We start from the raw sequence: 70,342 nt of genomic DNA on the forward strand, positions 1-70,342 counted from the left end.
AGGATGAAGGAACCTACCTACCTCAAAGAGTTTATCAGTTCATTCACTCACTCATTCATTCATTCACTCCCTGAATATTTTTGAGCACTGCCTATGTGCCAATGTCCAAGGCACCAGGATATATCAGTGAGAATTAAACCAGTTTGGGGAGGAAGAGGAACATGTTCAGTGAATTCTGGCTTCCTTCCTTTTCATGTAAGACAGGCAGGTGACCTCCTCAGGATTAGGAAGCCGGGTCCAAGAAGGCCCATCCAGGTGTCTGCAGCTCACGCGAGCCCGAGGGATGACCCAGGATCTGCAGCGTGTGTAGACCTACCCATTGGCCACTACTGTAGGAGAAGCCAGCATGTGGCCTCCAGGCACTAGGGGGCGCTGCCAGCCCTGGTGTGGAAGGTGGCCACAACGGCCTGTTCCAGGTGGGGTGTCAGTGCCAGGTCTTGACCTCCCCACCTCAGCGCAGACTCCTCCGGGAAAGCTAGCAACAGAGGTCCTAGGCTAGGGCGAAGAATGAGGCCGAGAAGCCATCGGCCAGAAGCAGCCGTTCACAGGCCAGGCTCCAGACACAGCACACCTCGGTGCCCTGTTAAACTCCATTCACAAAGACCAGATGCAGAGAGGACTCCTGAAGGATGTAAGGGCTGTCCCTACAGAGCATCAAACCTCGTGGGGGCCTTGGGCACCTGCACCGGTTCATGCCTGTGGAGCCGGCCCTGATTTGGGGCCTCAGAAAAGGCTTGCTAAATAGCTTGAGCCTCCCAGTGAGTTTAAAGAGATCTTTGTAGATGTTTGGGAGTGTTGCTGGCCTGAAGCAGAGCTTTTCAAGTGTGGTCCTACATGCCCTTCTGTGAAAATACGGATCCCAAGCCACACCCAAGGCCTCCCTCTTCAGGATCTACAGCAGAGAGGCCTGGGAATTTCATGTCTACACATCAGGCTGTCAGGATTGGGAACCACTGAGCCCAGGCTGTGAGGGCAGAAAGCACGGAGACTATGATGAAATCCTCCCGCTCCGTCCCCATTCCACCCTCCTCTGCTTGGGAGCCTCCTGCTTTGTTCTCGCACCGGTAGATTGGCTGTGACGCCTGAACCAGCTTAGCAATCGGGCCTCTAGGACGTCTTCTCCTCTTTTCAGGTCATGAACGTGGACACCCTCTCCCTGGCTGCCTGTAGCACATCAGCCCCTCTCAAGACTCCCCTTCAGGAGCCAGCGTCTGCAGCTCTTCAGGGCGATGTTTTCCTGGTGAGTGTTACTTCAATTCTGTAGTCTCCCTGCCCCACTTTTCCTGAGTCTCCTGTGTAGTTCAGGACAAGCTCAGAAAATCAAGGTCCTAGGTTTGGGGATGGGGTCAGGAAGAGCTGCAGGCCCGCTTCCCTCTGCCAGGTCTCAAGCTTGTCCAGGGCCTGGTCATTTCCACCTTCCTGGGGAGGATCCAGCTCAGGAGGGCAAAGCCCAGTCCAACCCTGGGTCCCCCTGTGGTTTCTTCCAGGACTCTCAGGGTGGTTTCCATCCACGCCCCAGACCCACCAAGAGGCGAGGAGACAACCTGGTCACTCCCCAGAGAGTACTTTAATTGTTCTCTGCAGATGTCTCCTTGGGTTTTATGGAAGCCTGTCTGCATCCAACAGACTGGGCAAGTCAGTGAGGAAGCTGTGACACCCCGGGTCTTTGCACTGAAGGAGGGAGCCAGGGATGCTCCCCATGGATGCCCCAGAGACTGCTCCAGAACACGTTGTCACCAGTCAGCTTTCTGAGTAGAGAAATGGGTGTCTCTGGGCCCCTCTTGTCCTGTTATTGCAAATAACAGGCTTGGTTCTATCTACAGCCAGAACCAGAGGCTGGATTGGCTCCCTATTAAGCAGTCTGGACTGCTGGCCCCTGCAGAAGGAAAACCCAGATCCTGAGACTCAGCCTCAAAGGTAAAAATCTCCCACTCCCAGCACACGGCCCAGAGGAAGATGCTGGTCAGAGTTCACCCAGCACATCAGAAGGAACACGCATCCTCCAGAGGTAAGCCAGCAGCTCCAAACACAGCCTGGCTGTCGCCCCAGAAGGATAACCTAATTTGACTCTGTCCTCATTCCATGCTGTCTCCAGCAGGGACCATGCCTCATTAACACGGTGGAGGCTGGAGCCACAGCTTCCTGCCAAGCTTCCAGCTAACTAGAAATTGATGACAACCTCTCTGTGAGGGATAAAGAGCCCTGCCAGCTGCCTGTGGGCCTCAGCCCTGCACGCAGGCTGTGTCCAGCAACTTCACCAAGATGTACTTCCTGTTCCTATTGGGGTGACTGCTTCCTGCTTAGGGCCATCCAGAACCGCATCGGGGCCCCCTGTGGTGCTGTGATGAAACTCTTGGCCGGAGACCTTGTATTTGAGCACGTGACCCTCTGCCTGGTAAGTGACAAGGGGCAAGGGCACAGGTGACAGGTGACCATCATGGCCAAGGACAAGACAAACACCATGGGGCACTGAGCCCAAGACGCTGCTCATGTCACCATGCCTAACCAGCTCCCTCACCACAGTGCCTGCGAGAGCCCACAGCCAGGTGGCCATGTGGAAACAAGTCTGTGTCCAGCAGCTGACTTCCCTAGTGGAAGTTGCTGGGCAAAGGCCCCAGATGCTTGCTGGAGAGATGTGTCCCAGTAAAAGCAAGTATTTCATCACCACCCTCTTTGTTCCCACAGGGATCTCATATTCCGGTCATGAGGTTGGGATTCCACAAGGCCAAGATGTCAGCACTAAGCCCCCAACAAAATGTGCTTGGCTCCAAAGCTAAGAAGTGGAAGCCTTCCTGTCATATCCCTGCCTTCGACCCAGAGTCCCGGATGCGGGTGGCATTCAGCAGTGGATTTTTTAAGGTGATTTTTGAGCCCTAGGAGTGCCTGCCCATAGAAGTCCCAATTGCTTGTGATGGGAGACGGGGGCCAGCATCATTGCTCCTCAGGACGGGCCCTTGAGGCTCAGGCCTGACGCGCTACTGAGAAGAGACAACCTGAGCCAAGCAGGGAAGGCAGCGCACTGGACACCCCACTTTTACCTGGCCAACGGCACACTTTCCACCGGGACCGGTGACCGTGCCCTGCTGGCCCAATCTCCGAGCACTGAGGATGTCAGGCCCTCTCTGACTCCAGCCTCTGTGCCTAGACCGATGCCTTCTGTCCCAGCCTTGCCTGGAGGAGACCCCAGGGAGGAGGTCCCCTTAGCGTGTGGCCCAGCGAGCTTCCTTCATTTCTCTCTCCCTTGCCTCACTGGCTCCTCTCAGAGAGACAGCTGAGGTGGCCAATCCCTTCCCTCTGTTCTGGGTCCCGGCTATGTCCTGCCCCTGCCACCTTCTCTCTGGGCCTAAGAGTCTCTGCCTTGGTTCCTGGCTGAATGATTGAGTGCTCCCATTTGTTTATCAGGCAACATCTTTGCAACTCTGCCCTCAGTAACTCGCAGTGCAGCAGTCTGCTTGGCTGTGTATAATTTGGTGCTGAGAAGCCCAGGGCCATGTAGGATGCTGAGGAGCCAAGAGACACTGCTTGAGGAAAACTGCTGGGACAGAGCCTTGTGGCAGATCAGAGCAGGCTGCTTCCGAGGCTGTGTGGGGCGTCAAGGCCTTCCCCAGCTGGGGGCCAGCCCAGCGCCTCTCCCCCAGAGGAGCTGTAACAATAGTGATGTTCCAGTCCCACCCCAAGCCAATTAAATAAAGCCTCGGCGGTTTTAAACAGTTGTCCTGGTGATTCTAAAGTTCACCCAGGGACGAGATCAACAAGCTCGGCTTCAGCTACTAGGGGGGAAGAAAAAGAACAAAGGATGGGAACGTCCCTGGGAAAGGTGAAGTCAGGTCCCCGCTCCAGAGGCTGGGGGTGTGGAGTGAGCCCTGGGCAAGCGTGCCCGGCCATAGCAGAGAAGAGAGGCCTGCAAAGCGGCGCTCTGCTGCTTCCATGCGCCACAGGGGACCCAGAGAGGCCACCGACCAAGCCAGCCCGCCCGCGCCCTTGCCATCCTTTCTGCAGCACCCCCCCCCAGGACTGTACCCCCAGAGCCCCCCTGCTTGCCAAAAGCCTGTGCCAGAGCATCTCCTATTCATCTGACAAACAGGCAGAGCGTCTACGGTGTGCCGGCCCTGGTTCGGGGAATAAGAGCTGCATACGTCTGGGCTGCTGCCTGTGCTGCTCACAGACGGTGACCCTGGAATCATGCTCTTCTTTCGGCGCAGTGATTCCCCTCTGGGTCTGAGAGCCCAGGGGCTAGGCTCTTACTCAATGCCTGGTCGCCTAAAGGGCTTTGGCTTTCTGGGAAGAGGTGGCATTCGAGCTGGGTTTTAAGGGGCATGGGGTTCCCTGGAGGCCTTCAGACTCTAGCAGCCTCAGTAAACCTCTCCCATTTCCCTGCCAGGTATTGGGGAGCAGTTAGATATCTATGTGGGCTCAACTGCAAGCAGAGGTGAGGTGCCTGTGTGCAGGGTATTTTCAGCAGCTGGGTAGCCCACGGGCCTGGCACAGTGCCTGGAGCAATGCAGATTCTCAAGGAGTGGTTGGTGCGTGGCTTAGATCTGAAATGGCCCTCCAAGCCTTGTGTGTTTGGAAAAGGACTAGACTTGGGGGCAGTGTAGCTGGCTTGCTGTTAGGAGGTAGGGTCTGCTCAGAAGAGGTGGTCATGGGCTTCTCACGTCTCTCTGCTTCCTGGCTGCCATGCTATAAGCAGCTTCTCCTCCCGATGCCTCCTGCCATGCCGTCCTGCCTCGGGGCCAGCAGGCCATGCAAGGACCAAAATTTCTAAAACATGAGCCAAAATAAACCTTTCATTCTTTAAGTTGCAGGCACTGAGTATTTTGTCCCAGCAACAAGGAGAGTGACTAAGACAGTTGGTGGACTGAGCTGAACACAATTATGGTTTGCACTTTTGTCAGGGAAGAAGTAATAGCAGCCAGGGCCTTGCCCGTGGCCCATACCTAGGCCCTTGCACCTCTGCACTGTCCAGACCTGTGTGTGCTCCTGGTGCTGCTGGGAAGAACAGACCATGGCTGAGATGTGGCACAAAACTCTGGTGCTGCTGTAGGCTCTGAGTAAGACGATCAGCAAGAGGACACGAGGACAGCAGGCATGGGTAGCAGAGCACCTAGGACTTCCTGTAGGCTGAGGCCAAAGACCAGGCACCAACAAGGCCAGAAAGGCCAGGAAACACAGTGCCAGAGACAGCCTCCCTGGAGGGCAGCTGGTGGACAGGGTTTCTCCCAGGAGGGACCAGCGCTGAGGCAACAATGTACACAATTCCAAGAAGGGATGAGGGAAGAGAATGAACAGGGGCTGGAGATGTTCTATAAAGTAGAAACTGGGAAAGAAGAAAAGAGACGAGCTTGAGTCATGAAGCAGTGTCGAGGCAGCCTAGGAGGAGTGTTCGAAGTACTTTGGCCCCTGCTCATCTGTCCCTAAGATTTTATCTGGGAAGGGGCCCAACAGGAGTATTTGAAGGGTCAATAAAAGAAATCAGTACACGGAAGTGCTTAGAAGGGCTCACAAAAACACTAAATAAAAGTGAGTTGTTTTATTCATTATTATCCAAAAAGTGTATTGAGTATCTACCCTGTAGGAAATATCAACACAGATCAACCAACATCTCAGCCCTCTTGGAGGTACAACTTGTAGAGAAAAAAAAAATTGAAACTTGCAAAGTCAGAGCGCTGTATGCAGCGTGTCCCTCAAGACCTGTCTTTTCTGCCCGCTAGGTGCACCCTCCTCTCCTTCCCCTGACTGGTCCTGGTCCGGGCCCATCACTCTTACCCGGATGGCTCCCGCAGCCCGGGACTCTCTGCTGCAGTCCTGCAGTTCTCCTTTCTTCTCCACAGTGCAACCCGACAGTCATCTGAAAGACACATATTCCTCCTCTCCCGCCAGCCCCCAAGTCCGCGACTAAAACATGACAACCAAACCAGATCTCGTGGGTGCCTTCAACATCACACCTCTTCGGGTTCTTTTGCAACATTTCCAGAGATGCCTGAGCAGAAATGTGAATGGGATTGCACGCCATCTGGTGGACAGTAGGGCAATTTATTTCCCGGCTGTAAAATGAACTCCCAGTTGGGGCTGTGTCTACGTGTCCCCCAAAGTCTGGCGGAGTCTTTTTCTTTCTTTCTTTTTTTTTTTTTTTTTGGTACCGGGGATCGAACTCGGGTCCTTGCGCTTGCACAGCAGGCAGCAAAACCACTGAGCTAAATTCCCGGCCCTGGTGGAGTCTTTTTCGAAGGTGGTTGAATCTGGAATGCGTGATGCTGGGGTTAGGGGGTGTGTGGTTACTAAACCACTACATGTGAGTGATTGGTTTGCACACCCTAATCCTGGTAGTCTGGATGGGATAAAAGGGGCAGGGAGATGCTGCTAAGGTCTCTTGTTGCCTTTGCTGCCTTGTGTGCTCCATGCTGTTTCTCCTCTGTGAGGCCTGTTTGTCACCTCTGCCTTGGACCCAGCAATTATGGACTGAAATCTTTATGACTGTAAGCCAAATAAACCCCTCCCTCCAACTTTGAGTGTCAGAGATTTTGTCTCAGCAATGAGAGAAAAGTAAGTAGCACACTCCCCAAGTCCCAATCTCCCTAATTTCAAAGATTTAATAAATAGCCAGATTTTAAAAACAAAGATTACCCTTGCCCCCATAAGAAGATCCATACTGCAAAAGTGACTTACAGTTTGCCCTAGTAGGCCAAGGGGAAGAATGGTACACTATGGAGTCACCTTGGCCTTTGAGGTCCTTTTGTCCATGCCCCAGTGCTGGTTCCTTGATGTATTAGTCTGCTTTCTGTTACTACAACAAATGCCAGTTAGTCAACTTATAAAGAGAAAAGGTTTATTTTGGCTCACAGCTGTAGAGGTCTCAGTCAGCTGGTCCTGTTGCTTTGGCCTGTGGTTGCACATCATGGCGGGAGTGTATGGTGGAAGAGACCCACTCACCTCATGGCCAGGAAGTAAGAGACAAGAAGGAAAAGTACCCCAGCTAGGCCTCCCGCCTTTAAGATTCCACCACCTTCTGGGGCACCAAGACTAACACATGGGTCTTTATCCCAGATCTAAGCTGCAACATAGGCTCTCTCTGTCCTTTCCGATTCTCAGTTGGCTTCCCACTCCCTTTCCCCAAAACTCAGCACCCCTGCCCTGTGGATTCCAAATTCTAGTCTAGCAAGCATTACTGATTCCCGCGGTGAATTGATGAATTGCTATCCTGATTTTTATATCCATCTCCCAGTTGGTTCCCAAGTCCTCAGAATCAAGTTAAGGAACCTGAGGATCAGAGCCTAAAACTCGGGAAGCCCATTGTGGTGAGACCACCAGGATGTGTCCTCTGAGCCCAGCCAGTGAGCTCCCTGGGGAATGGCCGTCTCACTGCAGTCACCATCAGTCCCAAGAGTGTGAGTGTTCAGGATCTGGGCTCTCTGCAGGCCAACCAGTCTTGGCCGGGGGCACTCATCCAACAGATGTTTAATTGAATTCCTTCCATGAGCCAGATTAGGGCCTTAACATGCACTGTCTTTCTTAATTTCACGTTGATCTTACAGGAACACCCCACCATTCCCTCCACCTGACTCCAGCAGACAGACACAGAGCTAGCGAGAGGCAAGGTCAAGTACCAAACCCAAGTCTTCTGGAACTTCACACCTGGGCAATTTATTGGCCCTGTCTTGCCTGACTTAGTGAAATGTTGGAGACTATCTGCTGAGGACCAGGCAAAAGTTTTCCTCCTCTTTTACTTTCTGAGACAACTGTACCCTGGTCCTGTTAAAGACCCACCTCTGTGATCTCCCAGAAGGTAATAGCTCTGTCCTTCTTTTTATCAAGGACTTATGGAAGGTCAGCCCCAAAGAACTTTTCTGCTAATGAGCACTGGTGCATACTGGGCATAGTTCATTGATAAACCGTAGCTCAGGGATGGGGGAGGATTGTCAACCTATTCCTTCTTTAGGGAGGCTCAGAGAGAAGAGAATCTGCGGGGAGACAGCACTCTCCGTGCAGCAGACATCTGCCCCTGATGTCCTGTCTACCTGTCTACTTGATATCTGAACGGCAGCACTCAGAAGACAGGCAGTGACGGGCCACAGTTTCAAAGGTCGAAAGACTAACTCATCACCTGTACAGCTGGACTGTCCAAGAGCCGTGGATTATTCAAACAGTGCTTCCCTCCCAGGACAGACTACATCACAAGTCCTGGGGAGAGCATCCTTCTAGGAGTTGTTGCTGTTGTTTGAAACTTTTAATTATAAAATGTGTGAATGCATATATCATATACAGCCTTTTAAAGAATAAAATAGTCATCCATTTGTTTCCTATCTTAAACAATAGAATCATACCAACAACTTTAAAGCAATAACCACTATTCAAAAATGTGTTAAGAATGTTTTTGCCTTTCTTTAATGAATTATAATGTATGTATTCAATTTAAACAATAAATTATTTAGCTTTGAATTTTGTAGAAGTGGACTCACACCCCTAATCCCAGTATCACACATCCTAAATCCAGCCACCTTCAAAAAACTCCACCTATGAGTTCATGAGGCTTTGGGCAGACATCCAGATACAAGTTTAACAGCGGTATTGAATTAAATGACTATACTACAGTACATTTACCTATTCTACCTTCTGTGGCTATTTGGGGCTGTTGTGAACAACCTTGCTATGAATGTTGTTACAGTCTTATTATCTTCCTGGTGCTCTCTGGTACACCTAGGCTTGGAATTATGAGTCAAAGGAGATGATCAAGTTCGAATTGACTATGCAATGGCTGGCTGTAATTTTGTGCTCTCCTAGGGTTGGCTCTCTATGGGGCAATTGCCATTTTTCATGCATTTTGCATGTATTGAGTTCTTTTTGAGTCAGTAATTATGCTAAATACTAGGGTCAAAGATAAGCAAGATTCTGCCTTTGCTCTTGTTATAGTTTAGATCAAGAATGTCCCTGTTATGACTTGTATCTAGATGTCCCCCAAAGCCTGTGGTCGTGGGTGGAGTTCTTGGAGATGGCTGGGTCAAGGGTGTGTGATTCTGGGATTAAGTGTAGGATGCTGAGATTAAGGGGGCCCCACCCTGGTGTGAGTGCTCTCCACCCTAAGGGTGGGTAGGGATGGAATATACGAGACAGGAAGGGGATTGCTGCCGTTGCTTACTGCTGCTGCTTCTGCTGCATCCTGCCCCCTCTGTGAGCCCCCTCGGGCATGCCACCCTGCCTTGCAGCCAGCCTATAATGGACTGAAACTCCTACAAACTGTGAGCCTGAATAAACCTCCTCCTTCAACTTTAGGTGCTGGATATTTTGTCTCAGCAACTAGAAAAGTAATTAAGACAGTCCCGTTTGTCTCCCAAGGCCTCATGCACTCATAGTCAGGGCTTTTGAAAGGTGATTGAGTTATGGGGGCACCGTAGCTGACCTGCTGCTAGAAAGTGGGGTCTGGTCAAAAGAGGCAGGTCGCTGTGGGTGTGGCCTGGCAGGGTCTAGCTCCCGTCCTGTCTCCTCCCTTTGCTGTTTGCTTCCTAGCCTCCATGACATGAGTGGCTTCTGCCATGAGGCAAAATAAATCTCTCCTCCTTTAAACTGCGGGTGTCAGGTATTGTGTCCCAGCAACGGGGAAAGTGGCTGACAGTCTTGAAAAGTTCACAAGTTAGATGGTGCAATGGATTGAATGTTCCTTCAAAATTGATTTGTTGAATTCCTAACTCTAAAGGTGACGCTGTCAGGAGGTGGGGCCTTTGGGAAATGATTAAGAATGGAATTAGCCCCCTTATAAAAGAGTCCAGAGCCTTCCTGTCCCTTCCACCATGTGAGCTTATGGTGAGAAGACAGCTGTTTGTGAGGAACAGAACCACGCACCAAAACTGTCAGCATCTTTATGTTGGACTTCAGAGCTTGCAGACTGAGAAATCGGTTTCTCCTGTTTATAAGCACCCAGTCTGTAATATTTTGTTATAGCAACCCAAACGAATGGAGACAGATGGGAAAGCCAGCTATGCGAGCAGATTATTATGAAACAGGACCTTAGCGCGTGGTGGAGGAGAATCCATGAAGTTTGGATAGCATGTGGGCAGATGCCAACCTGCTGCCTTGGGCTCTTAGTTGTCCGGAATTGGCCAGTCAACTTCGAGAGAAGGGCTCGCTGGATCGTGTTCCCAGACACAGCCCTCTCCTGTTCCCGAGAGCCCTTGGCCTCTGGCCCCGTCCGTGCATAACCAAGGTGACCACGCTCGTCTCCCATTGGCCTGGCTTCCTGAGTGTAAATCGGCCCCACCTGCTCACCATCATCTCCTTGCACGCTTGCCTCCTCCGCCTCAGCACCTGGGTCTCTCCAGAGCGTTTGCTGCCAGCTCATAAATTACTCCCATCCCTGTCGGGCAGCAGGAGAAGCCCGGGCTACCCCGAGTCCTCCCCTCCTCTGCCGTGGACTAAGTGACGGCTTTGGAAGCTCAGTTACTGCTGGCTTCAGCTGTGACTCTGGGAGAGCAGCATATCACCACTCTCTCCCTCTTTCAAACCTCTGGGGGTTTTGCTGCATGTAATTATATCCCAGAGAACTAAGTTTGACTCAGTTACTTCTCCATATGCCAAGTGAATTATGTCACAATAAGGTTCTACTGCAATTTTTTAAAAATCAAATCTTAAAACATGAAATTACTTATGTTTACTTAGTTCTAGCTAAATTTTCTGCCCTCTAAAATCACAGAGAAAAGGGGATCACAGAATTTCGATGCTATTTTTTAAAAAGGAAGAGTTATTGAAAAATAATCATGACAGTTGAAAAGCGCCTCTGTGTGACTATGGTAGGAAGTCTGTACTCTGATTCGGATCGTGTAACAATTTCCAAAGCAACTCTGCTCCTAAGGTCCCCGCTGTGCTGTAATGGAACTGATTGGTGAAACTACTCCCCATTGATGGGTGAGCTGTCTGCAGTTGTGTTTCCTTTCCTTTCCACCTTTATGTATGTTTCAAAAGAACAAAGAAGTAAAATAAGACCAGCTTCATCCCTAAGAAAATGAGGACAAAAATGTTTGAACTAGAAGCTAGAGAGTGGAAAATTGGCATTTCTGACAGCCTTGTTCTCACATGAGAAACATGACCCAACTTCCCTCAGCAGCCTGACTGCAGATAAAACTGATCTCCAGGCCTATCTTCCCAGGTGTCTTGTGCCATTCCTGGCAGAAAAGCAGCAGCCAGGACAATTGTGTGGGCATGGAAGGGCACATAATTTCAGAGGCAATTGTGAGTCTCGTTATGTTGGCCTCATGTCCTAAAATAACTGGGCTTACTGGCCCTGTGAGAAATGTGCTCCGCAGATGCTGTGTGTGGGCACAGCTGCGGGGTGGCAGAGCCCTGCGCCTACACCAGGGCCTCTGCCTGCACTGGCTGCACTGAATTAACTCCGTAAGAGTGGCACAACATAACGGGCCCTGCTCTCATCATGCCCAGATGAACTTGGCCTTTTAAAAGGTGAATCAAAACAATTGTTTGTACATATTTATAAATCATTCATTCACTCGAAAATGTCTAACAGGCACCTGTTCTGGTACTAGGCTAAGCATTAAGAATACTGAAGAACTCACATGTTAAAACTTAACCTAGCTTGCCAAGTAGAACGGTTGTGCTACCCATTCATCTTTTCCTTTCTGTATTCACATAGTGATGGACATATAAAATGAGTAAAACTCTCAAGAAAAAAGTGCCAGGACTCTAAGAGTGTAGAACAGAGCAGGAAATGTAATTGTCATGGTAAGAGCCATTGCGCGGGGGTGTCTTTATTTGTTGTTTACTTATACGTTATCTGGAGAAAATATTTTGTCAACATTGCCCATGCAGGTGACCCTCAGAAGTGGATCTGTGTTCAAATGTTGTCAATCACTTAAAAAGCACGGAGTTCCCCCAGCCCCAGGTTGAGGCCCTCTGCCAGAAAGCATTCCTTCATATGTAGACCTGGTCTGGGGTATAGGAGACAAGAAAATCCTAGGGGACCGAAGAGGCCTTGAGAAGGGGGCAGGACCCAGCGCCCCTCCGCACACAGCAGAACTTCCCTGATGCAGATGGGTCCCTGTGGGGTACAAGGCAGCAATGGGCATGAGGACCCTGCCATCGCCTGGGTCTGGGTGTGGCCCAGAGGACCACATGGTAACGCCTTGGTCCACAGGGTGGGGTGGGGGTGTGGGGACCCTCGACAGAAAGGATCTGGTGGGAGTCTCCCGGGGCACGACCTGAAGGGGGGAGTGGGACCCGAGCCCTCCTCCTCTCTCTTTCCGTGTCCTGGTCAGCAGTTTTGCTCCTCCACAAACTCAGTCACACTGAGCAGGCCCACGAGTCAGGGGCCCACCAGGCACAGACTAAAACCTGTGAGCCAGTTGATTGTCTCAGACATTTGTTGCAGCAACAGAAAGCTGGCAAACACAGGCCCCAAAGACATGCAGGCTCAGACAGGGCAGCGTTGGCTCGGCTCAGCCTGTGGCCTGTGCCTGGCACTAAGCAGCTAGGCTCTTGTGGCTGATCCTCTCCCCTACCCCGGCTCCTGTGGGGGCTTCATGCTCAGTGCCCCTTCAGCCCCAACTGCGGGCCTTCTGGCACAAAGCTGAGGAGCAGCGTTAAGTGAAAGGAGACCCTGCTGTCACCTGTGGGGACTTATCTGTGCTCCCAGCGTCTGAGTCACAGACATGAGCAAGAATGAGACTCAGAGCCCTAGCCACCGGGTGCCGGCTTTCCAGGGTCGTCACTAAGTGGAGGAGGACTCAAGGGCTATACGTCCTGCCTCACACCGTAAGCAGCGTGCTTTGCTTTTATTTTCACAGGCTGCATGCATTCTTTACAGGTGTATGTAATCAGGAAAGGAGGCCAAAAGGTTCTTTAGGTTATGGGTTTTATAAAAGGAAAAACATGGGCTGGGACCACACATGCTTAATGTGCGCAAGGCCCTGGTTGGCTCCCCAGCACCAGAAAAAAAAATAAACAAAAAAGGACACGGAGAGGGGCAGATTTCAGTGGAGGTTACCATGGAAACCAAGCAGCCCCTCAGGGCCTCTGCTGCACCAGCCAGCATCGGCTCCGTGGGCCAGGCCTCCCTCCTTCGCCACACATCAGCACCTTCGTGTCTCGTTTCATTCTGTTAGACCAGGCAGCGCTATGATGGAGAAGAGCACTTAGGGTTTAAGAAGGAGCCACCGCAGGGGTGCATGGCTGCAATGCCAGCACTCTGGAGGCACAGCCAGGAGGGCTGCTGGGAGTTCAAGGCCAGCCTGGGCTATGCAGCAAGGCCCTGTCTCAAAAAACCAAACCGAAGAAGTTGAGCGCAAACAAGAAGAATAAGGTAAGAAATGCTTCCATCATTAATAAAGTTTAACTTTTCTAATCAGCAGAACATACTACAGAAAACGCACAGAAAAAGAAACGGAAACAGCCAATAAAACATAGAAAGATAGTGATCCTCAGCAGGCATGATAGCATGGACCTGTAGTCCCAAATAATTGGGACTAGATGGCAGAAGGGTCCCTTGATCCCAGGAATCTGAAGCCAGCCTGGGCAACAAGGCAAGATCCCACCTCAGAAAAAACAATAGAACATAGACCACATACATATACGCACATACGTATACACACACAGTGGTGCCTCAGTTCACTAATCCTTTTGTTTGCAATTTGGTTCACAAACAGAAGCATCTGGAAAAATTTTGTTTTTGTTTGCAAACTCTACATCGGATGGCAAACACAACTGCAGCCATCTTTCCCATGTGAACACAAACATGGCCATCTCCAGAATCACAGAACAATTTAAGTTCGCAGACTGAGCTACCACTGTATATATATATAAAACCAAAATTATATTAATAAAACTGACAATACAACAATAGTAAGTATCGGCAAAAGTGTAGAATGACTGAATCCTCATATTTTGTTCTTGAAGGATATAAATGGTTATGCCCATTTTGAAAAGCTGGTAAAATCCGTTAACACTAACCCTAAACAAGCCCTGTGACTAAGAAATCCCACTCCTAGTCAATGCCTAACAGAAACTGGTACAAAGGAGAACCGGAAGATATATACATTGTAGAACTAGAAGTAGCCCCAACCAAAACACAGCCCTAATATCTACCAATAAAAGAATGGAAGTAAACCATTCTTGGATGACAGGCAGTCATTCAATAGGATGGCAGGCACACAGCCATGAGCCTGAGCAAACCAAAGCCCCACATGCAGCGCGGGAGAGGCGAGCCCTGAGTCAGTACCGAGCAAATAGTGGACTCAGGCACAGAAGGGCACGCCTTGTATGATCCACTCACCGAGCTCAAAAGCAAGCAAAACTAGAACGACAGAAGCCAGAACTGTGGTCAGTGGGAGGAAATAGCTGAGAAGGGCAGGTGAGATGCTCATGCAAAGCTGGGGTGTCTGCATCACACAGGCGGATCGGATCCCCTCGGCAAAAAGGAGCAAACTGAGCACTCAGGATACATGCATGATACTGCGTGTACGTTACTCTTCAGAACATTACAGATGAAACCAGGAAATCATTAGATGCTCAGAATTTAAAAGATTGTGTATTTCCCCACATGTTCACAACAGTGGACATCATTAGTTTTGTGTGTTGCCAGGGACATGTAAATAATGGATACAGTCTTTTCAAAGAACAATTGGCCAGAATTTCTAAAAACTTTATGTACATACCTCATCTGTCCTCCCCCTTCTAGGAGCCTGTGTTAGTCAGCATTCCATTATTATAGGAAAACACTTGAAGTAATCAGCTTACTGTATTTTGGCTCACAGTTTCAGAGTTGATGCTCAGCCCATAAGCAGCTGTTTCACTTGTGGACTTGTGGCAGGGCATAGGGCAGGAGACACGTCGCAGGGCAAACCGATCACCTCACTGGAGAGAAGTGAAAGAGGCGGGAGACCCCTCCACAGCTCCACACAGTGATGAGACCTCGCACTCCGTCCCACCGCTTACAGGTCCCATGATTTCCCAAAGGACCATCGGGGAATCAAGCTTGTGACACATGGACCCTCTAGAGACAGTCGGACCTCAACGGCAGCCAGAGCCACCTCCTGGAAAGGACAGCGGAAGCGTGCAAAGGCGATGCGTCAGGGTGAAGTTGGCAGTGTGATCACCAAGCACAGCAACAGAAAAGACAACAACATAAACAATCTGGGTGTTTTAAAAGCCAGCTGCGTCTTGGGGAGACAGGCTGAGCACCTGTCATCTAAAGCCCCTCCAACCGAAGAGGAAACACTTTAAATGAGTGAGATCGGCCAGTTTGTGACTCAGCTCAGCCCCGCCCGTGGAGGACGGCACAGGCCTGCGGGGCCGGCGGGGCACCCGTGGCAGGTCTTACCCGGCAAGGACTGGGACTCGCGGCCCCAGGTCCACAGGACAATGTGAGCGTGTGACCGGCTCCTTGGAGCTCTCCTTTCACGTTGCTGGGGATTGAGCCCAGGACCTTTGCGCTGAACCACAGCTCAGCTTTCTTTGTTCTATTTCTTTTTCTTTTTTGAGTTGGAATAATTTTTAATATTTAAATACAAAAAGTGAGCACTGAGCTTTCTTACACACAGGCCCGATGGCCAAAGTGTGCAGAGGAAGGAGCCCCCGCTCTGCCCCTCAGCCCTCATCCTCATCCTGGGGCTGAAGCTGCAACAACCCTCCCTCTCCCACACACACAAGGTTCCCGGTGCTTTACAATGCAGCTGTACTGCGCCGTGTCAGTTTCCTAACATATGCACATCCCTCCCAACATCGCCAGTCTTGGAAAGAAGAAAATAAAAAACCAAAATCAGTCATTAATGGTTGGGTGTCCGTCCTCCCACTGGCATCACTTTCTACCCCAGCCAGGATAGTTAGAAGCAGTTTACTGAAAGGGGTTGGCTGGCCAGAGCTGAAGTAACCATCCATGCAGCTCACTCTGGTATCAGCCAGGAGAGGTCAGCGAGGACAGAGTGGAGGGCACAGCTGCAGGTTGGGAGTCTCCATAAAGCAGGTTTACATCAATGTGCCAAAGCTACAAAATAATAATAGTAATCAGCAGTTCAAACGCAACTGAGTTTGAACTGCCCCCACCAAGACGGCTCAGATGTTATCAGTTAGCAATCTAGATCTTTCCAGGAAGCGTAGCTGGAGCTTTCCTCCTGAAATCCCTGTGTTAGGCCCTAGAGGTACCTGCTGCTGCTGCAGCTGCCATTGTTGCTCCATTGCAACTTCTCGGTCTCAAAAGAAGGAAGGAAGTCTCAAGGCAGGAAGAACCAGGACTATAAAGGAAGTGGTCCCGATCCACGAGGCTGCCCTGGAAAACCTGTACATTGCTTGAGCCACGAAGAGGGAGAGATCGAATGTGGCTCCGGGCGCGGACCAGACCTTCTCGGGGAGCATCTCCGTCAGGCCCCAGAGTCTCTCCGACGGGGTCTCGTGTAGCTCGTCCTCGTCGCCCTCTTCCAGCACGTCTTCAGTCTTCTCCATGCCAGCTTTCGGGAGTAACTCGTCTGGGGACGTGGGCTCCCTGGCACCGGCAGTGGCTGTCGGGGACACTGGACATGGAAGGGGGTTTTCTTTTTCTTTTGAAACAAAGTCTTGCTAAGTTTCCAGGCTGCCTAGGCTGGGCTCGAATTTTTGATCTTCCTGCCTCAGTCTCACTGAGTGCTGGAGTTTCAGGCTCCTCCACATCTGGCTGGGATAACTTTAGAGCTGAGGCCATGGCTTGTATCTACTGTCCCCTTAAAGCCTCGTGCGCATAGGTGACTTTTGGGAGGCGGCCGTGGAATCCTGCCGCGCAGTGGGCCGAGTCTTGGGAAGTCCAGACGTGGACAGCGCCAGAGGGTGACAGGAGAGGAGGGGCCGGCACCAGCAGGCGCAGCTGGGCAGCTGTGAGAGCCAAGCTCCTGGGCATGGCCAGAGTGGGGAACGTGCATCCACGCGGGGCACCGACGCCCACGCCTCCACCGGAGCGACCTGAGAAATCCGTCTCCATTCTTTCTTGAAACCCTCCTTCCTCTCCACTTGTTTTTCTCTTCCTGGGCAGATCGAACATGGGACCCAGAGGACACCAAGGTGTCTGGCCTAAGGAATTCGGACAACGGCGTGGGCCGTTGGGGGGGCCGTAACTGGACACTTAGTGTCGCCGCACTGAGCCATCCCACAGAAATGTCTAGTAGACAGTCAGCTGGCTGTTCTTAGGGTTCTGGGCCAGGAATGCTCGGTCATCCGAGTGCACACTCAAGGGCCTTTTGGAAGTTCTGTGACCCGCGGACCCTCTCCACGACACACATTGTGTAGAAGACGGCCTCAACGCAATGGTAACTTCCAGGTGCACTAGCAGGTCAGCTACCCCAGAATTACAAAGGAGAAAGCCTCACACACCAATCACAAGGCTTGAATTGCAGGGTTTATTACATTAGTTTGAAACACCTGATTTACCTCCCACCTGCAGCAAAGGGCACTTGCTGGGGAAGAGAAGGTACAGGCAAGGTAGAAGGACCATATCACCAGACCCTGGGGAGAGAATGTCCATGTATTCGTCCTCTTCAGCATTATGACGTCTCACTCATGGTGGGGTTAGAGGACTAGGGCTGGGATGTTCAATGCTGCTCAACAGAGGGTACGTGGAGTCAGACAGGGCACAACTGCAGTGTCCAAACTTGTCTGCTGATGGACGTGGAGTTTATACGGATTCTAGGAGCAGAGCACATGGGCACCAGAATAGAAACCAATGGGAGATAACATCGTTGCTGTTCTGGCTTGTACTAGATCTTCTCCCAAAGCCTCATGCGGTCATAGGTGGGGGTCTCAACAATGGCTGGATTAGAGTATGTGGATGTGGATGAAGGATGCGATGCTGGAACTAAGAGGGCGAATAATGGAAGCCCTCCCTGGGTGTGGGTGGCAGCAATCAGTAATCCAGCTTACAGCCTGGACGGAGTATAAAGGGGAGAGAGAAGGCTGCCATTGCTGCTGCTGCTTCTTTTCCTGCCTCTTGTCTTCCATGCTATGAACTGTTGTTTCTCCTCTGCGATGCCTCTCTGCCGTGCCACCCTGCCTGCCTTGGAGCCAACCTCTACAAAGACCGAAACCTCTACAAAGTGTGAGCTAAATAAACCTTCCCTCCTTTAACTTTGGGTGTCTGGTATTTTATCCTAGCAATGAGAGAAGTAACTCAGACAGTTGTTGACCCAGAAGTGGATGAACACATCTTTTGATTTTGTTACTCTGTAAGTAAAACTCTAATGTGTTCCATCGCATGCCACCTCTGTTTACCTTCAACAGAGCTAGCAGGGTATTACTAACTTTTAGGATTCTCCCACTGTCTCCCAACCTTCTTACCTACTCCACATCTGTATCTCATGAGCTACTAGCTTCTCTATACTTCACACATTTTAGGAGTTGCATTCATCCTGTCCGATTTCTCACCCTCCATAGCAGAACTGAATAATTCTAAGTATATACTTCATATTACAATACTCCTTTAGGTGAATAAAATAGGATTTTAAAAACTATCAAAACAGCTCTACATTAAATAACAAGATTTAGTAGCAGCAGGTCTAACAAGTGCCACAATTTCAGGCAGTGATGGCTTTGATATTTTGAGTTCTCTCCAACGACTGTAAAGTGACAGGAAAACATCTGCGATGAACCACGTGTGCCAGTCCACGCCTGGAGTCCGGCTCCTCTGGAGGCTGAGGCGTGGAGCACCCTCTGAGCTTGCGAGTTAGGAGGCCAGCCTATGCATAAAAGCAAATCCTCGTCTCAAAAAAGTAAATCTTGAAGGGAGGGCTGGGCAAGGGTGAAACATAAGAACCAAGAGAGACTATGTAAAGGTGCAAATTTCCAATGATGAATGTCATTATATTGTATACCTAAAATGTACCGATGATTAGAATGAATAATCGATAATGCAAAATAGGAAGAAAAGGTCCAAAGGGGTAGGGGGAGGGGGAGGGGCAGGGGAAAGGAAAGAAGGGAAAGGAAAAATGGTGAGACATGGAAAAAATGGAAATAAAGTCTTTGTAAATAGGGAAGGGTGGACGGGGTGAAGGGAGGGCTAGGAATGGGGAAAAAATAAGAACCAAGACGCATTATGTAAAGGTACAATTCCCAATGAGAAATGTAATTGTGTTGTACACCTACAATGTACCAATAAAAGAATTTAACAACAACAACAAAATAAGAAAATCTGTGATGACCACTGCTAACAAAGTCCCAGGTGCTGCTCTTGGGATTTGCATGCATGCATTTAAGATCCTGCGTGGGGCAAACATCGGGCTTCCGGCGGTGCAGTGGAGCCCGGCCTGGGTCCCGGGGGCGAGCTGCGGCTGCGCGCCGGCCCTCCCGCGGGGCTGCCCAGACCCCAGGGGGGGTGCGCACGCGCAGCAGCGCCCCGGTCACGCCGCCCCCGGCCGGCAGGGGGCGCGCGCCCCGGCCCCGCCCCGCCCCCGAGCGCGCAGACGTTCCCGCCGCCAGGCATCAGCAATCCATCGGCGAGCTGCGGCCGAGCGCGGGCGGCGGACGGCGGGCGTGAGGCGGCGGACGATGGCCGAGGCAGCGGACAAGCTCTACCGCGCCGAGTACGCCAAGAGCGGGCGCGCATCGTGCAAGAAATGCGGCGAGAGCATCCCCAAGGACTCGCTGCGCATGGCGCTCATGGTGCAGGTGGGCGGCGGGCGGCGGGCGGCGGCGGGCGGCGGGCGGCGGGCGGCGGGCGGCGGGCGCGGCCTGGGACCGGCGCTCGGCCCGGAGCCCGGGAGGCGGCTCCGGTTCTGGCCGCGCCGCTCGGGGCGGCTCCGTCTCGGTGCTGGCGACCGGCGCGTGCGGGTTTCTGCATTTTTAAATTTATCTTGCGCTGTTACCACTTCAAAACCCGCTCGCTTTCGGGGCTTTTTCTTTCAGTCTTTATTTTAATTATCCAGAACGATGCAAGACTCATTTCTGCGTAGCGCATTCACATTTGGCCTACATTGTGATTTTAAATAGTTTTTCCCCAGACTTTACAGGACCACAGAGGTGTTCTCAGCTCTTTTGCAGCAGTCTGGCTTGAGTAAGAATGATTCAGGGGCTTTCTCGCCTAGGCTTGTTGCTTTTTTTCCCTTTTTTGAGGCAAGTTCTCATTTTGTACTTCAGACTGGCCTCGAACGCACTGTACAGCCCAGGCTGGCCTCAAGCTCGGCAGTCCTCCTGCCTCAGCCTCCCAGTGCCTGGATTATGGGCCTGAGTCACCACTCCTGGCCTCGTGTAGGCGCTTTGATAGATTGGGGGAGTCTCCTCTGACGGTTTCTGGCTTCCCAGATGGCCAGGGAGGTGTTGGGATGCACAGTGGGTGGCAGGCTTGAAGGCTCCTTCCCAGGTGTCCTGGCTTCCTGGCCTCACCTGATGATGTTCGCCTTTGTAGCTGGCTCTTGCCATCTGTCCCTGCACACCTCCAGCATACTCAGGTCAAAGTCACCAACCTCCCCGTCCGCCATGAGGCTGTATACTGTGTTTCGGGAATAACCTGATAGCCCTCGCTGGGTGTCAGTACTTGGGAGGTAAGAAAGAGGCAGGCACTGAGCAGGTACCAAGGGCTGTCTTCTGTAACCTCCCTCCAGTGTCTCGGTGGATGGGCACCTCCCTAGCTTGGTACCTGACTCACAGCATTCTGCAGGCATTTGCTAGGCGCACGGCTTTGTGTGTGTGATTAGGGCCTGATCCCAGCTGCATGCTGTTAGAGGTGGCACACGCGAATCCACTCATTAGTAGGCCTTTTGTGAGGAAAAGGAAAGTTTATTCCAGTGAACAGGCCGAACTCAGGCAAAGATTCTAGCAGCTAGCTGGGAAAGAGCACAATACTTATATAGACTTGGGGGAAAGGGGCTGTAATTGTGTTTATGATAGTCTGCTCAGGTGTGTAGACAATCGCTGGACTTCCAGCCAGAGGGGTTGTGTACTTCGCTTTGTGAGAGGTCGCTGATTGCTGAAGACAGCCTGTTTGTTTAGGCCAGGCAGGAGGCGTCCCAGCCCCACCTCACCTCCCCTTTGTAAGTATTGAAACAATCTCACAAAGTCGCTGAATTGCCCAGGTTGGGCCTGAATTTGGGATCCTCCTGCAGGCTGGGGTTACAGGCGTCTGCCACCAACCCCAGCGGTGCACTGCTTCTTAACCTGGGGACAATGAGATTGTGGGTAGAGGTCCCCGAGTTTAGGTGAGCAAAAAATTCACATCTCTGCCTTCACTAACCTCTTGATGAAGTTCATTATTTCAGATGTCTCAGTTGTACCTGTGAATTCATCACCAGTGGTAATTACAAACTTGACCCTGTCACTGTATAGTTAGGGATTTCTCAGAGTAACATTTACCTTCGCATTACTTCATGATCACAGTAGTTAGTAGCTGAGAGACTGTTAAGACTTGTGCTTACCCTCAACATACTGATTTTAATGTTTTGATAATTATTTCAGTATAACCGGTTTTCTTTGTGGGCCTGTGCATTTTACTACACATTTTAGGATGTGACTCACAGAAAGCCACATCCACAGGCCTCCCAGGCAGCCTCAGGGCCCTCTTGTGGCAGGAGGGACAGCCAGAAACCCCACCTCCAGCCAGTGCTGCTTTGGGGAGGAAGAGAGGTCTGGCTTGGTTCTAGAAGCCTCCTGGCTGGAACCAGAACCAAATTGCCAAACCCTAAATTCAGTATTCTGGGCCGTCCTTCAATTTACTTGATAGTGAAATTTTATTATTCAAAGTAAGTGTGGATTTCCTGTTGTTGTAATTTGAAGTTTTAATTAAAAATAGTTTAAAGCTGATCCTATAGGTGGAGCTTTTTCTCTTGATTGAATTTAAATACCTTCTTTTACATTTGCATGGGAGGATTGTGCTCTGAGAATGGAGCACCGGGACACTTTAGCTGGAGGGAAGGGCTGGGCTCTTCAGTTTCTTTATCAGTTGAGTCTCTGAATGTGTGGATTTAAGCGGTCCTGCCTCAGCCTCCCTGTAGTGGGACTGAGACGAGCTAGCTCCGCCACACCTGGCCCTCGAGCACTGGGACTGGGAGAGTCCTGGAAGGTTTGAGCCTCCCACTCGGGAAGGTCTTTCTGTTCTGTCCGATGGTAGCCTGCTACGTGACGAGGACTGTGATGCAGGAAGGAACTGAACCTTTAGCACCGTGTGGTAGGTGGTCAGTGAGTGTTTTCGGGGTGCACAGCCGAGGATTTTGTGCCTCGCTTGAGCTTTATGGCTGAGAGTGGAGGCCAGAGTCTTGGGTCCCTGGTCCAGGGCCTTTCTGCTGGATCCTTCTCAGTCCCTCAGTTAAAGCCTCGAGTTGTTCCGGGCTTCCCTAAGCCTGTGCCCTTGAGCAGTGCCTCTGGGTTGCACAGCACCCAGGCCAAGGGGCAGCAGGTGTGGGTCCCCTGCAGAGAAAATGCCACAGCCACTGTGAGCTTTGCAGAGGAGAGGCGGCCACTGCCAGTATCATTGTGTCACAGCTAGATACTTAGGGCTGCCTAGTAAGATGGGCCGGGTGTGAGTCTGCTCCGAAGATACCATCTGTTTTCCTCTTGGGAAGCCCATCCTCTCTCCCTCCAGACTGGAGGCCTTTGCAGACACTTTGCCTGCCCACTGTGTTGGGTGTTGCTAGATGCATGCAACTCTGGAGTGTCTGACCAGTGTGAAGCACAGGCCTGGATCAGACACCACCAAAAGCAACCTTCACTGCAGGGAGCTGGATGTGAGGTCCTGGGGCGCTGTGCAGACCCTGGGGCGCAGGTGCAGTGATAACCCCGGCTGGCTGAGTGCTTGGGAGACTTGTGCCTTAGCCCTACGCTTGAATGCGCTCCATCTGGATAGCAGCAGCAGGCTAATCGGGATGCATTTCTGGCATCTGGCCCGTCCCCTCAGCTTCACCGTAAAAGCTGTGGATATGTTATTTTTTAACGCTATTGTAAATTTTACTACATCTGTGTGACCTTTAGTTTTCTTTGCGGTAAGAATGCATTCTGGGGCTCTCTTGCTCTGGGACAGCTTGTGCTACAGTTCATGCACTTTAAGTATTTCCTCTTATAGGCCAGTGTAGGGGGAAGAACCCTTGCGTCAGGCATGGATTCAGGTTGAGGCATTTACTGCTGTGACCACCTCCCCAGGCAAGCTTTGTGGGTGTGCTTGTTCCCACACATGCAGGTTGTGGGGTGCACCGCGTGGCTTGTGAAGGACATGGGGACTAAGTCAGTGCAGCAGTCACTGTCCACTCTCCCAAGCCAGACCATACCGGGCTCCAGAGTGGACCCTGGACCTGCCACAGGCAAAAGCCAGCACGCTAGGTCAACGCCACCTGTGTGTAACACCACAGGAAAGGAAGCCCCGGGAAAGGGCACATTTCCTTTCCCCGGACCTTTCGGTTCCCTGGAAAAAAGTCGCGCAGGTCTACAGCCCTGGTCTGCACTCACTCGCTTCCTGCACGGAAGTTAATTCGTTGTGCCGCTAGGAGTCGGGCACTCTTCTGTGGTACGTCTTCTCTGCCTCACTCGTTATCTGGGTCTTGTTCCTAGTTACTCCTAACTGCAGAGATGCTTAACTAGCCCACTCGAAGTCACACAGGCCTTTGAATACAGGCGTGGGTGCTGGGGCTGGGACCGAGCAGCTGGCTCTGCACGGCTGTGCAACAAGTCACTGACTTGGTTGGCCTGTGTTTAAAGGGACATGAAGCAGAGCTCTGCGGCTTGGTTTTATGTCCTGAGACGGTGGCTTGGCCATGCTTTCCGAGCTATCAGGGAAGATCTTGAGCAGGAGCATGTGCCCGGTGTGGTCTGCCTTCTCCCTGCAGCCAGGCCACCTCCTCTTGCAGAGAGCTGGCGGGTGAGCTCAGGTCAGCTGACTGCCCATTCACCTGCTCTCCTTCCCCCCTTCCAGTCACCCATGTTCGATGGCAAAGTCCCACACTGGTACCACTTCTCCTGCTTCTGGAAAATGGGCCACACCATCCGGCACCCTGACGTGGAGGTGGACGGCTTCTCGGAGCTGCGGTGGGATGACCAACAGAAAGTGAAGAAGACTGCGGAGGCCGGAGGAGTGACGGGTATGCGCTGCACTGGGTCCCTCTCCTGTCCCGCAGCCCCTGGGGCACGTGGTGTCTTTCGGCAGTGCCTGGCTGACCACTTTTTGTTCTTAATAGACCTTGTTTTTTAGAGCAGCTTTAGGTTCACAGCAAAACTGAGCAGCCCACAAAGGTACCTAAGCCCCCCCAGCCCCAGCCCCCCCAAATGCCTTCCACCGCCAGCACCCCGTGCACCTGTTAAAGTGACACCTGCCTGGGTCCCCTGCTTCTGGCAGTCACGTCGCATGTCGCGCTGCACCGCACACCTGCAGCCCACGGCCCCATCTGAGTCCGAAGAGGGCAGGAATTAGACTCCCTGTTTGGGGAGAGCGCTGTGCCCCCAGCCCAGGCCAGGGAGGAGCTACACTAGGCCTGGGACACGGCTGTAGGGCCCTTTCTTCTTCTGACTCGCCACACCTAATCTGTTTGGAATTTACCCTGACATATCCCGGTGTGTGGTTTTTCCTGTGTGACAGCTTCGTTTTCCTGGCTGTACTTACTGACTGGTTCATCTTCTCCCTGCTGATTTGTTTTTTTTTTGTCATATAAAATCCCTAGTGGGGGTCTTTCAGAAATTCCTGTTCCATTGACATTCTGTATCTTAGTCACTTTCTTCATCACTGAGACACACCTGTGGCCCACAACTCTGGAGAGGAGGTGCATTTGGGCTTAGGGTTCATAGAGTTTTCGGTCCATAGTTGGCTGGCAGAGGGGCATCACAGAAGAGGCAGAGAAGGGAGCAGGGCAGGCAAGAAAGGCCCCTGGTGACCCATCTCCTCCCCAAACCCTGCCTTAGGAGCTCACAGGGCTTTGGGAGGATGTCTAGGTACAAACTATAGCATTCCATTTCAGTTTTTTTGGTACCAGGGATCGAACTCAGATCCTTGCGCTTGCAAGGCAGGTGGCAGAACCACTAAGCCAAATCCCCGGCCCTCCATTTAAGCTTTTTAAAGTAGAGTTTGTTTCTTAGAGCAGTTTTAGGCTCAGAAGAAAATTGAGCGAGGTGCAGGCTTCCCCTCTGCCCAGCACTGCATCATGGCCTCCCTTCTCTCAGTAGTGCCCCGTGGTACATTTTGAACTGTGTTGGTGCACTGTCACCCAAAGCCCATAGTTTACATCAGGGCTTGCTGTTGGTGTTGTGCACTCTTAGGGTTTTGGCAGATGTGTAATGACATGTTTTCATTATTGTAACATCGTGGGGCGGAATCTCACTGTCCTAGGATCTTCTATGCTGTGCCCTTCATCCTGCCCTTTCCTGTAACCCCTGGCAACCACTGATCTTTTTGCCATATCCATAGTTTTGCCTTTTCTAAAATATCGCATAGTTGAAATCTTACAGTAGTAGTATAGTATAGCCTTTTCTTTCTTTTTTTTTTTTTTTTTTGGTACCGGGGATTGAACTCAGGACCTTACGCTTGCGAGGCAAGCGGCAGAACCACTGAGCTAAATTCCCCGCCCTAGTATAGCCTTTTCACAGTGGCTTCTTTCACTTAGTAATGGACATGGGAGGTTTCTCCACGTCCTTCTATGGCTTGGCAGCTCATTCCTTGTTAGTGCTAAGTAATACTCCATCGTGCAGCTATACCGTGGTGTATCCATTCACCTGCTGAAGGAAAGCTTGGTTGCATCCAAGTTTTGACAGTCAGTTATAAACAAAGCTGCTATCAGTCATTGTAGCAAAATACCTGAAACAAACAACTTAAAAAGAGGAAGGATTCATCTGGGATCAGTTTCTGAAGTCTGGTTGCTTTGCCCCATCACTTTGGGCCTGTTGTGGGCAGAAGATTGTGGTGGGGACCACATGGAGGAGCACAGCTGCTACCTCATAGTGGTGCGGGGGCTGCCAGGCTTCAGGTCCCCTCTAGGCCACTTCCTCCCATGAGGCCACACTCCCCAAGTTCCTGCCTGGCACGTAAACCTTCGCATGTGGTGTTTGGGGGATATTTCAGATAAGCCAAACATGTACGGATTTCCACATGGACATGTTTTTTACTTTGGGTAAATACCAGGGAGTATGGTTGCTCAGTTGTATGGTAAGAGTGCTTTTCATTTGCTATTAAAACTGTTCATCCATCCTCTTCCCAAATGTGTGGACCATTTTGCTTACATTCCCACCAGCAGTAGGAGTTCTGTCACCCTACATCCTCACCAGCATGTAGCATTTGGTGGTATCTTGTTTTGGGCTGTGTGATAACTTCATTGTTATTTTAATTTGAGCTCCTCTTGCTGTATAATGTTGAACATCTCATGCTTACCTGCCATCTGTACATCTTTGGTGAGGTATCTGTTTAGATCTTTTGCCCATTTTTAGCTGTTGTTTTCTCACTGTTGAGTTTTGAGAGTTCTTTGTGTATTTGTTACAATAACCCCTTGTCAGGAGCAGGTCTTTTGTAAGTATTTTCTCCCAGTTTGTGGTTGGTAATTCTGTCTTTCATAGTACAGAAAGTTTTCGTTGTCTAGCTTACCAGATACTTTACAGATCATGCCTTTGTTACAACTAAAAAGTCATCTCCAGACCCAGGGTCATCTAGGTTTTCTCCTACATTGTCTTCAAGGAGTGTTACAGTTTTGGGGGGGGGGGTGGTTTGGTACCAGGGATTGAACCCTGGACCTTGCACTTGCAAGGCAGTCGGCGGCACCACTGAGCTGAATCCCCGGCCGAGGAGTGTTACAGTTTTGTGCAAGGACTCTGTCGAGATTTTTTTTTTTTTTTTTTAACACAGATGTCCCTCTGTTCCATCACTGCAAAGGCTTTGCTCTGGTGCCTTTGCGTCTCTGTGAAGATCAGTGGATTCTGTTTGTGTGGGCCTGTTTTCTGCTTACCCCTTAGCCAATCAGTGGTAGTGTCTTAATTGCTAGAGCTTATAGTGAGCCTTCAGTTCAGGTGGTGTCAGCCCTCTGACTTTGGTCTTTTCCATATCGACTTGGCTCTTCTGGTTCTTTTGTCTCTATAAAAACTAGATTGATGTCCATAAGCTTAACCTGCTGGGTGGCTTCACGTCTTCAGAAAGTCAGTCTGCATCACTTTTCAAGGAAACATTCTGAGATTGCGTGCACGTTCTCTGCCTTCCTAACCTGACCAGGCTCGGCCTATCAGGACTTTGATGGGAACGTGGCCTTCCCCTGCAAGGAGCTGTTTGAGTCTGTGCTGAAGTGCTGTTCTGTGTGTTTCCTCTCCCTGCCTGTTCCTCTTGCAACTGTAGTGGGTTTAACTCCTGCCCTTCTGATCTGCTGAAAATGGAGATTGCTCAGAATAATGGTAAATTTGCCATGGAAAGGTCTGAAGAGTACCATAGAGTTAAAATAGTACCTGCTAATTTTCTAGGGATTCTTTTTTATCCAAAGCCTAACTGGCTATTTTTAGACATATGAAAAGTAATTCAACCTATAATGCTTTTGAGAGCAGAATTTTGACCTTATAGCTATCTTAGAGCTGCTGTAAACTTCTTACACATAATAGGTGTCTGTCCAGTTCTTTTATTTGAGGAACTGGAATTGCCACTCAAAGGAGTGGACAACCGAGGAAGCCTCTGCGTGGGCCAGGTTGCCTTCCAGAGAGCCGTCAGTTAGTGTGCCAGTCCGCCACTTCCACACCATTCCGAAGTATTTTCACTCCTAGTGGAGTGGAACACGCCATCGTGTTTATTAGCCCTTTTTCTGTAATTTGTGTTAAGTTGACCCATCGTTTCTTTGGGTGCCACATCCACTGATGCACCCAACCTTCGACTAAAAATATTTCAGAAAACTCCATATCCACTGAGTAAGTTTAAACGTTTTTTCCATGTTGCTGTTCTCTAAACAATCCTGTATCACTAGAGATACATAGCAGTTACATTGTGTTATGTATTTTAATTGTCTGCAAACATTTTAAAGAAAACAAAAGAATCTAGATACACAGAGACAGTGCCATTTTATGTAGGGCGCTTAGGCGACCGCACATGTTGTTGTCTGGCGTTCCAGAACCAGTGCCCCACAGATACCCAGGGACAGATGCACTGTTTAATCCATGTCCCTCATTTTTCTTGTAAGATGTCTTGGTTTTTTCTTAATGAAGTATCAAAGATATTCTTTGTCATCACATTTTGCAAATATTTTTTCCTGTCTGTGTGTCTAGCTTGACATTTTTCTTTTAGCTTTGTCTATTGTATATTTTGCCATAAATTTTATTAGTGTTTTAGTAGTTGTGTGTTTCTTCTTTTGTGTGGTATCTTTTTGATATTATGCCTAAATTTTTTTTTCCTTTGGGTACTGGGGATCCAACTGAGGACCTTGCGCTTGTGAGGCAGGCATGGACCACTGGGCTAAATCCCCGGCCCTATTATGCCTAAAATTTTAAAAATAATTTACGTGGAGTTATAGGCACGGATCTTAAGATACAGCTCGGTGGTTTTTGCAGATATGTGTGTCTAACATGTGCCCCATTCAGTTGCACAATAATGCTGTCATCCCAGAAAATTCCCTTGGTGCCCTTTACCAGTCGCCCTCCCCTGCTCAGGAAACTACTATTCTGATTTCCAACACCATCGATTGACTTTATCCAGTTAGAAGAGAATCGTGCTTGCTTGTACGATCTTTCCCACTGGACCTAGCATCTGTGAGACTTGCCCAGGTTATCCCCTTACTGAAAAGTAGCCCTTTGTTTGAATAAGTCGCAGTTTGTTTACCCCTTGGCCCACTGGCACCTTTTGGGTTGTTGCCAATCGGGGTTGTTACTGAGACTCTGTATGTGTGTGGACTTTGATTTCTTTGGGTAAATGAGTGGAACGGCTAGGCACATGGCAGACATATGTTCTGCTCTTTAAGAAACAGCCCAGCTGTTTTCCAAAGTGCCTGTATCATTTATATTCCCACCGATGATACATGAGTTTCATGTTCTTCCATGTCCTCATTAACAATTGTTATGGTTGCTCTTTTTAATATTAGCCATTCTGGAAGTCTATGTAATGTTAGATTAATCTGGTCCAAAGTACTCCAGAATTTGGAACTTTTGAGCACCAATATGATGCCACAGGTGGAAAGTTCCACACCTCATATGATTAATTAGAATGCAGGCACAGGGTAAACACTATGTACAATTACTTTCAGGCCATGTGTATAATATGTAAATGAAGCATGAATGAATTTCATATACAGACTTGCATCCCATCCCTAAGATGTCTCATTGTATATATATATATATATAAATATTCCAACTTTTTTTTAAAAATCTGAAATCCAAAACAGTTCTGAATAGACATACTTACCTGTGATCTTTTCATGAATTTAACTTGTATTTTATTACTAAATTGGAAGAGTTCTAAGTATATTCGAGATGCAAATCTATGGCTAGATACAAGTTTTATGGATTCTTTCTCCCAGTTGGTGGCTTGCCTTGTTTATTGATATTTTTTGAACAGCAGTAATTTTTAATTTGATAAAGTCTTAATCTGTTGATACTTTTTCTCCTTCTTCCTTGGTTAGTACTCACTATCTCCTAAAAAGCTTTGCCTGCTTTAAGATCAAGTATATACACTCTTGTTTTCTTTTAGGAGTTTTGTGGTCTTAACTTCTGCATCTGAGTTTGTGATCGGTGTTAATTTTGTGTTAGGTATGAGGAGAGAAGGTTGGGGTTTTTGGCTGTGGTGGGCTGTTGTTCCATCAACACTCGTTGGAAAGGTTCCTTCTCCCATGGAGTAGCTTCGGCTTCTTTGTCAGCACCAGTTCACTGCGCAGTGAGCCTTCTGTTGGATTCTGTTTGGTTCCATTGATTTCTCTACTAATACTATAGGGTCTTGATCACTTTAACTTTTGTAGTGAGTCACAAAATCATGTAGTGCATTCCTCCAACTTTGTTTTCTTTTCAGTATTATTTGTCTTTCTTTGTAGTTCCTTTTTGGTTTTTGTTTGTTTGTTTTGGTACTGGGGATCAAATAGAACCACTGAGCTAAATCCCTGGCCCTCTTTGTAGTTCCTTATAAATTTAGTACTAAGCCTATTAATCCCCCCTCCACTCCACCCCAAGAAAACCTGCTAGGAATTTATCATTACATTGAATCTCTGGGTCAACTGAATTTCAGCTTTCAGTATAGGGATCTTTCACATCATTGGTCAAATTTATCTCTTAAATATTTTATATATTTAAAAAGCCATGTGTCTTAATTTCTTTTTGCAGTGTTTATTTCTAGTATATGAAAATATGTATTTGTGGGCCAGGGATTTAGCTCAGTGGTACTGTGCCTGTCTCGAAAGTGCAAGGTCCTTAGTTCAATCCCCAGTACCAAAAACAACCTTATGCTCTGCGATTTTGCTGTATTTATTTATTGGTCCTTGGAGCTTTTTTGTAGATTCCTAAGGCTATCCCACAAGTATAGTCATGCCAATACAGAGACAGCTTTGCTTGTTTATTTTCTAAACTTAGTTTATTTTTCTTGCCTTACTGTACTGGACCCTTTGCTGCAGTGTTAAATAGAAGTAGTAAAAGAGGACCGCCTTGTCCATTCTTGGCCTTAGGAGACAAATATTCAGCCTTAGATTTTCTTTTTCCTTCTCTCCCAGAACTTATTTTTATATAAGAAAAGAATCTAGCGGTTGTCCCAGATGGTGCACCAGTTACTCCTAAAGCCCTTTACTAGATCATTCCCCGCTAATTTAAAATGGAACCTTTACCACATATTTAATTCTTAACATATATTTAATTGAATCTATATTGAGATATTCCCTTTAATTCGATGTGTATAAATAAAAGCACAGTGGCAACTAGAAGGCTGACTTAGAAAATAGTATGATTCTGGGGTTATATGCTAACAGTGCTTTCCAGTGTGTGGGAAGGGGCTTCAGAGGGAGTAGAGTGGCAGAGTCGCCAGCTGATCTGCCGCTTCAGAGGACTTGGGTGAGGGCACTTCCGGCCTGGGGAGGTGACGCGCGCGGTCGAACACTTGCCTAGCATGTGAGGCCTTGGTATGGGGGACAAAGAACAAAAGTCACTTTCTTACCAGAAAAGAAACGGTTAAGCAACCACAGCTAAAAAGATGAGGTAGATCAGTTCCGGTTGCCTAAAAGCCGAAGGGCCCCCGCGGTAGGAGGATCCTGGGTGGGAAGAGGAGGATGGGACATCTTGTGAGCATGAAACTGCTGAGCCGGGTGTTCGGTTCTTCAGGCAAAGGCCAGGATGGAGTTGGCGGCAAGGCGGAGAAAACCTTGGGTGACTTCGCTGCAGAGTACGCCAGGTCCAACCGAAGCACGTGCAAGGGGTGCATGGAGAAGATCGAGAAGGTGAGCGCTCGGGCAGCTGGGTGTCTGGGCCTTGTGGGACGGGGCCTGGGGTGGCACTGGCTGTCCAGGGGAAAAGAAACAAGCCTTGGGCGGCGTCTCCTGCCCACGTTTGAAAGCGCAGCAGAGACCCTAGTGGAGACTGGAGATGGCAGTGATTTCCTTCAGACAGGTCGGGTCCTCGTCGCTGCCTCCATACCTGGAGAGTTTGCCAGGCAAATAGGAAACCTCCTCTGGACTCGGGGATGGGGGCTGTTGGTCTCTTTGTATGGCACGCTTAAGCTTAAAGGGCATTTTCCGTGCGGGGAGCCGCCCATCTTTCTCCTGTTGAACCAGGAACTTCGTGATCCAGCCAGTCGCGTGCAATGGATGACTGGGAACAGGACCAGGAAGGCAGGCCTGTGCCCCCCGGCATCCCTAGCCTTCTCTGATGTTCCACATAGACTTACTGATCTTTTAAGGCACTGACGTACAAGTCATTATACAGTGTGCTTTTCATTACTGTGACAAAACACCCCAGATGAGCATTTTGAAAGGAGAGATTTGTTTTGGCTCGTGTTTTCAGAAGTTTTGGTCCGTGTCTGATTTGGACCTGCAGTGTCATGGCACATGACGGCAAGAGCAAGTGGTAGAGGGCACATCAGGGCAGCCGGGAAGTAGAGTCGGGAAGGGGCCTGGGTCAAGGGCAGCCTCAATGACTGCACTTCACTGGGCTCCACCTCCCAGCAGCCCTGCAGGCTGGTGACCGAGCCTTTACCACGTGGGCCTTTGGGGGCCACTCCAGATCTGTAACTCAGCATGCAGGCAGCTGGGGAAACAGAGTTGCTGGATCTTCTCCAGCTCCTTTCAGGCACCTGTAATTGAAGGCAGAAATTGAGGTCCTCTGCACTTCAAGGGGATGCCAGGACCTGTATGCTGTTGGGCTTGCTTGCTAGGAACAGAGTTGTACATAGGCGGAGTCTGTGGGTCTGTGGCCCACCAGTGTGCACCTCCGGAGAATGTCAGGCCTCAGAATTGTAAACCTGAGCAGGCCACAGGCCTGGGCTCTTCCCTCTGGGTTATCACTGCTTCTCAGGGGACTCTGTGTGGAGACAGTGTCTTATGAGAGGGTGGCGGTGGCAAAACCACCTGTTGGGCCCGCTGTGCTGCACGTGTCCTGTGAGCCCTGGGATCTGTCTGCACGCACATCCCATGTTCTCAGGCCTACTGGGGCCTGCATCCACAGGGAAACGTCTTTCCTGTGCTCAGCAGATATGTGTGCAGCCAGCTGTTTGGAATTAACCCCATTTGAAGTACAGGTGCAGAGGCTTGGAGTTAGCACACAATCTGGGGACAAGACAGCCAGAACCTCCCAGGAGCTGTCAAGTTGCCTGCTGGGCCTTGACTTGGCCCCTTGATTCCAATTATGGTCTTTTCCCACAGGGCCAGATGCGCCTGTCCAAGAAGATGCTAGACCCAGAGAAGCCGCAGCTAGGCATGATCGACCGTTGGTACCACCCAGACTGCTTTGTCAAGAACAGGGAGGAGCTGGGCTTCCAGCCTGAGTACAATGCCAGCCAGCTCAAGGGCTTCAACCTCCTCTCTGCAGAGGATAAAGAAGCCCTGAAGAAGCAGCTCCCGGGGGTCAAGAGTGAAGGGTGGGTGGATGCTGTTGGCTTGGGGTCTTTCCTCCAGTAGATTCCCTCCTAGAACTTTCTTGTCCATTTTGTTTGTGCCCAGAGGTGCATGGGCTTTGGGCATCAGAGAGGTCTGAGCCCTGGATCTGTGCTAGGTGATTCAGGGCCCTGGAGCGAACCCCAGCCATCTCCTGCCGTTTGGTTGCAGATGGCACCTGAGTAGACAGAAGGTTCCTAAGTGTCCCAAGGGAGGTCCCAGGAAGGGGAGGGATCACAGGTGTGGTCGGGTCTTCATGGGAGCTAAAAGCTGCAGTGAGGGAATCACTGCAAATCCCTGGGGCCAGGGTTTCAGTGGTCGTGTCTCTTTCAGAAAGAGGAAAGGCGATGAGGTGGATGGGACAGATGAAGTGGCCAAGAAGAAATCTAAGAAAGAAAAGGACAAGGACAGCAAGCTGGAAAAGGCCCTCAAGGTGAGTTCTGAGTACTGGGTCTCCTCTCATTGTTCTGTCTCAGTTCTCTTCCTCATTCTGGGAGGAGAATTCAGGGAGGTCTGTTCCACCTGCTAGGACCTTTAGGAATTTCCAGATTGGTAGTCATCATTAGTAGCCTGGCATTTTACTCCAACTCGTTTTCTTGGGAGAGAACCCACATCAGGCTGCAAGTGCAGTCCTGTCGCTGGCTCCGGCAGTGCTGAGCGCACTGTCCCTCCTGAGCCTCACACGGGCAGAGAGATGTGCTTTGACCCAGCCAGGCTCTACTATATCCTGCACCCTTGGAGTCACTTGTAAACACTGGAAAGTGAGTATTAAACTCAGGGATTCCTATGGTTCTTAGCGTAGAAAGATTAATGATTTTGAAGGTCTTTCATTAAAGGAATGGAAGGCACGTGAGAGAAAAGTACCAGATAAATCAGTGGTCACTGACCAGAGAGATTGGCCAGTGTTGAAGCACAGAAAACTTTTCAGCAGAAAATGCTGATTATTTGGGGAATTAGGAGAGAATAGTTGGCCTCTTCTTTGGGACATGGCTTCCGTGGGCCTTCTGCTTACATCTCTTACATGAATGTTCAGATTTTTCTGGTAGTATGAAAATTAGAAGCAATTTCTAATCTGATTTCAGTTGCTTCCTAAGAATCACAAATTTGGCAAGATCTTTGGGTTTAAAAAGTTTCTGTTGTGTGCTAAATCTGGACACCCCGGAACTGCAGTGTCAGCTTGTCCCTGCCCTTCCGTGAGTCTGGTGGTGTCCCCACCCCCAGAGTTTCCAGACATCCAAAGAAAAGCAGAAGATTACATTGCTCCCTTAGCTTCCCCGCCCTGGTACCTCTCTTCCTGCAGGCTCCCTATCCTTGGTCCATCGTGGAGGCAAAACAGTTCCACTTCCGTTGACCCTCGTACCTTTAAACTACTTTTTCCTCATACCACCTTGTCTCCATCACTGGTGTCCCAGCATGAGCACTGCTCCAGGGACAGGGGGATTGTTGCTCAGAGAGCTGGATGTGGAGTGGGAAGCACTTGCAGGTACTGTTGTGTAGCTACTGCCCTGCCTTCATTTGGTGCTTACGGCAGCCGTGCAGAGCATGGTGTGGCTGACATGCTTCTCCCTACTTTACAGAGGAGTTGCCACAGTATATAACTTAGCTGCTATCCTGGGCTCCAACATGAAAAGGCTGAAATTTCCCTCGGCAAGATAGTTAGGAGATTGACTTCTCAAAGAGCTTATATTCCTGCATGATACTGAGCAGAACAACACTGTTAAGGAAATTGGTGTTGGGGAATCTTAAAGCTTTAAGACTGGTGGGAAACCCCCATACCCTACCTCCTTGAAGTGCTGGATGTTAGCAGGACACATGTGGGCCCAAGGCCCAGGCCAGAGTTTGAAGAGCCTGTGAGGTCTTCCTCACACCTCTCCCTGCTCTCCTGTCTGCCTTCCAGGGTTCTCTGAGAGACCACAGGTTTGAATTCCACAGGGGCGTGGCTGGAACAGAGTCCTGACTGGGAGTAAAAGTAGGCCCAGCCGAAGTGTATGGGTGTGATTGGAGACTAGGGACACACTTCTCCCGTGGGTTTCTGTCTTTGAAAAGAGATAGTCTCTCAGCTGCCGGGCCTCATCCACAGGCCCAGAATGACCTGATCTGGAACATCAAGGACGAGCTGAAGAAAGCATGTTCGACAAATGACCTGAAAGAGCTGCTCATCTTCAACAAGCAGCAAGTGCCATCTGGGGAGTCGGCGGTGAGCGGCCTTTGTGCTGAGTGGGACATGCACATGAGGCCACGCCAGTCGCTGCGAAGTGGCTGCCCTGACGGAGTGTGGGAGGGCATCATTTGTGTCCCGTGCTCACCACCATCGTGGTCACCGTTTTTCCAGGCCGGATAGGGTGGCCTTTCAGAACCCTGCCAGACATCTTCACATGTCAGCAGAATGTTGGTGAAGGCTAAGGCGGGGTGTGTATGTCTGGCATGTTCTGTCAGGTGCTGTGGGCTGTGGCCCAAACTCTTCCAGGGCCGCCAGGCCTGAGGAAGGAATAGAGACCGCCCTGCCAAGTGGCACGTCTGTCCCCTGTGCAGCCCCATGCAGTGCTAGGCTCTGCCTTCCTCTTTAACACCCTAAGGTGGGGAGTGCTGTCCTTGCAGATGAGGTCTCTAGACCCACAGGGGAGCCTTTTTGTAAACCAGGAGCCCAAGGCAAGCCTCTTGTGAGTGCGGTCTTCATTGCACATTGGTGACTGTCCTTTCTAGAGCCCTCTTCCTCTGACAAGTTTCCTCACTGCTTCAGATCTTGGACCGAGTCGCCGACGGCGTAGCATTTGGGGCCCTCCTTCCCTGTGAGCAGTGCTCAGGCCAGCTGGTCTTCAGGAGCGATGCTTATTACTGTACAGGGGACGTCACGGCCTGGACTAAGTGCATGGTCAAGACACAGACACCCAGTCGAAAGGAATGGGTGACTCCCAAGGTAAGGGGTTGAGGGGCGTCCTGAGATCCATTAAAGCGTGCCCTAGTCTGGGCTGGTCCACATCATAGGTCACCAAGAGGCAGTGCATGTTCCTTACACTTTATAGCTGGGCCAGACTCATTATTAGAACACTCTTACAATTTACTGTTGGTTCCAGGAGTTTACAAACCACATAGATGTGGAGTCAAAGCACCCGGAAATTCAAGGGCATGGATTATTTTTATTTCTACTGATTGAGTCTCTGCTTCATGCCCTGTGTTGTATTAGGCACAAGGGACATAGGGCGAATAAAGGGATATAACTTCTGCCTTGATGATTTGAGAGTTTCTTGGGCATATTTTTGCCCTAGTGCTAGAGGGAGAACCGGCTCTCGATTTCACATATCTGGAACTTTGTATTGAACCCACAGGATCCAAAAGGCTCGGCTGGGAGCCTGCTTTGGAGCTGGTGGGGGTCTGTATGAGTCTTTGGGGGTGGCGTTGACAGGACCTCCTGGGGCTCAGACTGGGCAGAGCAGGGCCTGGTGCCTGGGTGGGCTCGGGACTCCGCTCCAGCATGTGGAACATTGGAGCAGAGGCACACGGAGAGCACTCACTCCACTCCTGGAACTGAACTTAGCCTTCTTTTTGTTTTTGTTTGTTTCTCTCTTGGTGGTGCCGAGGCGGAGCCCAGGGCGGCGTGTGCTAGGCCAGCACTTTGCCACTGAGCTGCTTCCCGGCTGACGCCCTGCATCTGCCCACAGGCCCTCGGCCCACTGTCCTCCCAGCTCTGTTCACCACCACAGTTAGTTACACCTCCTGGGCTCCTCGCTGTGCTCCACCAGATGCTCTCCTAAAATACATGCAGCCTCGACACTTCCCCAGCCTTAACCCTCACAGAGAAAAGTTGAGAGGGAAAAAGGAAAACAAAGCCTCCAAAGGAGCCTTACCAGTGATGAGTCAGCTCTCCCAGTCTTCCTGGGATATGCGAGTTTTACAGACCTTTTCGTAGGGTTTGTTCTCATACTAATCTTTAATGGGGAAATTAATGCGATAATGCCATTTTATATTTTAACGTACTAGTTGTAGACCATTTGCCATATTTTTGTTTTGTTTTGTTTTGTTTTGTTTTGGTACCGGGATGGAACTCGGGACTTTGCGCTTGCCAGGCAGGCGGCGGAACCGCTGAGCTAAATCCCGGCCCATTTGCCATATTTTTAAAGAGCACACGCATGTGCCAGGAGTTTCAGCCTGGCGGCCCTGTTACCCGTGAGGGTTTGTGAGGTCAGTGACTGTTGCCCCTGGTGTTTGTGCGGCAGAGTCGAGGTTAGCTTCCCTTCTCCCAACCCCCGTGGGTCTAGCCTGTGGGCTTCTCCCACCCTCTGACCACTGCACACAACCCCTGCCCATCCAGCCCCTCACGTGCACCCCCAAGTCGTCTTGTGTTCCTGGGTTCTGCTTTGACCATCTTCTGCTTCTTCAGCGCCTGGCAGATTGAGCCACTTGCTGCCTGCAGGCGCCATCTTGGCTCCCCAGCCCATCGCCTTGCCCTGCCTCTGCTTAAGACAGGCTCTGGGCTCCAGGTTCTGGGTAGAGAACAGTGATGGAGCGCGTGCCTAGTGTGCACAGGGCCCTGCGTTGCATCCGGGACTGCAGAAAAAACATAATTGTGATGCTTTGTTAGAGTTTACCTTCGCATACCTCCAGGGCTGGAACTGTCTTTTCCTGTAGTGAGTGGCAGTTGTCAGGCACTTACTGTTTACAGGGTACCATCTGTCACCTCAGCTGAAGTTCACGGAGCACAGGGACAGCCGAGAAGGGCCATTTTCTGGTTGGGTGGAGATACTGGGTGCACAAGAACTGCTTTTCCTAGAACCTAGAGCAAGGCCTCTCCTAAGTAACTGGGGAGAAGGAGCCGTGCCAGTGAAAGGGTTCCCAGTGAGCACTGTGGGGCTCTGCACCCATCGGCCGCACGCTTGATTTCCTTCTGGGTGCCAAGTCTCACCTGGTGGGTACTGTGTTGGGGGATTGTCCCTCACACAGTGGACATGTGACCCCAGAAAGGCCTGTTGGCTGCATGGGAACTGCTCGAGAACGGGCCAGGGATGAGGTTGCAGGTGCAGGGTCTGTCGGGTTGGTTAGGGTTAGGTTGAGTTTCATCTCGTCTAGAGGAAAAGATTTCTCGCTGAATGCACCACAATGCCAGGTCTGTCATACGTAGATGAAGAAGTAGAAATAAGTACTGTAGCAACAGTAATAATGTGGGAATGAAGAAGCTACACATGTCCCCACTTCATATTGTTCTTTATTGAAGAAGATTATTTAATATGGGCAAGTCAAATCCCCTTCCATCTGTCTCGTGGTTGCTTCTGGACATAGCTGGTTTCCAACAAAAAAATAAAATTTGTATCTTTTAGGAATTCCGAGAAATCTCTTACCTGAAGAAATTGAAGGTCAAAAAGCAAGACCGAATATTTCCCCCTGAGGCCATGGCACCCCCGCCCACCCTGGCCTTGACGCCGGCTGCTGTGAACTGCGCTGCCCCGGCAGGTACAGTGCCAGCTGTGTCCTGAGCTGCTCGGAGATGCTAGGGCCTGGAGTTGGTGGTGAGGGTTCCTTCCGGAGGCTCTGCCCTGTGAGGAAGCCCTCCCTGCCCTGGGCCAGGCCCCCAGTGTGTTGACATAAGTACTGCCAGGCATGCTGGTTGTGCCTGGAGGCCCAGCTGCTCGGGAGGCTGAGGCAGAAGGAACACTTGAGCTAAGGAGGTGGGCAGCAGCAGAGTGAGACCCTGAGGCCTCATCTCAGGGAACTCACGGTTCTTACCCTGGGAGGCTGGGGGGACTCCTGAGAAAGGCCAGGTGGACTGCCACACCTGCGGTGGGCTAGGCCCAGGCGTTCTGTCTCTGCCCTGTGCCTCAGCTCCCCAGAGCCTGCTGTGCTGCTTGCCTGTCTGTTCTGTAATCAGAAAGTTACTGGTCAGCGCAGGTGAGGTGTGCTCCAGGACCCCAGCAGCAGTGAGGTCCACCAAGGGCCTCTGCTTATTTGCTCAGAGCATGGCACAAGTCTGAGGGCGAAGTCACGGTTGGGTGGGTGGAGGAGGCGGTCCCATTCCTGCACATGAGCTCATGTGACTCTTCCCATCGCTGGTGGGGACCAGTGGTCACTGCCATGCCCACCTGGAGATGACCCCAAGTCCATGCTGCTGCTTGCAGCCTCGGTCCGAGAGCATGAGTCATGAGCCCTCCTTTGCCTGGAGTGACTCAGTGCATTTCAGTCTTGTCGCCAAGGCTTTGAGCAGCTATCACAGAGAAGTCGAATTTTTTTTCTTTTGGTACCAGGGATCAAACTGGGGACCTTGCGCTTGCAAGGCAGGCAGCCAAACCTCTGAGCTAAATCCCCGGCCCGCAAGTCTAATTTTTAAATAAGAGTTGCAATTTGATTTTTAGACAAGAGGTAGAGAGTGAAGAATAATAGAAGAAGTTGGGGGCCGGGGATTTAGCTCAGTGCTTCCGCCGCCTGCCTCAAAAGTGCAAGGACCCGAGTTCGATCCCTGGTACCAAAAAAAAAAAAAAGAAGTTGGGCTTGTGTGTGGCCTGCTCTGTCTGTCCCCTGCCCAGTCCTGTTGGGGGGCATGGAGCACGTGTGACACGAGGAGACAGCCTGCCATCCTGCTTTCTGCTGACCTTTTATTTCTGACCCATGGGTTTTTCCTGAAGGAGAACATGGAAAGAGTCAGAGGCTGACCACAGACCTGCAGCCTCCCTGGCTCCACCCTGGATGCTCACTGCTTGGTTCCCTGTTGCTCCTCCTGCTTCCTGAGGCACAGTGCCAGAGGAGGCCAGTGTGACAGTTCTGCCCTTCGTTCCAGATAAGCCCCTGTCCAACATGAAGATCTTGCTGCTTGGAAAGCTCTCCCGGAACAAGGATGAAGTGAAGGCTGCCGTCGAGAAGCTTGGGGGCAAGCTAACGGGATCAGCCAGCAAGGCCGGCCTGTGCATCAGCACCAAGAGTGAGCGCGAAGACTAACCTCGGGCTGGGCTGTAGCAGGGAGCTTAGCTTGCACGTGTGCTGCAGGTTCAGTGAGGAAGTGTGCAGCACAGGTCGCACCGAAAAGTTCTCTTGACTCATCGTCACTGCTCAGGTGGTCTTACTTTTTGGCAGTGCTGGGGACTGAACCTAAGGCCTTCATCCTGAGCTGCATCCTCCACCCTGTTTGTTGTTGATGTTTGTATTGTGAAACAGTGTCTTGCTAAGTTGCCCACACTGGGCTCAAACGTTTCCGGCTTCCTGCCTCGGCCTCCAGGTGTGCACCAGCATGCCTGGCTGCGCGGGGTTTTTCTTCTTAGGGTGGGAACTGAGTGTTTGCATTTTGTGTTGCTGCTCAGTACTGTACATTTGTCTTACATTCCTGACTGAAGGCTGAAGCTGCTGTACAGATCCCTGCCAAAACAAACATTTGGAGTTTTAGGGTTGGGAAATGCAGACGTCCGTGGATTTCTTTGTGGGTTTTGGCTGTGATTGTCTTACCCAGTGCTGGGGATCTAACCGGGGCCTCTCAGGTGCTGGGTCAGCAGTATGCCTCAGGACTCCCCCTGGCCCATTTCCATGTGATGTAAGCATGAGAAGCAGTAAGGCACTTCCTGCTCGTACTTGGCCTAGGGTCTGTGTCCTGACTCCACATGGCTCAGAGCAGAGATTGTTGCTGATAAGAAGTGGTGGTTGGACCTTTTGCTGAGAGGGACACCAAGAGGATCCCTCATAAAAGTTAAAGAGATTGGCTTCATACCTTGATGGCTGTCCCCCTGTATCCTGTGAGAGACAGCCGAGAAGAGGCCTCTCACCGATGCAGGGTGCTCCAGAAGTGTGACCCTCTGCGGCCTCACAGACCCCACAGACAGCTGGGGTCGCACAGACACGGGGTTCAGTGTGGTGAGTGCCCTCACCCCACTCTCCTTCGCTTACCCTCAACAGTGGAGGATCTGGATCTAAAAAGAAGGGAGAGGAAAGGTGTCGGAGACAGAAACAGTCTCCTGACTGCCTTCTGGGTGCTGGAATGGGAGGAGCAGAAGGGTAGACAGCAGCCTGGGCCGCTATAGTCTCCAGAAGCACAGGTTAGGTCTATGCTGAGGAGAGGGAGCACGTGGAATGGATGTTGAACTTGAGATTAAAATGTTTGGATGAAAGAAAAAATGGTTGTTGGGATGAAGAGTGCTCTGAGCTTAGATTTGGAAGGGAAGGAAAACAGTGACAAGCTGTGGACGTACTCGGCAAAGTACAACTCTAGTAATCAGAGGTTTTGGTTTAGTTTGCAGCTTACTGTTTAGTTTGCTTTTTCCCTCCAATTTTGAACAGAGGAGGTAGAAAAGATGAATAAGAAGATGGAGGAAGTAAAAGAAGCCAACATCCGTGTTGTGTCTGAGGATTTCCTCCAGCATGTGTCCACCTCAACCAAGGCCCTACAGGAGCTGTTATTAGCGCACATCTTGTCCCCTTGGGGGGCAGAGGTGAAGGCAGAGCCTGTTGAAGCAGAGCCCCCAAGGGCGAAGTCGGGGGCTCTGGTCCCCAAGAAGAGCAAGGGCAGTACCAAGGAAGAAGGTGAGGCCCAGGCTGCCGGGCCTGCCCGCCTGTCCCCAGAGCAGTCTGTTGGCTGCTTCCTGGAATGGCTCGGTCCCCAGGGCATTGAATGGCAGGTCTTCGGGGCAGCAGGGGCCATGCATGGGTGCTGTGTCACCAGGCTCTTGTGAAAACCAAGCATTTGTCCTCGGCCTTCCCTCTTTTGGGTTAATGTTTGCATTTCTCTGCCCCCTTCGAAGGTATCAAGTCTGAAAAGAGAATGAAGTTAACTCTTAAAGGAGGAGCAGCTGTGGATCCTGACTCTGGTGAGTGGGCAGGTGTGGGCACTCACCTGCTGCGGCACCCAGTCTGCCTTTGCCCTCGGACCCTCCTCGGGACGCCGAGGGGTCTGCAGGGCGCCCCTGGGAGGAGGTGGAGTGTGGCCACCCAGGCAGGGCTCTGCCTAAGGACACAGTGCCCTGGGCAGAGGACTGCAGCTTTGCCCCTGCTAGGTCTGGAACACTCAGCACATGTCCTGGAGAAGGGCGGGAAGGTCTTCAGTGCAACCCTTGGCCTGGTGGACATTGTGAAAGGGACCAACTCCTACTACAAGCTGCAGCTTCTGGAGGATGACAAGGAGAGCAGGTGAGCTCTGGGCCTAACCACAGAGAACCAGAATGGTGAGATCCTCCAGAAAAGAGAGGAGGAGGCCACTGGCCGCCAGCAGTGCTGCCATCTGTCACAGGGTCCAGCTTCATGTCTCCCAGCATTTAGATTCCAGATTTAAGATATTCTCATTAGTCACAGGTTACAGTTTGAGAGACAGTTGGACAAGCGCTAGACTTACTCTAATGTTGCTTCAGATCCCCAGTCCCTCTAATAACAGTGGTCGTTTCGTGGTGTTTCAAAGCTCTCCCTCGGTAAACAGTTGTATGGCTCTGGTAGACCACTGCCCCCCGGGGTGGGGTGCCTTCCTGTGACCCCAGCTCCCAGGAGCCTGTGAGGATTGAAAAGTGGAGCCCAGCCTGGGCAACTTAGTGGCTTAGGGACACCTTGTCTTAAAGGCTTGGGAACAGCTCAGCACTGCTTGGCTACAATCCCTGTTACCATTAAAAAAAATTCTCCCTGGGTGGGAGGATGTGAGGGAGCTGTCCGATGTCTCATGCCCCCTTCCCTGTGTAGGTACTGGACATTCAGGTCCTGGGGCCGTGTGGGCACTGAGATTGGTAGCAACAAGCTGGAGCAGATGCCATCTAAGGAAGATGCTATTGAGCACTTTATGAAATTATATGAAGACAAAACTGGAAATGCTTGGCACTCCAAAAACTTTACAAAGTATCCCAAAAAGTTCTACCCTCTGGAGATTGACTATGGCCAGGTAATCACTTCCTGTTCCTCCAGTGCAGCGCTTGGCTCACAGTCCCCCATCCCGCGTCCTGGGTTATCTGCAGCCCCATAGCACCACCAGGTTGCCAGGGGTGTTGATGTGGGTCTCTGCCTGTTCTTCCTACAGGATGAGGAGGCAGTGAAGAAACTGACAGTAAACCCTGGCTCCAAATCCACACTCCCCAAGCCGGTGCAGGAGCTCATTAGGATGATCTTTGATGTGGAAAGTATGAAGAAAGCCATGGTGGAGTACGAGGTACGTGTCTTCTCTGTGTTGCACTCATCTGTGAGCATTTGCTGAGGACAGGGATGGCTGCTAGCTGGTGAAGGGCTGTGGCTGTTCTCATTTCCTCATCTCTCAGAAACGAGAGGCGGTGGGTGCCAGCTCTCCCAGGGTGAGGGCTGCCAGGGCCTGCTGTGCTTGCTGCTTCGCTTAGGGTCGCTTGACTGGCTTTGAGCCTCCTGCTGTGTTGTGGAGAGCTCCTGGTCCCTGCTCTTTACCCCTCCTTGTTGCCCAACAGGGCAGGTAGGCTGGGTTCCTCCAGGCCCCTGTGAACCAGTCAATTGGAGTTGTCTTTCGAGGTCCCAAGAACGAGCCCACGCAGAGAAAGAAACCTGTGTGTTGGCTTTCTGTCCCTGTGACAGAACTCCGGGGAAAGCAACTTACAGGAAGAAAACGTTATTTAGTTCACAGTTTCAAAAGTTTCAGTGTGGTCACTTGGCCCTGAGGGCCTCTAGACACGTGGTGATAGAGCGTGTTGTGGCGGGAGCTCCTGGTGGAAGAAGTCCGTTTACCTCTTGGTGGCGAGAATGAAGTTAGCCGAGAAGGGACGGGTCCCAACGTCCTTTTCTAGTGCACAGCCCAGTGACCTAACTTCTTCCCACCGGGCCCAGCCTCCTAAGGGACCCACCGCCTTGCAGCTCCACCGCAGGCTGGTGACCAGCCCGCTAGCGCCTGGGCCTTTGAGGGACATTTCAGATCCAAACTGTAGCACTGCTGCAGCTCACCTGTCAGAAGGCAGTTTCTGACAGTTCTTCACCTGGTGGAGTGCACACCAGCTGTGATTAAGGAGACGGGTGGGGAGTGCGCCTCCTTGGCCTGTGGCCCTGAGTGCGCTTCATCGGCCTGGAGGAGGTGTGCAGGAGGGGCCCTTTCCCCAGCCTCCGCCTCCCCACTCATGGAGCCCAGAGAGTGCAGGCCGCCATGGGAAGTGTACAGCTGCACTGGCTGCTTAGGTTCTTCCTGAGCCCTGAGCTTCCGGGAACCCAGTGCAAAAGGTGAATCTGGGATTAACCACGACTGCTCTCCTCCCCTGAGGCTGCTCTGCTCGCACTTGTGTCCTGCATCTTCCGTCCTGGAGCCACCGGCCGGCCTTGGAGTGCCCTTGGGTGGTACAAAGACCAGCGCCTTTTTCCTCTTCTGTGCCGTAGACTCTCTTCCCAGAGGGAGCACCCTCTGGTGTGGCTGCTGTGGCCCCAACTCTCAGAACAGTAGAGTTCCAGCCTCTGGGCTGTGTGCATGGAGACACGGCCTGACTGCAGTCGGGGAGGCCGCCTGTTTATAGCTTGTGGGAAGAACGTGGTGCATTGGGTGGAGAGAAGAGGTCTGTCTCATGTTCTGGAGTCCTGCGCAGCATTTCTGGCCTTCTCTGGGGTCCATCGAGGTCCCTAACTACACTCAGACTCAGGCCTTTCTTGTGAAGCGACATTGACGTTGTCACAGGCAGGTGACTGGTTTGACAGGAAGAGGAGGGAGGCTGTGGGGAGCGAGAACACTTGCAGGTTGGTGGGGACACCGAGTGGGATCGCTGTGGCTAGGTAGCCGCGGACGCTCCCTGTGAGGAGGGGAGTGCTGGCCTGAGGGCAGCAGGGGAGGCAGGGGCACAGCGTGTCGTGACAGAGCAAAGCCGTGACAGAGCAAAGCCGTCCCGCAGGGAAGCAAAGAGGTGTGCAGGGCCCCAGAACCCCTGTAGGGCCAGGCCCCAGACCCCGGCCTCCTCCACTAGGCCCCTCCAGTTCCACCACCTAACAGCACCACCCGCTGGCCGCTAAACTCCTCAGTGAGGGCCTTTGGGGACAGCGTGGTGACTCCACCCAGAGCAGGTGGGTGTGGCCCCGGCTGACTGGTGAGCCGGCCCCTGCCTCGTGCTTTCCCTTCACACCTCTCCCTCTCCCCGCAGTGAGCAGTGTTGATGCTGTTGGGCTGAGTGTGTCTTCTGGAATGACCAGTTGGAAAAGGACACTATCAGTCGGTTCATGAGTTGAGATGTGTGTTCTATTAACAATAACTTGAGCCACTTGGAAATTCTCGTTTCTGGCCTGGAGCCCAGAAAGAGGCGTACTCCGACCTTGGGTCTGGGGCACCAGGAGGGGACCTGGATGGGAGCCGTGACCGACCGCGGGCCTCTTCCCCCTTGGAAAGCGGATGGCAGTGACACTGCATCCTCCTCCAGAAGTGCTGGCCCAGGAAGCCATAGTTGTTGACTGGAGCCCTAGCCAGGAGAGGGGCCGCATGCTCTGTGGAGTTGGGTTACTGGGTCTCTGTGGAAAACCTGGCAGCTGCTTTGCCACTTCTGTTGGGCCCCGAGCGCCCTGTCATCATCTCAGCTTTCAGAGCGGAACCTCCTGTCCCCTCAGATCGACCTTCAGAAGATGCCCTTGGGGAAGCTGAGCACAAGGCAGATCCAGGCTGCATACGCCATCCTCAGCGAGGTCCAGCAGGTGAGCTGGGGCTTCCGGGGGTCTCCTGGCCACTGCTCTTCTAGGCAGTGGCACCGATGACATCTTCTTAGTGTTTCCTGAACAGCAGCACAGAATCCCCATCCACAGGGTTTGGATTTCTCTCAGTTTAGCGGATCTGACAAGTGCCTGAGGTGACTGAAGAGTGTCACAAAACTTACAAATAGTAATGTTTTCAGTTACCAGACATGTGGTAGACTCATTGTAAATTGGATAAATTTGGTTCTCTTTAAAAGTTGTGATACACATCATTACAAATTAGGCTGAGTTTATTTTGCAGTTATTAGGAAGTCACCAAATAGAAAATGATTTTTCTTTCTTCCTTTGACGTTCACTCAACGTCTCCTGGTGTGTAGCAAGGTACTACAGTCCTCAGACCCTCAGGCTGCACCCTAGAAGGTGGGAGCTCTGCTTATGTTGGGTGGGTGCGGTCTTGTCTGTGGCAGGAAGAGAGGTCCCTGGCTGGTGCTAGAGAAAAAGCCCTGAATCGGAGTGGTTGACCCAGTCAGCTTTCCTCGTCACCCACTGGCAGGGAGGATTCGAGGCTTTCTTTGGCTTAGGCTCTCTGTCCAGAATCCCCAGGTGGGATGGCTCTGGTTGCCTCCTTCCCTGTGGCCCAGTGCCAGCCACAGCCAGGCAGAAGAAGGTCCACACCCCATGGTGAGAAGTAGGCCCGCAGCTGCCTGCTCACAGGCTTGCCCCTCGACAGTCACTGAGATGTCTTTCAGGTGTGCAGCATCCATGCCTTAAGCACCCTCCACATGTGGGCACTGAGAGACAGTGGTGTAGGGATGCTTAGCTTTTCTGTTTCTGGCCACCTGGACCTGCAGGTGCAACAATAAATTCCTCACTTCAGAAATGGGATCAGTGGCCCAAATCCATGCGTGTGAAAAGGGTGAAATTACAACAGACCCAGCAGAAATCCAGAGAATCAGCAATACCTAGTTCAAGAACCTATACGCCAATAAGATGGAAAACACAGAAGAAATGGACAGATTCCTAGATACATATGAATTGCCAAAGTTGAACAAAGAAGACCTTAAAAATTCTAAACAACCCAATATCAATCAATGAAACTGAAAACGTAATTAAAAACTTACCAGCCAAGAAATGCCCGGGTCCTGATAGCTTCACCGCTGAATTCTGCAAGACATTTAGAGGGGAACTACTGCCACTATGGTTTAAATTCTTCAACAAAATTGAAAGGGAAGCAGTACTCCCAAAATGATTCCTGGAAGCAAGCATCACCTTGATCCCCAAAGCAGAGAAAGACCCAACTGAAAAAAGAAAATATAGGCCAGTCTCACTAATGAACATAGATGCAAAAATCCTTAATAAGATACTGGCAAACAGAATGCAGAAGATCTTCAAGAAGCTCGCACACCCTGACCAAGTGAGATTCATCCCAGGGATGCAGGCATGGTTGAACATAGGCAAATCAATCAATGCAATACACTATATCAATTAGAGCCAAGGACAAAAACCATATGATCATCTCAATAGATGCAGAAAAAACATTTGACAAAATCCAACATGCATTTATGATAAAAACCCTACAAAAAATCAGAATGGATGGTCTCTACCTCAATCTGATAAAAGCCATCTATGAAAAACCAACAGCCAATATCATACTAAATGATCAAAAACTGAACTCCTTCACACTAAAATCAGGAACAAGACAAGGATGTCCACTATCACCACTCCTGTTCAATATAGTTTTGGAAACATTAGCCAGAGCAATTAGACAAGAGAAAGAAAAGGAATAAAGATAGGAAATGAAGTCAAATTGTCATTATTTGCAGATGATATACTGTACATAGAAGACCCCAAGAACTCCACCAAAAGTCTTCTAGACTTAATAACCAAATTCAGTAGAGTAGCTGAATACAAGGTTAACACAAAAAGCAACAGCGTTCCTCTACACGAACAACAGACTCACAGAGAAATAGGGCAAACAATTCCCTTCACTATAGCACCCATATAGTTTTCTCTGAAAACTATAGCACTTTGAAAAAAGATATTGAAGGGGATAACGGAAAATGGAAAGACATCCCCTGCTCCTGGGTAGGAAGGATCAACATAGTGAAAATGGCCATACTTCCAAAACTGCTATACAGATTCAATGCAATCCCAATTGAAATCCCAGCAGCCTACTTCATGGACCTTGAGAAAACAATCCAAAAATTCATTTGGAATAAGAAGAGACCCAGAATAGCAAAAGCAATTCTAGGTAACAGAGACATGGCAGGGGGTATTACAACCCCCAACTTGAAACTATACTACAAAGCTACTGTGATAAAAACAGCATGGTACTGGCAAAGAAACAGACCTGAGGACCAGTGGAACAGATTAGAAGATGCAGAAACAACTCCAGACACACTCAGCCATCTCATCTTTGACAAAGGAGCCAAACACCCTCGCTGGAGGAAAGATAGCCTCTAATAAATGGTGCTGGAGGGCCAGGGATTTAGCTCAGTGGTTCTGCCACCTGCCTCCCAAGTGGAAGGACCTGAGTTCGATCCCCAGTACCAAAAAAAAAAAGAAAGAAAAAATATAAATGGTGCTGGAGCAATTGGGTTTCAACTTGCCAAAGGTTAAAACTAGACCTGTATCTCTCACCATGCACTAAACTAAAATCGAAATGGATTAAAGATCTAAATATAAAAACAGAAACACTGAACTGGCTGGAACAAAGGTTAGGTAGAACTCTTGAAGACATTGGTGTAGGAAAAGGGTACGAACAAAAAATCCTCAGTTGCCCATGAACTGGCACAAACAATCAACAAGTAGGATTTCTTTTTACTAAGAAGCTTCTGCACAGCAAGAGAAACCACCAGCAGTGTGAAGAGACAACCCACAATGTGGGAAAAAAGTTTTGCCAGTGGTCCCTCAGACAAAGGTCTACTATCTCGAATCTATAAGGAACGTAAAAAAAATCAGACCTCCCAAATTTAAAGACCCATTCCAAAAATGGGCATCTGAAATGAACAGACATTTCTCAGACAAAGAAGTAGAAATGGCAAATAAACATATGAAAAAATGTTCAATATCACTGGTCATTCGAGAGATGCAAATGAAAACAACACTGAGATTCCACCTCACTCCAGAAAGAATGGCTGCTCTCATGAACTCAACCAATAACAAATGCTGGCGGGCCTGTCGGGAAAGAGGAACTCTGCTCCACTGCTGGTGGGAGTGTGGACTTGTGCAACCACTGTGGAAATCAGTATGGAGATACCTCAGAGAACTAGGACTAGAGGTCCCATTTGACCCTGCTATTCCCCTCCTGGGAATCTTCCCCAAAGAATTAAAAGAATCGTACCACAGTGATACATGTCCACCCATGTTCATAGCAGCACAATTGGTGATAGCTAAAACTTGGAAACAACATGATTGCCCATCAACTGGAGACTAGATAAAGGAAATGTGGTTTGTTTTTTAATGGAATACTACTCAGCCATAAAAAATGAGAAATTAGAGACATAGCTAAATGGATGCACATTGAGTCGATACTCTTAAGTGAAATAAACAGGACACACATGTGTAAATACCAAATAGTTTCTCTGGTGTGAGAAACAAGGTGTAAATAAGGACTAAAAGGTATAATAGATAATGTGAAATAGGAAGAAAAGGGGAAGGGGAAGTGGGAGGGGTAGGGGAAAGGAAAGAAGGGAATGGGATTAATATGAGAAAATGGAAACAAAGTCTTTGTAAATAGGGAGGACTGGAGGGGTTGAAGGGAGGGCAGGGGAAGGGGGAAAAATAAGAACCAAGAGAGACTATGTGAAGGTGCAGCTCTCCACTGATGAGTGTCATTATGTTGTACACCTAAAACGTACCACTAAAAGGATAAAAAAAAAAAAGAAATGGAGTCAGTGGATAAAGGCAGCCTGACTGAATTTTATAGCAGTGAGTGACCACCACCATCCCAATACTGTGAAAAATTTTCAACCATAAACAATTGCAGGCATTTTCCAGCAGCCATGAGCCACCGCTAGGGTTTTGTAGTTTACATTTTACATCATCAGCGACGCCAGTGGAGTGAGAACGAGTTAGGTGCTGAGCTGTTGGAGGCCGGGGCCCTGCCCCTTCTGCTCAGCGCGCTCCAGGCAGGGGAAGGCAGCCCTCGGTTGGGAGCCACACACGTCCTGGCCTCCAGCTGCAGTGCCCCTCCAGGTGGGAAGGCCCGGCACGGTGCCAGGCATCTAGGCTTCCTGCCTCAGCCTCACATTCCTTCTGTCCCTTCCCCTTCAGGCCCTGTCCCAAGGCAGCAGTGACTCCCAGATCCTGGATCTCTCAAATCGCTTCTATACCCTGATCCCCCATGACTTTGGGATGAAGAAGCCCCCGCTGCTGAACAGCGCAGACAGTGTGCAGGTAGTGCCAATGTCCGGGGTGCCCCTCCTCGTCGGGGTCCCTGAGGCAGGACCTCCCCCGGGCCCTTTTTGGATATGAGGGTTTTTCCCCCATGGATGGAGACGGTGTCTGGCCAGACTGCCTGTTTTCCTGGCCTTGCTCTGGGGGAAAGAGCCAGTGGACAGAGAGATCCTTCTCCCACCTTGCAGGGAACCCACGGGAGTTCCTGCTGAGGCACAGCTTGCAGCATCCGTAGTGTTGGCCCTCACCTGCCATCAGTGTGTGCAGGCAGGGATTCTTCCCATCCTCACCTCACCCGGGTGGAGAGGCCTCGTGGGCACTCCAGGGAATGCTTTTGAATGTCTCCTTCATTGTGCCGAACTGTGTCGCACACAGGTGATCTGAGCAGAAGGCGTCTGCCTCGCTCTCTTTAGTACTTGACTCCAAGTCTCTCTGTGGTCCCCAGGCCAAGGTGGAAATGCTGGACAACCTCCTGGACATCGAGGTGGCCTACAGTCTGCTGAGGGGTGGGTCTGATGACAGCAGCAAGGACCCCATCGATGTCAACTATGAGAAGCTCAGAACTGACATAAAGGTAAGAAGCCAGCCCTTTCCGAGGGTCTTAACTGCTGATCCCAAGAGAGCGGTCCCCAGCTTGAATGTGTGTCAAGATCCCAAGGAGACTGTTGGGCCCGTGAAGTTGCCTTTCTGGGTGTCGCTTGGTGGTCCTTGGAGACCCCAGGCATTTCACCTGTCCATGGTGCCCTGTGTGCCAGATAGGTTTTCCAGCAAGTGGGAACTGATGTGGATGCTGATTTTTGAAGATCTTGCCAGAAGTTCCTTTTTCCTCCTTAGCCTGGAGAGGAACTGCTTTGGAGACTGGAGGTGGGAGCTGGTAGATAACTTGTTTTCCAGGGCCCCATCTCAGAAGCTGACGTGTCCCCAGCAGTGGCTGCAGCGGAAATGGGATGTGTGTGATGTGTTGTGTCCCACGCGGGTGCACACAGGAGTCCTTGAACTTGGCTGTTTGAGGCTTAGGCACAAACCACCCTGCCTGAGCCATCCAGAGATTTGCACCTCGTTTTCCCTGGCCCCGGCCTCTTTCTTGGAGGTGTGGTCAGGTAAAGGGCACCGGAGTGTTGAGCCTTGAGTGAGACGGCATGGAACTCCAGTCTCCTCCGCCTGGGAGTGCCTTCCTGATGAAGGGGCTCTCACTCTTTATTTACAGTTTTGAGGCTTTTAGTGGTGAGGAAGACCAAAATTCCTAGAGTTTTCAAACTTTTAATAGGAATCTGAAAACATACACGTATTGTTTTCCCAGTTTGCTCTGGCGTATTTAGTGTGGATTACATAAACGTTGCATTTTTAGGCCTGTGCTCTGAGCCAAGGTTAACACATGAGGCCCTAGAATTCAGAGACTGAGCTTTCATTCCTGTCCTCAGAATCTCAGTGCTTGGCCAGATTCCTCCCATTTCTAATTGCATGGTGTCTTCCAGGCCCTTGGTTGTGTCACGGTGTGCTGCTGGTCCAGGGAGCCAGTTCCTTGGTCTGGATTCTCCCAGGTCACTGACAGTGAGCTCATTGCAGCTTTACTAATATCGAAGAACATAGGATTTTAAGATGGGAAATGACCGGAGGTCCTTAGCGCTCTTCAGCAGGTGGAAAGATGGATGAGGAGTGTGTATTGGTCCTGGTGGGGCTCTCCTGGGTCCTCCTTGCTCTAACCCTGACACTTGTTTTCTAGGTGGTTGACAAAGATTCTGAAGAAGCGGAGATCATCAGGAAATATGTGAAGAACACGCACGCAACCACACACAATGCATATGACTTGGAGGTCATCGACGTAAGACCCCATCTCCTTCCCCCTTTATGCCTGGCAGCTTCCCCCGCCCACCTTCTCTATCCTTGGCCCTGGTAAACAAGAGCAGTCTGCTTTGCTTTCAACATGCAGAGAAAACATGCAGACTCACTTGTCTGTTGAGCAGGAAAATTAAGTCTTGTGGTTGGGGTAGCTTTGTATTACATTTTTAAAAGGCATTTGCAGTCCCCAGACTTGGTTTTAGAACCAGAAAATATGGTTACCAGAAGTTCGAGGTGAACTTCCTCAGGTGTGCTCTTCGGATTCAGGCCTGGGTCCTGTGAGGTAGGACCGTGATAGGTCGGCTAACTCTGGTCCCAGGAAAGACAGCTTCCATACTGCAACAGACCTGTGTTTTCTAGCTGTAGAGACGGGAGCTCAGTGCTCCCTAGCCAGTAAGGTCTTTCAGGTGCTTGTCTCTCCTTTGCTGGCTGCCCCACCAGATCTTCAAGATAGCGCGGGAAGGCGAGAGCCAGCGTTACAAGCCCTTCAAGCAGCTCCACAACCGGAAGTTGCTGTGGCACGGGTCCCGGACCACCAACTTCGCCGGGATCCTGTCCCAGGGCCTGCGGATAGCGCCGCCTGAAGCTCCTGTGGTAGGTACCCCACGGGGGCGCTGTCCCGCGCAGCCCTGGGGAGGGAGTCAGGTGTGGGTGGGTGTTGGCCTCATCACACATCTTTCCCTGGCCCTGGAGCAGTAGTCCAGGTGTGCCTTCCCTCATCTTCCAGACCCAGCCCTGTCCACGGTGCAGCTGCCCAGGCCTCAAGTGTCGTTTCTGGAACAGAAGTTCAGGCCAGGGCTGCTGGGAGTGCTGAGTGGGCTGGCATGCAGAAAGCAGACTTGGACCTTGGGAGCTTGTTTGGAGGTTCGAGCAGTGGAGCGGAGCTGCTTGTGTACCCTTGGCCCCGGGAATGCGCCTCCAATGCGGGGTGTCGGGCCTCTTCAGCTGAGCGAGCGGCTGGAGGGACACACACGGGGCAGGGCGGGAGGATGGAGGCACCGGCCGGGCTAAGCCCTGAGCTGCCCTGTCGCTTAGCAGCAGCTGGCCTCTATGCACTCCGGTCAGGTGGGAGGCAGCGTGGTGACTCACTGGTCCATGTGGTAGTGTAGTCAGTGACTGGGCAGACGACCTGCACTCTCTGAGTCCTGTGCTTCACTGTCACAGGAGCTGGAAATGATGGCTGCCGTTCCCTGCCTGTGCCCATGTACCTGGCACAAGTTTAAGCAATGTTAATTCATTTGTGACTCTCCCATTAGCCCCATGAAATTATTTTTCCAGCTGAGAGGAAGAAAATGGGCTCCGAGGCCTTAAATAACTTCCTTGCAGCCCCTTGGTATCAGGCAGGACTGGGCCCTGTCTGAAGTGACAGGTGACAGCACTCGCTGGGTGCTGCTTAATTAAGTCGGCACTCAGTAATTCGCCTTACTGTGAGGAGGTTTTCATCTGTCCCTCTTCTAACCCTGCAGACAGGCTACATGTTTGGGAAAGGCATCTATTTTGCTGACATGGTCTCCAAGAGTGCCAACTACTGCCACACATCTCAGGGAGACCCAATAGGCCTAATCCTGTTGGGAGAAGTCGCCCTTGGAAACATGTGAGTGCGGGATTGGCAGAACAGGTGGAGCAGAGGCCCAGGGGCTGTGGAGGGACCCCAGCAGGGACTGAGCGGACCCTTCACTTGCTTGTAAGGAGCAGAAGCCAATTCAAGTAGAGGCTGAGCAGGAGGGAAAGGCACCCTGGAAGACGCAGGGCAGGAGCCGCCGGGCCTCAGGCACGGGGAAGCACAGAGGTTGAACTGCGCCAGAGATGGCTGCCCTGTAACTGCCCCACCTCTCACTGGCATGCAGATTTTCTGAGACCAAAGTGGATAGAACTGCGCTCTTAATCTCAGTTCCTCATTCTCCACAAGGAAAATCTGGTTAGTGCAGCTTGCTGTGGGCATCTTCTGATCCTATCAGTTGTGTCCCAAAGTTCCCGGGATGGAAACCTCCAGAGCAGCTGGTGGAAGCTCCAAACAGGACCTTGGCCTCGTTGTGGGCCCGCAGCAGTAAGGGCTGAGCAGTCTGTTCAAGGCCTGCACCAGCAGGCTCAGGAGGGGTTCCAGGAGCTCGGGGGGTCCTGGCAGTGAGAATGGGCAGGGTGCTCTGGGTGTTCTAGGCTGTTGGACCTGATCATGCTAACTTCAGTGCTGGTCTGGCTCTGAGACTCTCTCTCCTGAACAGGTACGAACTGAAGCATGCTTCACACATCAGCAAGTTACCCAAGGGCAAGCACAGCGTCAAAGGTGATGTGTCTCCTGGAGAGGCTGAGGGCTGCTTGGGGCTGGCTGTTACACTGAGGTTCATTTAAACAGGCAGTTTCACTCTGGGCTGTCGCCAGTATCACAGGTGCCTATGCGGGTACCAGTAGCTTGGGGTGTTTGTTGGCTTTGAGTATGGGAGGAGCTTCTATGCCATGGAATCCTGTAGAGGGGCTGATGTTGCTCTTCTCCATAAAAAAGAATTAAGATTAATACCTGAGAACCTGGATTAGTCTCCAGGTTGTTTTGGTTTTTTACGACAGGGTCTCACTCTGCAGTTCAGGCTAGTCTTGAACTGGGTAGCCCAGACTGGCCTCAAACTCAGCAATCCTCCTGCCTCAGCCTCCTGAATCCTAGTACTACAGGTGTGTGCCACCATGCCCGGCTTCTAGCCTCCAGTTTCATAGCTGGAGAGAATGCAGTGCGCCCTTGACTAACTCAGTTTGTTCCTGAGGGCAGTTGTAACTCAAGGTGGTCAGTTGAAGGCTCAGGCTCCTGTCCACAGCCTTCAGTCTCTCCTGAACACAGGCAGATCTCGGTGTCCTCAGAGAGACTCTGGCCCAGGATTTCTCAGTTAGCCCCACACAGGGAAGGATGTTGTCATGTTCCTTCCAGAACTCTTCAAGGGTTAAGTCTGTATCTGAGACCATCTGGAAGTATAAGTGGCAGGTGTCCTGGTCACAATCAAGTCTTTGGTCATTAAGTTAAAACTAAAATTAGGATCGTGACCCAAGTTGTTCGTGTGTCAGGCCAGCCATAACTCGAGGGTCCACAAGAACATGCACCTCATTCCCTCGGGACGTGTTTGCTCCCGTTCCCACAGCTCCTAGCACCTTACCTTCTGTCTTGTAGGTTTGGGAAAAACGACCCCTGACCCCTCGGCTAGCATCGCTGTGCAGGGGGTCGAGGTGCCCCTGGGCCCGGGGATCTCCTCTGGTGTGAACGACACCTGCCTGCTGTACAATGAGTATCCTTCTGTGCGTGCCGTGTGCGGGAGCCGCAGCCCGTGCACAGGCCGCCTGCAGGCAGGCTCCTCGGGCCTGCTGTGGCGTCTGCTGGTGCCTGATTCCCCGGGGCCCGAAGGGTGAGGCTTGCCCGTGTCCGGCATCTGTAAGTCCTGCCTTGCCTGGGGGACCGCAGACCATCCCTGGGGACGAGGAACAGGGCCTCCATGCAGTTGTCTCCTTAACTCACTTCCCCCAGGTACATCGTCTATGACATTGCTCAGGTGAATCTGAAGTATCTGCTGAAACTGAAGTTCAATTTTAAGTCCTCCCTGTGGTGAGCCCCGCCCAGGGACTGGGCGCCCGAGCGAGTGGCTGATGTCCGCACACCCCGGCCAGGTGCGGATGGCCGCTACTTCCACTCCGTCTCTATAGAGAGGAGGATTTTATGGGAGCAGGCGAAAAGGCTCTTCCCAGCTTTGCAAGTCCTTGGTTTTATGTTGCAGCTGACAGTGGGGGATATTGTCCGGGGTTTTATTCTGCCAGGCACAGTCCTGGTAAACATAGCTGACAATTAAGGAGAACTTGGGGAGAGGTTTTTGTTGCTTTGTTCGCCTAGACTAGTCCTGTAGAAAAGCCAAGCCACGATACAGCATCTGCCTTACTGGTTTCCCCAGGGAAGGAAAAAATGTGCTTCCACCCTTTTCTAAGTGTTCGTTTTTAGTTTTGATTTTGGTAAAATGTTAAGCATTTATTTTGAGCTAAAAATAAAAACTAATTTCGTACTATGTAGATTTTCTTCATCATCTTGTACTTACTGTCCTTTTTTTAGTTTTGGGGATTTTGTGTTATTTTGCCTTTCAGGGATGGATGTGGGGAGACCAACGGGAGGAATATTAACTGCTCTTAGAAAATGAGTGCTTTCTTCCTTTTCTAGAAATACTTGAGCATAGAAGCTCTCCAAACATAAGGCAGGAAATTGAAAGTTGCGTTTGGAATTCTTGACTCAACTATGAGCTTTTGTTCTCTCGATTAAAACTATCTGTGATCACCAGTGTCCCTATCCAAGGGCTAATGGTCATTCTCCATTAAAATGCAAACGCTGTGCTCCTGTTGTCTGGTCTCTCACTGCGGATGAGGTTAATCTCATAAGGCGCAAGGTCCACAGAGACTACCGAATGCAAGCCCAGCGCGGTACGCGGGCGCTGCCCAGTGAGAACACTCACCTGAGTAGCAGCTACGGGAGGCGCTCCAGTTTCTTCAGCTTAGCGGACAGGATAGAGGAGGACACAGCCCACCTCGCTCAGAGCTGCCGAGGATTTAAGGGTGACCCTGAATGTTTACATCTGAGTTCTCTGAACTGCACAGCTGGGCCTTATGGCCCTAGCAGCTGTTCACAGGAGTGGGCAGGGACAGCAGCTGTGGACGGCAGAGCACCCACCCTGGAGGGGCTGCACGGCGGGTTCAAGTTCTACACACCTCCCCAGAAGAAGGGGGAAACAGGAAGCTGCTCTCAAGCCTCCAAGTTACACTGCGGGCTATGGGGGTTTTGGTGAGAGAAACAGGACAGGACTCAATTCAAGACGGGAAAGAAAAGCCAGGCATGCTGGCACACACCTGTAGTCCCAGCACCCGAGAGGCTGAGGCAGGAAGGTCGCCATGTGTTTGAGGCTAGCCTGGGCTGCATAGTGCATTCAAGACCAATCTGAACTACATGATGAGATCCAGTCTCCAAAAAAAGGTAAGAAGAGAGTGACATTTTCTCTGAGTTGAGCTCACAGGTGTTAGGTGTGAGCTGCAGCTCAGTGCTGTAGTGACCATGTTTGTGACTGCATCTAGCAAGCTGCAGTCAAGGTGTTAGATTTCAGATAGAGCAAAGCAAGGACACTGGTTTGGAGACAAAGCGTTTCTTACCTTTTCCCTTTATGTGTAACTTCATGAAAGTCTTCAGTGCCAGATGCGTTAGCCATTCAGTAAAGCTCATCAGCTTCCTGGCTAACTTGAGTCTCATGATGGCCTTGAACTTGCGGCAGACCTCCTGCCCCAGCCTCGGAGTGCTGGGTTTAGAGGCATGCACCACCTCGCCTGGCCCTTTAACCTTTTTAACGGCATAGAAAAAAAGCAGTTATCTTCACAGTACCTGACCAAAGTATTTTTAAGTTGGAGTGTTTGCTTAATTGGTTCCCTATAATCAAAACTGATTTCTAAAGAGTCACATTTCTGACTTTTTATTTTTTAAAAAGGGGACGTGCCAGGCCGGGGATGTAAGTCAGTGGCTCAGTACCTGCCTGTCAAGTGCAGGGTCCTGAGTTCAATTTCCGAACCAAAAAGGGGGAACATACCATCCTACGTTGTTATATTCATGCACTATTTTCTATTTTAAAGAAATTCAAGTCCCACCTGAAAGCAGCTAAAATGTGACCAGTGAATTTTAAAACTCGGCCAGGTGTACAGCTCAGGGGTACAGTGCATGCCCACATTCAGTCCCCAGCACTGCAGAAACATGTTCCAAGCCAGCCGTGCACAGGCAGTGGATCTCTACAGAGCAGGTGGTGGTCTCTTCCAGGGTGCTTGACCTCAAGTGACAGCAGCTGCTCAGCCACACACTGCGTGTTTCTGGCTGCCCTGTTCAGTGACATAAGTTTCCAGCAGCTCTCAGACACTCCGCGCCACACCCGTGCCGGCCAGCAGACTCTGCTATGGTTTCACCGTACTTCGGGTGTTGCCTCTGGGAGCTAGAAAACAAATCCTCCAACATCCCTGCTCTGCTCTCGGGAATGAATTCGGGCCAGATGAAGGCGGGCAGGGCCTGGCCCCTGACGTGCGTGCGTGCGTGCGTGCGTGCGTGTGCATAATCTCAGCCTTTTCCTAGGTCTTCTCACTGTTAGGATCTGGATAGGAAGGACTGAGGATTCTGAGACTAGCAGTTTCTTAGAGCACCTGCCTAGTGTGTGGCTCTGGGTTCAGGCTCCAGCACGCACACACACACATTTTATAATGCTTTGACACAGCCAAGTGGCTTAGGATTTACATTTCCATAGGTGGTAGCGTTTCTTTTCTCCTGGATCCATGTCTCAACTCCCAGAAGACCAGAATCACGTGAGGCACGGTGTCGTCCATCGCTAACCCTGATGGCCGATTGGAGTCACCAGGTTGTGTGAGGTCTGGTACCTTAAGCAGCATCTGCCACCCTCCCAACCCCGAGGGGCACCTGAGGCACCTGCCCATCTGACTGAGGGCAGTGAGTGTTTCTCATTACTAGAGAGGTGACCTAGGTTACGAGATACATTTTTGGAAACAAATATGTGGCCTTGAACACTTTAAAAGATGACACTCCGTGCAGGCTGGCCCTGTGGACACCTGCGTGTGTCCTGTATGCCTAGTGTTTGTCCACTACTGGGGCCTCCCACACAGCTTGCTTCCCCGTGGAAGAGGCAGCCGTGGGCTCAGCCTGTGGCCTGGCTGGTTGGCCACTGTCCTGTCAGCCAGAAGGGGCCGAGGAGTTTGTGGCAGAGGCAGATGATGGTGCCAGGCGTAGGATGCTCTCTGAAGGGATGGGTCTTGGTCTTACAGGATGCAGTAGATGCTGTAAATCAGGGCTGACACTTGCTCACTAGTAGCTGATAAATACCCTGTGCACAGAGATTTTGCCGGGCACGGTAGTGCACACCTGCAATCCCAGCACTCAGGAGGCTGAGGCAGGGGGATCACTGTTGAGTTTGAGGCCAGTCTGGCACATAGTTCTCATGGCCAGCCTGAACTCCATAGACCCTGTCTCGGAAGAGAAATAATAGTTACGCTGAGTTGGAAGATAGGTGGGTGCCTGCAGGTAGAGGCTCCTTGCTCCATGAGCCAATGTGCAGATGCCAGTCAGGATCACCAAGGGGAAGCGGAGTGCTCCACACGGGACAGCGAAGACCCCAGGGAATTCTCAGGAGAGGGCTTAGTACTGCCATGTCCCAGGGAAAGCCAGCAGGGGCACAGCAACCCAAACACCACAGCCCAGAAAAGAGATGGGACCACTAAGGACTCTCATTCCCTTAGGGAATGAAGGTTGGTTAGGGTCACCTCAGTCAACTCAGGTTCTGGCTGAGGGCAGGAAGAATTACAAAAAGGATTGTAGAAAAAAGTCCTGTGGATCAACCAGGTAGTGAGCCATCAATAGTGCCATTTCTTAGCAAGTTGAAGTAATTTCATGATGAAAGGTTAAATTAGAATCACAGTGGCCCCCTGACTTACAAACTCAATCAGTTCCCAAGGGCTGGTTGTAAGTCAACTTGGCTGTAAGTCCATAGAGCTGAGATCTGGATGTTTATCTGTATGCACGTTATAGATGACAAGAGGCAGAAGACTCTTCCATTAACCTAATTAACCCAAGTTCATGTCAGGCCAGTTGTAACTTGAGGGTCCACTGTACATTGCTTTTAGTGTCAAGATGTTGTGAATATTTTCATTATTTTAGGCTTTTGTTGTTGCTGGTGCTTCATTCAAGAACATGAAATAAATACATTTTATGAACTTTCATGGGTTTTTGTTTTTTGGAGACAAAAATCTCGCTATGTAGTTCAGGCTGGCTTTGAACTCAGTTCCACCTCTGTCTCTCAAGTGCTGGGATTCCAAGTAGGCTCCACCGCACTTGGCTCTACTTTATAAATGTTGATAGTTTCTTATTTGATTAGTTTTGATTGCTTATTGTTTTTCTGGTGCTGAGGGTGGAATTCCGAGCCTCAGGCATGTTGAGCAAGCAAGCACTCCACTGCTGAGCTCCATCCCCGGGCCCCCAGTGCAGTTTTAACCAGAGAATACCTCTGGCCCGAGTCTAGGATCTCCAGCAGTGTTAATACTACTCCATAAATACAAATTGAACTGGTTTCCTGGTCACAGCAAAAGAAGTGTCTGGGTTACACTTGTACTTCCAGGTTCCTCAGTACTTGCTACAGTGGATTCTTACTCTGACTGATGAAGCAGGCCTGGGGCCACAGAAGAGACCCCTTGTGCTCTGAGTTCTGAACTCCAGCTCCCCTTGATGGTGCTTTCAACAAGGCCTTTCTCAGGGCTGGGGATTTGGCTCTGTGGTGCTGCGCCTGCCTCACAGCGCAAGGTCCCCAGTTGGATTCCTGGAACCGAAAAGAAAAAGACAAGGCATTTCTCTTTGACTGCATGAAGGAAAGTCAAACTGTTCTGAATCCCTGAAACTGGAACCGATCAGAGTTGTCTTGAGAATGTGTACAAAGAGTCCCGACAAAGTAGTGTGCATGGCTCCGGACCTCTGACGTACTCCATAGATGTGGTAGATCTTGGCCATTATCACTGAAATCCCGGAGAACAGTTCTGCTGGAATCTGAATGCAAACAGGAGCCTCAGGTAAGTAAGGAAGAACTAGAGAACAGGACGCAGTCATGTGCTAAGTCAGTCTCCTGGGAGACCCCACCGTGATACTGGCCTCCCTTCAACGTGGCTTCTCGCTCCTGTCTTCCCGTCATCCCTCTTGACCAGGGAGTGACCAGCCTCCCACCACTTCCCCAGCCCCAGCCCCACTCCCAGCAGGCTTGCTGGGGCTCAGAATAGCCTAGCTGCTGTCTCAGCAGATGGCAGGCTAATTTTAGCCTGTGGTGCTCACCCCAGAACCAGGCGGGGCTTTTTAGATTTGAATAAGCCAGTGTCCGACTTTGGTTTACAGCCAGTAACAAAGCTTTTGAGTTGTGATCTCTGTGTGTGCCTACTACTTTATAGGAGTTCCAGAAATATAATTAAAGGATTTTGTTTCTCTGAACCAAGAACCCAAGCTGTGGAGCCAGCAGGTCAACCCAGTGGGTGCCAATGCGGGGGGGGGCGGTTAACAGTACACCAACGCCTCAGTTCTTGAACAGAAGCAAACTTTTGCTTCCATTAGTGAACTTCAAATCGTGTGACAAATACAACCAAGGCCATCTCCCCCAGAACGGGAACAAATTAAGTTCAACTGAGGCCCCACGGTGCTGCTGCTCTTATGGGTGGTCAGCAGGTGGCAGGTCCTCAGGGCCTGGGCACAGTTCCTGTTTGTTGCTTTCCTGATCACAACCATGTTCACCTCCTGGGTGATCCTCTGGCCACCACTAGGTGATCGACTGCAACTTGATGCTGAGGAAGAAAATGCCAGCAGCCTGCGGACAGCACCGTATGAAGTAGACAAGTGTAGCAAGTGAGGCTGAGTGTGGAGGCTGAAGCTGAGGCAGGCTAGGAACCTTCGTCTGCCCAAGTGATGCTTCTTACTCATCACCCATATACGAAGGCCCTTCCCTTCATGCTACTTCTCCCAGGTCAGACCAGCTCTGCTTCCGGAACTGGGTTTACGAACTCTTAGATGCTTAGATGGTCTTCAGAGAACGCACTGTGCCAAGTGGGCTGCTTCTAGCTACAAGGAAAAGAAAGTTCAACCAACAGCTCCCCAAACAATAAACACACTGCCTCCCCACTCCCCCACCCCGTCCAGAGGCAGACTGCATGGGGTTGGTTAATCGGGCTCCATGTTGTTCTTGGTCTTCCTGTCATGGCTGCAGGATGGCCACTGGCCTCAGCACCAGTGCCCAAAGGCAGGAGGGGAGCGGGCCCCGGTTAGGTATTCCAAAGCCCCCACTGCACAAGCTGCCTCCCCCTTCTCCCTGTCCTCCTCCCCAGCGGTGAACAGGGACTTTCTACCTCCTGGAGCTTGTCACTTCATCCCACCAGATGGTCCCTTAAAATAGGGGCCTCCTGGAGCTTGTCACTCCATCCCACCAAATATTCCCATGAGATAGGGACTTCCTGGAGCCTGTTTCTCCATCCCCCAGGCAGAATTTGTTGCTGTATGCCCTAACCACAGACCCACTCCCATCAAAGGACTAGTGCTCTCCCACATGCAAAGACCCCATATAAGCCTCCAGCTCAGCTCATGCTGCTGCTGGTCCCCCTTTTGTGAGTCAGCCCAGCAGGCTGCAGACTGCTGCCCCAACAAAGCTGCTTGAACATTTCTGCCCCTTCCCTTCGGCGACACTTTCAGCCCCTCGACCTGCTCCCCTGCTTCTCACCGCAGTGGCCAGGGCTGGGACACTGCCCCACCCCGGGAAGGGGACCTGCATCTCCACACTGATTAGGGAGCTGGGTTCCGCCAGCAAGGGCTAGGCTTTGGGATGGCTGCTGAGTGCTTCCAGGATGGGAGATCAACACACGGAAGCCAAGGCGCACAGGTCCACAAAGCCCATCCGACCTCCACGTGCACAACCCTCAGGGCTTCTGAACTCCAGCTGCAGATCCTCCCGAAGCTCCCTCGGCTGCTCTACCCATTCTGTGACTTCCAAAAAAAGATGTAAACTGGTATAGAAACAGAAGCTGTTGCCCAGAATGGTTTAAATAGCACTTACTGCGACTCTCATGGGTTTAGGCTTTGATGACACTGGGAAGGACGTTGTCAGACACCCCTGGGACAGCCAAGCCCTCTGTCCCTCCAGAGCGTGTCTCTTTGCTGTGAACAGCTGTGTCCTTTTCCAGAAGATGGTCCTGTTGGTGCAGGATCAGTTCCTCTGCCTGAGCAATGACTGGATTCCAGCTGTACTGGTGGCAATCCTTTTGCTGGGGGTGACAGCCGCAGGAGAGCACAGGACACAGGGACCCATTCCGGCGGTAATGACCTGTGAGCAATCTCCCAGCGCAAGGGCAGCAGCCCTGTAAGGACACAAGCCCGGTAAAACACAGCCCCAAGCCTGGCGTGAACTTCAGTCGGTCTCCTTGGCCATCTTCCGCACTGTCCCCAGTAGAGGGACAATCCCCAGGTAGGTGAGGCTTGTGACAACACTGAGGAATACACACAGCACCCTGCCCGGCAAAGGGGCACTGGACAGCGCACAGCTCCTCTGCATTATGCAGACAACACACTGTGTGATCAAATCCATTCATTTTTCTCATACTGGTTCTATGAAATTGAGATTAAACTTTTCTCCTGTTACTGAAGGAAACTGCAGGCCCTGTGATTCTTGCCTTCTCAGTTCCCTGTGGCGACTCCTCTGAGATCCAGTTTCAATTCAGTAATTAGAATATTCAGTCCAAGATAATCGTCAAGTCCATGAGCTTGACTTTAACTTGTTCCCCTCCCTGGGCTGGAAGCCTATAGGCACAAATGTTTTGTCTTCTCTGTTTCTAAGCTTCTCCCATCTATACTAAGCTTTCCATCACAATACAGGATACCCCAGGCAGTTAACTTATAGACATTGGAGGTTTATTTTAGCTCTTGGTTTTAGAGGTTCCAGAGCAAACCACTCATGAACTAGAAAGCAAGGAGATGCGAAGAGGAACAGACCAGAGTCCCACAGCTCCTTTGAGGGCATCCTCCCGGGACCACGGGGCTACCCTCCAGGCCCTGGTTCCCAAGGGTTCCACAGCTCCAAGCAGTGCCAGGCTGGGGACCAAGAGTTTAGCACATGGGCATTTGGAGACTTTATCTACACTCAAGCAGTAGCGCTATCCTGTTTCCTAGCAATTTTAGGGAAGCTGAAGGGGCAAATGCTGGAGACAGCACTTCCTGCAACAGCACCTGGCTAGCCTGGCTCCAGCAGGCATGTGATGCTGGGCCTTTCCTGGCTTCCGGAGGATTTCTGTTGTGCCTGGCAGGGATCTGTGGTGGAGGATACATGTGCAGTCTTAGTAATCATGCATTCACCCCCAGCTTTCTGCTACTGGGTTACCCACACTTGGCCTATAGGAACACTGGTTGGGATAAGCTTCCCCCAAAGGCCCATGCGCTAAGGCTTGTGATGCTATGAGGAGGCAATGGATCTTAAGAAGTCGGGCCAAGAAGGAGGAGTGAGGTCACAGAGGCCTTCCCTCAAAGGGGACCTTGAGACCCCAGCCCCTTCTTTGTCTCCCTCTTTGCTTCCCACTACCGTGAGGAGAGCAGTTTTCACCTGCGCTTGCCATGACGTGCTCCCTGGCCCAGCTCAAAAGCATTCAGAAACAGTTGACCAGGGACTAAAATCTCTGAAACCATAAGCCAAAATAAACCCTTTCTTCTTACAAGTTGTTCATCTCACATCTTTTTCCCAGTAATGGAAAGCTGAAAGCACCAGGAGTCACACATCCCTTGCCCTGGTCACAACCGGGAGCCCGATCAAGCCCAGCATAGCGAGGTTCCCCAATTTGTCTCTGCAAAGTAGTTCATCCCGTGTCCTTCCCAGATGAGGGGCTGACCCCTAGCTGGGGCTCCAGGTACACTCTCCAAGACAGAGGGGATGGGCTCTTTTTCTAAGATACCCGTGTGTGTGTGTGTGTGTGTGTGTGTGTGTGTGCATGCGCATGTGAGACAGACACAAAGACAGAGACAGAGACACCAGGGGTTGAATCCAGAGCCTTCACACTGAGCTGTGTCTCCAGATCTTTTTATTTTATTTTATTATAATTTTGAGACAAGGTCTTACTAAGTCACTATATGACCCAGGCTGGGCTTAAACTTGTTATCCTCCTGCCTTAGCTTCTTATCGAATGCTCCTCCCTTCTCTACACCCTGACCCCTGGCCTATTTGAATTTCTTCAAACTGTTTCATTTTCATACCTCTATTATACAGCAAAACTTGTTTTAACATTCTCTTCCACATCAACTTTGTCCTCACATGAGCTCCCTGAGGGGCATTACAATCATAGTCTACATATGGGACTGGAGGCACAGTAAGGCTAAACAACCTGTACGTGATCACACGGCCAGGACAGTTGTTCTGGACAGCCCTTCATTGCCTGACCTGACACACATCCTGCTGAGTGGACCAGGTGACTGCCCCTTTCACCTAGCCCAAGTCTAGGCAGCAACAATTAATTTCAGTAATTCATACCAAGAAAAATTACTGCATTCCGAGAAATCCCTTGGGGTGATGAACATATGTATCTTGATTGTGGTATCAAATTCACTGAGTTGAGCGCTTTAAACAGATAGTCTATTGTAGGTAAATTACACTTCCATAAAGTTAATTTGAGGAGGGGAGAGCTGGGTATTGAACCTGGGTGCTCTCGTTAACCACACACTCCAACTGAACTCCAATAAAGTTATTCTTCCTTTTTTTTTTTTTTTTTTTGGTACCAGGGATCGAACCCGGGTCCTTGGGATTGTGAGGCAGGCGGTGGAACCACTGAGCTAAATCCCCGGCCCAATAAAGTTATTCTTAAATGCCGCTTAAAAAATAAAAAAAAAAAAACTTGCCCCTCAATGGTAAAAACCAGAGCTACATCATTGTGTAGACCAAGTCGGACTCCACGCACAATGAGTTAGCAGAAGTCAGGAAAGGCAAGAGAGGAACCCCGGGGGACCTACAGGCTACGGCCAGGGGCTGAAAGTGTGGACTCCAGCCACAGTGCCTGGGTTTACATCCCCGATCTACCAGCTGCCAGACCTTGGGTGAGTGATGAGGCCTCTCTGTAAGGAACAGTTGCTACCTCATGGAGTCGTTCTGAGGACTTACAGGCAAGTCCTTCAGTTTTCCGTCCATTAACATGTGAAATACTTAGAAGGGCGCTGGCACAGTCACTGGCTTGTGTGGCTGCAGCAGCGAGGACACACAGCTCTACAGTCTCCTGACCACCAGCAGCCACAAACACGCAGCTGCGCTTCAGTCCCTGCTGCCCAAACAGCTGCCTCCGGATGTTTTGCAGCTTTCTATCCATCTCAGTTCACAAACTTCATTCCACGATTCTGGAAAAGATGGCCATACTGGTGTTAGTGTGGGAAAGGCAGCCATGGTCGTGTTTGTCGCCCTCTGCAGGGTTCACAAACAAAACAAAATGCTGCCAAACACTTCCGTTTGTAAACCAAATGGTTCACAAACAAAAGCATTCATGAACCAAGGCACCATTGTATATATAGTAAGTCCCTGACTTATTAACATTTGAGTTGCAAACTTTTACTAATACAAATGGACCTCACATCACAAGCATTTGCAGAAGTGAACAGATCGCAGAAGTAGCTCACGTGTCTGTGGACACTGTCACAGCTGTGCTGCTGTGTGCTTCCTGCACAGTGTGACAGTGCACAGTAGCGCAGTGCTCAAACAGAGCCCACGGTCTCCAGGAGCAAGAGGAAAAGCAGTGGTGATGTGGAGGGGACTGCTAGAAAGCACAAAGCAATAACCATGGAAACAAAAGTGAAAATAATTGAGATGGGGCCAGGGATTTGGCTCAGTGGTCTCACCGCCTGCTGCACAACTGGAAGGATCTGAGTTCGATCCCCAGCACCAAAAAAGAAAAGAATTGAGATTGGGCTGAGATGAACAGATGGAAGACATCCCTCTATCATCCCCAGCCTACCCCCGCCCCGTTAGTAACTCTCATGTCAGTTCACTCCATGCCATCACCCAGATGCCAGTTGTTGTACTTCACTTTACCACAATTTTAAGGTAACTGTAAGAGTGAAATTAGTTTATTTACAGTATTTGTGTGTGTGTTTGGCTTTTCAATGCTTTATACTGTATATTTGTCTCAAAGGTGTATTAGACTTTGTCAGATTTACAAATGAATCCAACTTACAAATGTTCTCCTGGAACAGAACTTATAGAGTTAAAATCTGTTCATTTTAAAAATCTTGGACCAGGAATTTAGCTCAGTGGTTCCAGAGCCTGCCTCGCAAGCACAAGGTCCCTAGTTTGATCCCAGGTACCAAAAAAATCTGTAATATATAGCACAATATAATTGTGGGAAAAAAATTAAATTGTACATGAATAGTAAAAAGGACTGAGAAGAAAACCACAAAATGTAAAAGCAACAATTACAAGTGATACATTTATGAAGAACTCTTCTCTTTCAAGTTGTCTGTGTGTGTGTGATTTTGGTTTTGGTTTTGGTTTTTTTCCAAAATAAGCATGGATTGGAACTTCCAGGAAGATGGCAGAGTAGTGAGCAGCAGAGAAAGAGCCTCTCTGAGATCTGTCGTTCTGACATTGAAATATAGTGGCTCAAGGAGGAGAAGGAGGAAACTGGGTCCCCAGGACCCAGGAAGCATCTGAATCAAACTGAAGTCCACAAGGAGAGTGAAGAGAGAGACTTCAACAAAGAGGAGGGAGATAATCAACAGTGCTCTCTCTCAGAGCCTAGATTTACGGCGTGGGAACAGTGGGTTGAACCTGCACACACACACACACACACACACACACTGACTAATGGCAACCCCAGAGGCCTCCATGAAGAAATACACTAGTGGAATGGAGCAGTGGACACTGCTGACTGCAGTGGCTGGTGAGTTATCCGGGTTCAGAAGTCACCCAGGAGAGAGTGATTGGCTGGTAGCCACCTTGGAGAGGGGCCAACTGAGCTCAGAACTCTGAACAGCTATTGGCTGACTCCACGCTGTGGCTCCAGGTGTCTCAGTGTAAGTGCCAAGTTCAAGTCAGAGGAGGCCAAGGAGCAGAGTTCAAGTCAGCAGGAGGCACAAGGACAGTTGTAGGCTCAACGAATCTAGTTCCAGCCTCATATCCATAAACCGACCTGAACTTCAGTGGAACTAATGGGGCATGCCAGCTGGGATTATCCACTACCCCATCGAGAAGCTGCAGCTGGCTTGCTGAGATTAATGAGTTCAGCTCCGGACTCTGCCCAAGCTGCCTACCAGTGACAGGAGTCACACCATGAATTCGACTTTATTTTCTTTTTCTTTTTCTCCCCTACTTTCTGGTTCTTGTTTTGTTTTGTTTTGTTTTTTCTTGATAGCTTGAACACAGTTTCTAGGTTTTTGCTGTTGTTTTGTTTCGTTCTTGTTATTTCTTTCTTTTCTCTTCCCCCTTCCTTTTCCACCAGTTTCCTACAGTTCGTCCTCCAGCCTTGCTTCTGATCTCTTCCTCTTCTTCTATTTGTTTTTCCCCCATCCCCTTTTATATCTTCTCCCTTAAAGGTAAAATTACCATATTAAATGTTTATTTACTGCATATAATTTTCAGATTCGTTGTAGATTTTGTTATATAACCACAAACCTAGTTTATATGGTTAAAGGTAGCAAATTAACAGTTACTACAGTTTGTCATTTTTCTAGGCTGTATTTGTTGCTATTGTTATTGCTGCTTGTATTACTTTAGCTAAGGTGACATAATTGTGCTAATCAGTTGTTCCTCCTAGTTTACCAAGATTAAGATTGCCTAAGGGTCTTTAAAAAAACTATAGGGCTGGGGATTTAGCTCAGTGGTTTCGCTGCCTGCTGCACAAGCGCAAGGACCCAAGTTCAATCCCCCGTACCAAAAAAAAAACAACCAAACTATAGGTCAGTGACAAACAACTGGTGGCTGGGCCAAGTATGCAGAAATTTTTCACCCCTAATAAACTGAAGAGGTAGGATTGTGCAATAGACTCAAACCCCAAAAGCAGCTACACCTGGAAGACACCTCTGAGAAGTAGTCATTTCCTAAGGGTTCTGAATACTGGCAATAAAGCTACTCACCATAAGCAATTTACAAGCATCAACCCAGAAATTAAACTTAAAAGAAAAAACAGAAAATGAAAAGACATTTAAATAAGATGCAACCCCCTCAGACTTCCAGCTCACCAAAGGCAAACCCAGGGGGCAATGAGGTGGAACAATCCCAAAGCCACCCACCTGGACACTCTGAAATGTTAACAGTGGAAGTAACAAAGCAGATGAATGAGGCTCTAGAAAAATTCAAAGCAGAAATAATTTCTCAGATAACTACAGAGATGGTGACCAGAATGAAAGGCATGCTTAGTGACTCTAAAGCAGATAGAGATAAAAAAAAAAAGAGAGAGAGGGAAACTCAGGAAAATGATGGAAACCATGAAGACCCAGCATAGGAAAGAAATGGAATCCATAAAACAGATTCAAACAGATATCCAGAAGATTAAAAATTCCATTGAAAGTCTACACAGGAGAATGAGCCAATGTGAGGATAGAGTATCAAATACAGAAGACAGCAATGCAGTTAGCAATCATAAAAAGAAAGATCCCTTAAAAATAGCAAAGGACCATGAGAAATCAATCCAGCAGCTGCTAGATAATGCAAAGAACAATAACATAAGATTGATCGGAGTCAATGAAAAAATAGGAGGTAGAGAAAACAACATAAAAAAACTGTTCACGGAATGGCAGAAAACCTCCCAAACAGGGAAAAAGAATTTGAAATACAGATAAGTGAGCCATGATAAAAAAAAATTTTTCTCCAAGAGATATAAAATTAAGATTCCAAGAATTCAACACAAGAACAGAATATTAAAAGCTGTTAAAGAAATAAATCACCTATAAAGGAAAGCCCATCAGAATCACAGCAGACTTCTCAACAAAAACCCTCAAATCAAGGACAGCTTGGACTGAAGTATTTCAAGCCTTAAAGAAAAATAATCTCAAACCCAGTTTGATGTACCCTGCAAAACTATCTTTCAAAATAAACAGATAAATAAGATACTTCCGTGACAAAGAACACCTGAAGAAATTCATGACCACCAAACTAGCACTCCAAAGTGTTCTGAAGGACATTCTAGGAAGAGATTAAGGATCACAACTCCATGAACCCCAACAGAATGAATCCACCAGGCAAGACAAGAAATTAAACAGAGGGCTGGGGATTTAGCTCAGTGGTTCCGCTGCCTGCCTTGCAAGGGCAAGGTCCCGAGTTCAATCCCTGGTACCAAAAAAAAAGAAATTAAACAGAAAAAGAAAGAAGGAAGCCAACAGCAGGAAAATGACCAAGATAAGACAATACATATAAGTAAGTTATAGCCATCAATGTTAATGGTCTCAATTCATCACTCAAAAGAAACAGACTGGCAAAATGGATCAAGAAGCAAGATCCAACAATATGTTACATATAAGAACCACATTTAATTTAAAAAGAAATTCATAGACTGAAAGTCAATGAATGGAAACAATATTCCATGTGACAGGAATCCAGAAAAAAGCACGGATAGCTATCCTATTTGCAGACAAAGTAGATTTCAAGCAAAGACTGATTAAGAGAGACAAAGAAGGGCCAGGGATTTAGCTCAGTGGTTCCACCACCTGCCTCGAAAGCACAAGGTCCCAAGTTCAATCCCTGGTACCAAAAAAAAAAGAGAAACAAAGAAGGTCACTACATCCTTGAAAAGGGAACAATCCAAGAGGAAGAGATATCAATCATAAATATATATGCACCAAATACCAGCACACCCAACTATATAAAACAAATATTAATGGACATAAACAAACATATAAGCACTAATACAGTTGTACTGGGAGACCTCAATACCCCACTGTTACAAACAGACAGCTCAACTAGACAAAAACATCAACAATGAAATATTAGAACTGAACCAAACTTTTGAACAAATGGACTTAGATAACCAGAGTATTCCACCCTACAACATCAGAATATACATTCTTCTCAGATGCACACAGGATGTTCTCCAAAATAGACCACATA

General features: G+C 50.0%; 1 protein-coding gene and 1 long non-coding RNA gene across 2 annotated transcripts in view; one reads left to right on the forward strand and one right to left on the reverse strand.

Annotated features, from left to right (window-relative positions):
* The first annotated feature begins 19,419 nt into the window (after positions 1-19,419).
* Parp1 (poly(ADP-ribose) polymerase 1) lies at positions 19,420-55,747 on the forward strand. Its single transcript, NM_001310226.1, has 23 exons — positions 19,420-19,617; positions 23,843-24,008; positions 31,162-31,277; positions 32,697-32,911; positions 33,261-33,360; positions 35,008-35,124; positions 35,668-35,844; positions 38,240-38,372; positions 39,691-39,831; positions 41,175-41,417; positions 41,636-41,701; positions 41,888-42,020; positions 42,558-42,753; positions 42,889-43,017; positions 45,399-45,482; positions 49,755-49,877; positions 50,323-50,451; positions 51,601-51,699; positions 52,158-52,310; positions 53,183-53,310; positions 53,939-54,000; positions 54,868-54,982; positions 55,219-55,747. The coding sequence occupies exons 1-23, from the start codon at positions 19,498-19,500 to the stop codon at positions 55,298-55,300; spliced, it is 3,027 nt and encodes a 1,008-aa protein (NP_001297155.1). The 5' UTR covers positions 19,420-19,497; the 3' UTR covers positions 55,301-55,747.
* Positions 55,748-65,481: 9,734 nt separating this feature from the next.
* LOC147823209 (uncharacterized) overlaps positions 65,482-70,342 on the reverse strand; it is a 22,227-nt gene continuing 17,366 nt past the window's right edge. Inside the window, exon 3 of the long non-coding RNA XR_015444293.1 lies at positions 65,482-65,646. This is a non-coding gene — a long non-coding RNA (uncharacterized LOC147823209). The remainder of the gene's footprint in view (positions 65,647-70,342) is intronic.

Source organism: Heterocephalus glaber, unplaced genomic scaffold (genome assembly GCF_053883595.1).
Source record: "Heterocephalus glaber isolate CG9 unplaced genomic scaffold, H.glaber_assembly_v1.0 deba00001600, whole genome shotgun sequence".
Lineage (NCBI taxonomy): Eukaryota > Metazoa > Chordata > Mammalia > Rodentia > Bathyergidae > Heterocephalus > Heterocephalus glaber.

Excerpts from the sequence above, each read along its gene's own strand:
- Parp1 (NM_001310226.1), top strand. The coding sequence starts at position 19,498 with ATGGCCGAGGCAGCGGACAAGCTCTACCGCGCCGAGTACGCCAAGAGC. Across the intron at positions 33,361-35,007 it reads AGCTGGAAAAGGCCCTCAAG|GCCCAGAATGACCTGATCTG; the intron begins GTGAGTTCTGAG and ends CCTCATCCACAG. Across the intron at positions 43,018-45,398 it reads AAGCCATGGTGGAGTACGAG|ATCGACCTTCAGAAGATGCC; the intron begins GTACGTGTCTTC and ends CTGTCCCCTCAG.